The sequence below is a fragment of the Equus asinus genome, chromosome 1 (genome assembly GCF_041296235.1).
Source record: "Equus asinus isolate D_3611 breed Donkey chromosome 1, EquAss-T2T_v2, whole genome shotgun sequence".
NCBI lineage: Eukaryota > Metazoa > Chordata > Mammalia > Perissodactyla > Equidae > Equus > Equus asinus.
In genome coordinates, this window is record NC_091790.1 from 173,292,632 (window position 1) to 173,364,720 (window position 72,089).

The 72,089-nt window shown below is 40.6% G+C and overlaps 2 protein-coding genes across 2 annotated transcripts in view; both read left to right on the forward strand.

The window, feature by feature from the left end:
* The window catches only part of CAV2 (caveolin 2), a 7,994-nt gene extending 6,631 nt beyond the window's left edge, over window positions 1-1,363 (forward strand). The window contains exon 3 of the mRNA XM_014838303.3: window positions 1-1,363. This exon is cut by the window's left edge and continues 812 nt beyond it. The gene's annotated coding sequence lies outside the window, so the exon portion shown is untranslated.
* A 14,489-nt stretch (window positions 1,364-15,852) lies between these two features.
* CAV1 (caveolin 1) lies at window positions 15,853-49,695 on the forward strand. The gene is made up of 3 exons (XM_014838315.3): window positions 15,853-15,991; window positions 17,411-17,575; window positions 47,461-49,695. Exons 1-3 carry the CDS (start codon window positions 15,962-15,964, stop codon window positions 47,800-47,802), a joined length of 537 nt encoding a protein of 178 aa, XP_014693801.1. The 5' UTR covers window positions 15,853-15,961; the 3' UTR covers window positions 47,803-49,695.
* Window positions 49,696-72,089: the final 22,394 nt, after the last annotated feature.

The window sequence follows — 72,089 nt, forward strand, 5'->3', positions numbered from 1 at the left end:
ACTAATATATAGAATGAAAAAATGTATGTCCCATGAAGAATGTCATTGTTGAGATTACACTGTCTTGATTATGTAAGCATATATATCTTTTTGGGGAATAGAATGTAAAAGAATGATATGCAAGGCTTTTCTTTCTAACTTTTTCAATCAAAATCCTGAAGTGTTTTATGGCTGTTGTTTATCTGGCTGTGATCTTAAAATGATCTAGATTTATTTGGTATTTCATCTGGAAGATGCTTTCTCTCTTGTAGTTAGAAATTAACCTGTATTCTGCAGTCCTATTACTGTTTCACTTTACCTTCAAGTAATACTGGTGCTATTTAATAACATTTTATAATAAAAGCTATTTCTGACACTTAAGTATGATTTCAACTACAGTGCTTAATGGAGAGAAACTTACAGAAGAGTTGTCAACTTGTTGGATCCATGCTACTGAGTTGTCTAATACGGGTTTTGTTACAGAGTATAAAATTATTCTTATCATGTTTGAACTGTAGAGTCCTACGTCAATGTTATGAATCACTGTTTTTTAAAAAATCTCATTATTCCAAAATGATAGGCATGTGCAAGAGATGTCTGTGATGTCAGTGGTTGCTATTATTTACACATTTTAAAAAGTGTATAAATGCTCAAATTTCAGAATTACTATGAATTAAAATTCCTTTGAATATCTTCATAGGTGACAAATCTTATTTTTCCAAGTTGCCAGGACTGGTGATTATAAAGGATGATTAAACTGGAATACTGTTGGGGACTAAAACAAACGAATGATTAAATTATGAAACTCATAGCCTTTTGAAGGTACCTATAAAAGAGACTTTTCAAAACTGCCTTAGGCCGTTGTAGCATCCTTGGAAAAGACTCAGGATCACTTCCGGAAAGCACTGCCACTCATTTGACTGGACAGATTTTATTACATTAGTTAAAAAGGTCAATCGGTCTCATGACTTTATAGTTAGACCTTGTATTTAAAGTGTCTTAAAAAAATATCTGGATGAGTCGATCGGCCAAAAGTATTTGATTAATAAAATATCTATTTAAATAAATCATGAGCTTCCATCTTTTCAAATAGCTATTGGGAAGTTTTAAAGCCAAAATATATACACATAGTCATATAACAAAACCTATTAACTTTTAACAAGTGATACGTATGATCTGCTTATTTCTGAATAGCATTGATTACTTTCAAAATGAATTTTAATTAAGATTTGCCATTAACCCCTTTATTTAGAAGACTGAAATTTAGTACGAGGTGGATCTAGGTTGCATGTGCACATATGTTGGTTCTTTTGTTTGGGGCTGGGGGAGATGTAGATGATGAGACTTTCCCAGTATCCATAATAAACTTTCTGAAAACCCATAACATGTGTTTATTGCTTTTATTACATTAGATAGCAAACTTATCAATAAAGAACTTCTTTAAACTAGTTTTTGCTTTATTTAAAACTCATAATAAATGAAAATATATGAGTTATTGCTTATTCAGGAATGTATTTGTGAAAAATTATGAGATTGGTAATTTAATTCTTTGTTTTCCCAGCACTGAAAGAGGTTCCCTATAAATTTTTCTATCATTTGATGAATAGAACGGAATAGTTTGTTCACCAACCCACCATACTTCTAAAGTCCCTTGCTAATCCTAAGTAAACTGGTATTTCTGTTTTCAATTTTTTAAATAAGAAAGTAAAGCAATATAAATCACATGAACTTGGATACCGGTACCGTGAAACCAGACTAGAGTCCAAAATTATTTTTGGAAAGTGAGTATGTGAAGAGTAGCTGCTGATATTGGCATACATTTTCTTGTTGTCAGTTATCTGGAAAAATGACTAACCTCTAATAATAAGGCAGGTGTTTGGCTTTTTAAAATGTTCTTTAAGTTTCAAAGAACTTAAAAAGTTCCATTTTCAATAGTCATCCACATCTTGGTAATTTACTTAGATGCCTTTTTTGGGAAGCTGTTGCAGGGCAGTGAAAAGAGCCCTGCCCTCCAGGTCAGGCATCTGGATTCCAGTCTCAGCAATGCCATTACTGAGGTGCATCACCCCCTGCAAATGGTTTAACTCAGGGTCTCAGTTTTTCTTATCTTTAGTGAAAGGAGTGGACTAAAGAATCTCTCAGGAGCTTCCCATCGCAGGTCTCTCTTTGACTTCAGTAGGATGAAGACTTGCCTATGTGTATGCAAACCAAGCTAGCTGTTCAGGCCAGGAATTTTTAAAACTCTTGAATTTTCTATCAATTAGAGGGCTGATATGCTATAAATACAATAATTAATGCATTCACTTTTCACTGGTCAGTTGTTTGTGCAACTGTGTATGTGGCTTTGATCCTTCATGACAAAGATTCCTAGATTTCTAACAATTCTGAGTCTGTATTATGGTGACATTTTCTCCAAAAATAATATTACTCTATACTTTAAATTAATTAAAATGTATTTAGTTGAGGACTTTTCTAGCTGCTAGGATCGCTGCTAGACCCCCGTAATCATCGCCATCTTCATCTTTTGCCTGGCTAGTTGCCACGGCCTCACTCCCAGCCTTCACTACGATCTTCTCCAGTCCATCTTCCCTTTCTAAAAAAGTGATCCCATCAAGACTCCCATGTCTGTAGGCGATAGTAAAATGATCGCTTGTATGTGCTGCCCTTAAAATAAAAGTCCAAACTCTTGGGGGCCGGCCCCGTGGCTGAGTGGTTGAGTTCGCGCACTCTGCTGCAGGTGGCCCGGGGCTTTGTGGGTTCGAATCCTGGGCGTGGACATGGCCCTGCCCATCGAGCCACACTGAGGCAGCGTCCCACATACCACAACTAAGAATATACAACTATGTGCCTGGGTGCTTTGGGGAGAAAAAGGAAAAAAATAAAATCTTTAAAAAAAAATCCAAACTCTTGAGCAATGTACCCAGGGCCTTCACTATCTTCATATAAAATCTTGCTCAAACCCCTATTATCACTTACCACCTGGTCAAACCAACCCCATTAACTAACCCTCTGGACTGCCAGTTAGGTCTTTGAGAACCAAAAACATCACCCTCTCTGTTTCCTGGGATTCCGAAATGGTGCGCAGCACTTAGCGAGTTCAATCAGTATTTTCTGAGTGAATGAATGACTACAGGAATAAATAACTCGAGCAAACTTGGGATGATTGCAGAGCTGGGGTGGGAATCACATTTTGACTTCACAGTTTTCTTCATTTGCAATAAGAGTTTAAAATGTACTGATTCTAATAAGAATTTCCTTCTCACTATTTTCTCACTCATGAATCATTAAGTTGGGAAAACTAAACTAAACTAAACTAAAAGTAAAGCATATCAGGTGTATTTGATCCTTTGGGGTAATGCTGTCTTTACTCTCAATTCTCTTGTTAGAAACTTATTTTCACATCTTCAGGGATACAAAACACTAGCTCTTAGAAACTCACTAGGAAACATACTTTCTGGCATTTTAGAATGTTGCTATTTCTCTTCCTATCCTATTTCCCATTTTGAAGTTTATAATACTAAAAGATTGTTTTTATAGAATTTTACATTTTAGAAAACACAGTCCCATACGATGTCTCATTTGAATCCCGGGACAAATTAAATACCATAATGGAGAAATCATATAAGTAATGCCTCAGTTTATTTGGCTTGCAACTTTGTCATTTTAGAATGTTTATTTAAGATAACAAGAGCTTAAAGAATTTTTACAAGGTGATATATTACTTTAAGAAAGTAAAAAGAAAAAATAGGTAATGCTGCAATGAAAAAATACCACCACTAATGCAATTTATCAGGGTTTGGTCTATTTCCTTCCTTCTAGGTATATATGTGTGTAGGGAGACAGGGAAAGAATTGTAAGAGGATGAAGCAGAGGATAAGGATACACTACATATTCAGGTTATATTCTTTTGGAATAAAAATAATTTGGGCTTCCATAATTTAATCATCCCAATTTCTTCTCCCTGTTCACTCTCAAAAAGCAAAATGAAGGCACCCTTTGTTGTATTTTTAAGTCATTTTTGTATCCACTCCTCAGCTTCTTTCTTCAGAGTGTATCTGAACTGCCACCATTGGAACCTTACACCTTGATGTTTGTTTAAGTGAAAGATACCATGGATGCAGTAACATTTCAATCTATTAGCAATTATCCATTACTTCAGTATGAGTGGATGGACCTGAGAAGGGGACCCAAGCACGAGGGTCTTGAGCTGAGCACCATATGAAAGCACCAGACACTGATTAAAAGACATGCCACCAAAGAGAAAGTCAGGACAGAAAAGGGAAATAGGAGGCTCCAATGACACAATCGTCACCCCTCACACCCCTGCCCCAAACCCGAGTGAAGGAGACAGTGGAAGTTGAATAGGGGTGGAAGCAGTTGAAGTCAGTTAAAGACTTCTTTCTTCCATAAAGGAAAGTTGCTTATGTCTTACTGAATGAAAAGGGCCCTAGGAGGGGGCATGAGGGCTCTGCTAGAACCATGTGCCCTAAAGACAGTGCAGAAGAGCAAAAGTTAAAATGAAAACTAAACTACAACTTGTGACCATCTGTCTCTCTTCTGCCTCACCTCTCTGTGCTGTTGACTACTGCAGTGTATCTGTGGCAAAGAAAGAGCATGCAGCAGTAAAAGAAATCAGAGGACACCACTTCAACAATTATCCAAAAATAGGACAGAGACACCTATCTGCCTGCACTTAGACGTGTTAGGTCACTCAGCTTGGCTGCACGGCTGGAGAAGTCATTTTGCCATTATAGGAAAAGGTAGGGGTGGAGAATGATGAGAGAAAGGAAGAGAGATGACTCAGAGCGGGAAACGGCACATAACCAAGGGCAATTATTTCTCCCAGACGTGAATGGATCAGGAAGAGATGGGAGCAACAGGTCATCTTTGGAGCATTCTTTTCTTTCCCTGCCTCTGAGTAACTTGTCATCAAGCACCTGCCGGTAACAAAAGGGGAGAGAAGGGCAGTAAGCAGGACCTGCTTCTCTAGCTGAATGGCACACCAGTTCCAGCCAACTGCTGGCTCAGCTAACTGGGACAGTGAAACAAGGAGCCATTTGGAAAGTTGCAGGGATAAACACACCATTTCCCAGTGAGACAAGTAAGTGGCAAGGATTAACACACTTCTTTTACTTAGGAGGAAGCTGGTTGGAATCCTTCATGCTTCTATCATTGAGAGAATTCTAATGACCGGTACAAGCAATAGCATTCCCATTGTTGAGCATTGATTACCTGCTGAGAATTTATTTAATCTGCACAATAACCCTATGATATGAGTTCTATTATCATCCCTATTTTTCAGATGAGGAAACTGATGCCCTGCAGGGGAGGGATTTTCCCAAAATCATACTGGGAGTCAGGATTTCAGCCAAGAGAATCTGATACCAGAGTCCAGTCTTTTAATCACTACAGAGATGATTTGCTTTTTGTAGCATGTGTCGACAGCTGTTCTAATGACTTCTTCTCCTTTCCAGCCAAAATTTCCCTTTGCATTCATCATTCAGTCATGTCACCTTTCCTGCTCTGAAAAGTACTTCCTTTTCCTTTCTCCCATCTATGGAGTCAATTCCAAGTCCTCAGTGATGAGAGCTCCTGCCAAGCTGGTACCTGGGTTCTCTGTAGCTTCCTCCCTCTGCCCCCTTCTAATCCCTGAGCTCTCTCCCAGCCCTACACCCTGCTTTTCTGGGCACACTCTTTACTTCCCTTTATGACCTGTGCTCTAAGCCCTACACTCCAGCTTAGGTCAGAAAAACATTTTCAAATGCCATTATTCCTACATTTTGTAAATTTTGTAAAAATTCACTATCTTTAACAAAGATTTCCATAATAAGTATCAAAAGCACAATGAAGATAATTCTCCTAGAAACCTTAGCACATAAAATATTAATAATTACCGTAATAATGTCCATTTAAACTAAGCACATATTTTTTCTAGACAGAGGACATATTTTGTATCTTCGTTTGGTTGGAAATTCCTTGTCAATTGGTACATCTTTTAATATGTTATCCAATCTTAGCGGCAGTTATTTTATCTTGGAAATCCCAGGGAAAACCATATATAAATTTATTTTCCTCCTAGAGGATGATTTTCTCATGATAAATTTTCAGAAGCAGAAAAACTGAATTGCAGTAGACAAACATATTAATGACTGGTCGTATATTGTCATACTACTTTTCAATAGGTTTGTACAATTTATAATTGCACTAGCAGTGTATGTGTGATAGTGTATCTACTCATTATCAGCATTTGTATGTATTTATATCAGTAAAAAGTTATATATACATAATTTTTACAAAGGTATTATGTGGTTAATGGAGCAACATTATAGTATTCTATTTTGCACATATAAAATTTAATAAACATTTTTCTATAGTGATAATGAGTACTGTGACCCCATGCTCATTTTTTCCCCTAATTTTTCATTATATTCACATCTTATACAGTAATGCTGTCTGTGCTTTGCAATAATGGATACCCCGACCCCCTGTCATGGGGCACAGAATTTGTATTTCCCAGTATTGGCAATGGTTAGCATAGATCCATCCACTCTTCTCCTCTTCCTTTCCTCTTTCTCCTCCTCCCCACTGTCATGAAGTCCAGTGAACTGAATATTTTAGATGGCTTTGAAGGGTGAAGGTTTACAAGGTTTTGCTATGAGACAAAGAAAAACTTATTGAACCACACAATGTGCTCTTGTTATCTTTAGAACTTAGTCTTAAATGATCTAACAAAGTTTAATATTCTTTTGGATTGAAACTTTGTAAACTACAATGCACCAAAATAAATCACCAAGTGAACATGTCCGCAACGGCAAATATATATATATATGTTTTTGGTAAGGAAAATTGGCCCTGAGTTAACATCTGTTGCCAATCTTCCTCTCTTTGCTTGAGGAAGATTGTTGCTGAGCTAACATCTGTGGCAATCTTCCTCCATTTTGCATGTGTGATGCTGCCACAGCATGGCTTAATGAGCTGTGTATAGGTCCACGCCTGGGGATCAGGGGCCTCGAACCGTGGTCTGCCCAAGCGGAGCTCGTGAACTTAACCACTAAGCTACTGGCCAACCCCAACGGTATATATTTTTTACATCCATATTTGCTCATAAAATGACAGCAGTAAAGTAATCAATATCAAAATAGGGAGTAATATTGAAAATGCGAAGTCATGAGACTGGAATATATAAAAAGAAACATAAGATGCAACCAACCCTTCCTCTCCGGTCTAGATATGACCTTGCTGAGGCAATCACTGGAATAGCATGCATTATTTAAGGTTAGATAATATACACAAAATAAAAATCTCCGCAGAATAGCTAGCATATTCAATCAATTTCATGGGCTCTCTGTGCAGGTGCCATGCAGTGAGCGGAAGGGGTGTGGGAGGGACATGATCAAAGCACTGGGAATAAAACATTAAAAAATCATTTGTTACCATGTAGAAGAAACAAGTGAGCAATCAACTGAATTATTTATATATTTTTTATTTAGATGAGCAAAAGATCCTATGATGATTTTTTTTTTTTTTGAGGAAGATTAGCCCTGAGCTAACATCTGCTACCAATCCTCCTCTTTTTGCTAAGGAAGACTGGCCCTGAGCTTTATATTTCTTTAAACATTTCCATGATTTTATGATTCTTAGAGTTTAAGAAATATTCAGAATTGAAAACGAAAAGCCCCTTGGCCTTAAAATCTGCCATGAAGTCTGCCCAGCATGAAATGCTTCAAGGTGTAGGGTGGGTTTGGGCTACGTTAAAGCAGTCCCTAAGAAACTGCTCTGTCTTAAAAAGTTGACAGACCAGTGCAGCCTCAACCCTTGCCATGGACCAAGACCTTTTTCGTGTGGCTAATGGGAGAGTTTAATATAGCTCAAGCCTTTTCCTAGCAAATAAACACAAATATTATCTTGGCTGGTGCCTACTTTGTCATTTTTGATTTCACATTCCAAGAAGACTTCAGTTTATAGAAAAGGAAAGAACTGCCAGTTCTCTGCAAGCAAATTGGCCAACTTAGCTTGTGGGGTTCCCCCTTAAATGAGGCTTCCTTCAATTTGCTTACAAATATTTCTTTCATAGTATGTTACTTCCTCTTGCGGAGCTGGGATTCCCTGTAAGTCATCCAGGCTTCAGTTCCAGTGCTCTTCCCATGATGTAAAGTCTCTTTCATGCATGTATTTGTGGGAGATTTTCTTCATTCGTGGTCCTTATACAGGAGAGTGGTATTTGCTGACAAAACTTCTGCCTTTCAAAACGCCTTCAGAGAATGTGCATTTTCAAGTTTCCCCTAGATCGCTGCCTCTCAAAGTTTAATGTGCTTACAGGTAACCTGGGGATCTTGTGAAAATGCAGATTTGGATTCAGTCAATCTGGAATTGGGCCTGAGATTCTGATTTCTAACAAGCTCCCAGGCAATACTGATGCTGATGCCGCAGGTCCCTGGACCACACTTCCAGTAGCAAAGCCCTAGTAATTAGTTGGAGTAAGACACACAGAGAGATGAAGTAGCTGCAGATAGAGAACAGAAGAAACTGACAGATCATTTGTTTGGTCCTGTGAAAAGATTCTATGCTCCGGCCTATAATTGTAATCCCCCACATCTGTGTTAAAACATTCACATTCCCTTTAAAGTAAGCTGAATTGATTGAAAGCAAAGCCAGCAGAGCAGAATTAAGCCCATCGTCCAGTATGTACAAAAGCTGATGTTGCAGACACAAATTTTCTCTGGAATTAGTAAAAAAAAAAAACAAAAAACAAAAAAACCTCACCATATGATTATAAGAAAGTAAAGTTCTCTGTGAAGACAAAACCACTTAATGAATGGTCTGGTCAATATGAACTTAGACTTTTTAAAGCATGAAATACTTTATGATTAAACATCATTGCCTTGAAGGGAGGAGTGGCTGTAGAAATAAATTTCCCCCAGGTAAAAGCAACTCCTGGTAAATAGTTTATTTACTAGGGAAAGAGCCAAAAGGAAAGAGAGTTTCCTTTGTTAAATAATGGAGCTCTGACTTAAAGCCAGATGGGTTGGTTACAAAACAAAAGGCTTTTGTAGAAGACTGCTCCCAAATATTTACATTAACTTAAAAAAATATATGGAAGTTTATATCTCCCTTTAATTTTTGGTAGCATTCAGGGGCTATTGTTATTTTCATTTTTTATCATTTCATTATAGTTAAAATGGAATTTTAAAATCGTTTGTTGAGATAAAATGTAATGTTCTAATATGCTGTTTAACACTCTGCTGGTATACTATAAAATGCTAAATATCTCATATATATTATATTACATTATATCTTATCATATTATATTATATTTTGTTGTCCTACTAGGTTTTCTGAGAGTTAGTCATACTTTGGATAAGATTTGTGGAGTTTCCATATTTCTGAAGGGTGGTAGTAATTTTGTTTCACTTGAATAGGAGAAAATGTAGTCATTGTCCTCATATCTGAATATTTGACTTCTTTCAACTAGATATAATGTAGTAATCTGGTTCACCACCTGACCCCAGTTTTTCTGAAAAGTGCTATGCCCAAGCCTTATGTTAAATATTTTCAGTCTTGGATTAGATAAGAGTGTAATTATTACTTTCATTATTGATATAAATCTACCTAGATGAAAGAGTGAGCCAAATATTTATTTACCTCTGATTTCATGCTTTCTGAATGCATTATCCCTTGATTACATTAGTATTGGCTCTAAGTTTGGACTAAGACTTTCTCTATTCAAAGAATGCTAGAACAATTATTTGGGTAGGGCTATTATAATTCAGTTATTAAAATAGTCGAGGTTGGTAGATCACCCAATTTCATAGCAGTTACTTTGATTTCTTACATGTCACCATGATGAGATGATGTACTGAACCTGGAATTTTGCATGGACTCTAAGCACAAATAAAAAAGAACTCAGTGTGATTTGCGTTTGTTTATCACATAGCATTTTCTCAATATTTAGGTTTACTTTTAAGCTGACAAATCAGGTTGTTTCTATGATTTTGTTTTTAATGTAACTTGTGAAAGAAAATAACTCAAAATAATTTTGCATATAAAAATAGTAAGGCTGTAAGTTTTTACCTACTTTTAGAAACAAATTTTGCTACGTTTTCATAGAAAATCACAAGTTTCATCAGATTTAGTTCTAACCAGAATAATAATAATAATAACAATAATAATAATAGGGATGACAATGATAACAAGATGATGGCCTAGTTTTTTGAAAGTGAGGTAAATTGTTAACTGCCTTGAAAATTACATTCTAATTTAAGGGAAGAGAATTTATCTTGTGATCTGTCTAGGTCCCTCTCTTCAAGGCCCTCTGTCAAGCATCATATTTCAAAATCTTCAAATATAGAAGTTTGCACTTAATTTAAGATTAAGAGATTTTTTTTGTTACCAACTGTTTAATGGAAAGATTTTTAATACAGTATATAAAACTTTCTGAGAATGAAATAAAAAATGGCAAAAGGGTATATATCTCTCAATAATTAGATTAAAACATAGAAAATTGAAATCCAAAACTAGTCCCTAATGACCAACACATTTGACGTAGATTTGGGTTCTTCACACTTTCCTACATTCTCATCCTTGCCATGGCCTCATCATTAATGGAATTTACTTTCCCAACCCTTGACTTTGGGCTGGGTCACGTGACTTGCCTTAGCCAACAGAACAGGGCAGAAGTGACAGCGTGCCATTTCCAAGCTAGGCTTCTAGGAACCTTGCACATTTTTCCTTCTCCTCTTATGCAGCTGCTACTTCTTGGCTCATGAGAAAAACCTGCCCCAACTAGCTTGCTGGTCTAAGGAGGATGAGAGACCCATGGAACAGAGCCAGATTTGCAGTGAGAAGCAGAGCTGCCCCAGCCACCCCAGCCCAGATCAGCTGAGCCCTCGCCACTCACCTCCTAGATCAGTAAGAATAAATGGTTGTTCTTTAGAGCCACTGAGTTACGTAGTACTTTATTTATGCCAAACTATTGTAGCAATAAGTGGTTGATACACCCTAAAATTCAGTTTTAAAATATGTGTTGGATATATAACAAAAAAGTGTCGGTTCACATCATCTTTCACTTTTAATTAGCTATTGTGATATCACTCAGACATAGCCATAAAGCCTTACCTGCACTGATTTTATTCAATACAACTATACCTTTACAAATTTCAGTTAGGACACTGAAAATAATTGTACTTTTCGAAACAAGGCTTGCTACTCAAAAGTTTTCCCAAGAATTAACCTTCTTTCAGTCATATTAAGTTACCAGTCAGAATGATTTGGTCTTGAATAACAAAAGATTTGATAAGAAAATTATAAAGTAAACTGACATAGTGAGAGCGAAAGGCCAAACATATTGTTCCACTGTTAATATTTTGAGTTAATTAGAAGGATAAAAGCCTTAATGCAAGGCTATCATGAAACATAAATATTGGCAGAAGTTCTAAAATTATATCTTTGGAAGTGGAATTAGAGGGTTTGTTCTAATTCAGAAATACCAGATAGATCCTAAGAGATGTTACTGGCAAAATCTTGACAGAATTTGGTTGAAGGGAAAAAGGAGAACTGGTGAATGGTGACACTTTTGCAATGTTCGCTGATGTTCTTTTCTAGATGCCCATGTAGACTTCCCCTACCCAACCCTCCAACCCCTCACCGCATGCCTAGGGAAGGATTATTGCAGCAGAAAAGCAGAGATAAGAAGAGACAAGGTTTTCTTGATTCCAAAAGCCTTGGTCCTGGGGGAATTCAGGGCAAAAAAAAATTGTTGGGTGCTATAAGGGCAGAGCTTCCTGCTCAAGGAAGAGGAAATTGGGAAAAGGAGCAAAGTAATTTTTGATACATGTGTGTCACTCTCACAGGCCCAGATCAATTAGGAGGATCTAAGAGTAAAGATACTTGTGCCTCCTGTTTCTGGGTAGTGCCCGTGGAGGTGGCAACTCCCTGGAGTTTCTCTGCATTGTGGCAGGGCATTATTCTGCGCTCTACACCACACTCACCATGACAGGATCCATGACCCTGCATCCCGCCTGCCCACTCAGATTCATTAGACTTGCACAGAGCCCCAAGAAAGGACAGAAGTGGTAAAAAGTATCTCTAGCCCCAAGGGTCATACTGAATGAGCTTGAAGGACAGTGTAACAGTTTCCTGAATGGATCAACGACCAGGGACAGACAGGGTGATGTCCTTACCAGCAGATCCAAGACATACAGCTAAGGAAGAGACTTTTCTCTACAGACCCACCCACCCAAGGAATTGCCATTCCTTGGCAATTCATAAGCCCCTGGAAGTTAGATGCAAGCCAAAGAAAATGGAAGAAACTAGGAATTGACTGACATAAAGGTTCTGCCACCTGAAGGAATGGGGATTGGTAAAAGAAATTAAGTTCAGTTAGAAAAAAAGAAAAAGTTACTTCTCACAAGAGACTTCAATAGTACTTATGATGTTTTCCGCTTTAATAAATCTGAAGCAAATAAGGCAAAATTATATTATTTAATCAAGCTTGATGGTGGGTGTTCATCATTAGGTAAATGCCAATTACATTTTTCATTTTACAAATTAGGAAAATGGAGCCAACAAAGAAACAGTATAAAAAGAGTACTTTCTCAGCCATCTTGGACAGAAAGATTCTTCAAATGTAGAAATAGATGTTAATTTTTTTAAGAAAATAATTAGAAAAAAATCATTTAAAATACTCAAAATAGAAAGACCCAAACCGAGGAAGATTCCACTGGGGCCTTCAAGCAAGAACAGGGATAAGAAGAAATCAGCTGATGAGATGTCTTCCCCTAGAAAGCCATTTCTGTGTATAAAATAAAAGCTATGGAGGGAGAAATGGTAGGAATGGGAAGAAGGCCCAAGGGAATTTGGCAGATGGGGATGAACAGCGGAAGGCGTGTGAGGCCACGAGGGTGAAAAACAGGATAAACATTCAGCTGAACACAAAGACTGTGAAAATATTGACATTTGTATACTTGCATGTAAACAGCTACACTCTGAAATGCACCCCCTCCCTTCTCACCCTTCTCCTAAGGGCCCCCAACCTCCCAATGAGCCAGCAACTAGCCAGCAGGACTCTAAGGCACAGCTCCAGAGCTGTGACCCAAGTCTGGAATGACAGCTGGGTGATTCTGCCATACTGGTTATTACATTTTTTGTTTTTATATATATCACACCAAGTGATAATCCCTATTATGAACCAAGCTATACACCCTTTTCTGAACTCCTCGACAAAGTCACGTTTGGGCAGTCTCAGGCTTCCTAGTGCTGCGAAATGCTGGAAAGATGTCTGCTTCTTAAAACCTTGATATCATTATAAGTGGTCAAACCTTAGGCTCCTAATCCTAGAGTGGGAATTAGACAGAGCCAGATGAGAATGTGAAGAGGACCTAGGGTGTTGGGGACAGGAAGCAGAGGCTGTGCCAGGGGTAAGGGGACTAAAGAAGAAGAAGAAGAGAGAAAACACAAGGCAACCAGCTTCACAATCTCACCATGAACAGGCCCTCACTAGACTACTTAAGAAGGTCATGTCCCATGAGTTGTTAACAGGTGATTTGGTTATTTATTAACTTTAAAATGTTTCAATATCCCACAAAACTCCTTAAGAATGAATTATTTTCATGTATTTAGATTTCAGTTTCCTCATCTCTAAAACGGCTGGTTGGATGATGTGTGTCCCTTTTAGCTCCATAATTTTTGTTATATACAATGCACGAGCTGACCTTTAAGGCTGCCACTTAAAAAAAAAATAGAGGGAAAATGAGTCGCCATTTACTCATTTTTTAGAAAACGATGCGGAGAAAGTAATTAACTTGCCTCCAAGCCTAAACTTATCTGTGTGGATATCAAAGTTATCTGTGTTTTTTTTACATCATCTGTTCAATTCAAATCTAGTACCTATGCTAAGAACGTTCTTCTTCACCTTTTCTTTATTTCTGGTAAAATCAGAACCAATTCTCCAATTCAGCTATTACAACCAGAATAAGATCTGTGTCTCTTTGGTGCCAGTTTCTTGTTGAGGTAGGCTAATGAAGAGCTGTGGCTTTCCCTTTCATTACGAATTCATTTCGGCATTGACAACGCTTCAGTGATCACTATGATTCTGTGTGCTGCTGTTGATTTGGCTTCACGGACTTCCCCAGTGAGGCGGCCTTCCCTCTTTTGAGTGCTAGTTAAGCATTCACTCACAGGAGCCCCCCCAGAAAATCCATTCCTTGCTGGAATGCAGGACATGCTCGCTCCCTGTTCCTGTTGACTTTTTTTCACAGTCAAGATTACTCATCGGCAGCTGAAGACTGAATAACAATAGATGGGAAACGGTTTCCACATTTTTCCATACAACAGAACCCCAAGTGCTTTGCAGCCAACATTTATGAAGGAAGAGTTAGATGAACAGCGACGTTTCAGCAATCTGTAGGGGCAGACTGGGCACTTCACAACACATTGAACCTGACACCACCTTTTAATAGCATATCATGTTTGCTAACACAATTTGTTCAAAGAATTTAGAAATGAAATTTGGCAGGAATAAAATTAAGAAAATCCAACTTTTGGAAGCTCTTTAGTATTCTAATGACGACTAGCCAGCATAATTAAAGTCATGCCAGCAACACTTGTGACATTTTCTTTGCCATATAGTGAAACTGATCTTTTTTTCAAAAATTGCATTTCATTTTTGCTATCAACAGCCTAATAGTTCTTTTATATTGTCATGTTTTCTCTCCAACTAGATAATCCACTCCAAAGGTTTCATCCTCTATTTCACTTCCTCCTCCTTTTGTGTCCCAATAAACAGACTGCCAGTATATTTAATGTAAATTGTGCCCCTTCAGGTATATTCTCAGCTTTTTTATTTCAAGTCACAGTTTGACTTTTGATTGCATATGGATCGTTAGGTAAAATGCCCTTTCCATCTTTGTATAGTGAATTTCTTGACTGATTATAACTCAAATGTCAAATGACAGCTTACTATTTTATTAATCTTCTGCTGCTTTATGATAAAGAAAGAAACCCCAAATTCAGGAACAGATAAAATATTTTAATTAACAATTTTTTTTTCAATTCTAATCATTAGTAGAAAAGTCAAGCCTCCTCTAATTCACAGCCAAGCAAATTTTTTAAAAAATAAATCCTCTCTGCTAAACTTGAAGCTCCAATTAAATATTTCTACAGTTGTAAATATCTTATGTATTTTGTAAATATGGCATAACCTGTTGGCGTGAATTTCCTTTGTTCCAGAAAAAATCAGTAAAGTTTAACATTTTCATTTCTTATTTCAAAGCATTTGGGAGACATTTCAGAAGCGGCTGCGAAACGTTAAATTCTGTATGCTTGCTTCTCCAAGTTTCCATCCGCACAGACTGTCACCAAAAAGCACACAACCCAGAGCACCCACACAAATTCCTTCTTTGTGTTTAGATGTGAAATACACCTAAAGGTTCCGGGCCATTTTTCATCCCTTTCTCTGTGAAACAGGGAGATAGTTGTGTCTTAGGCAGCAATGGAACGTGGGCGATGAGAAGAAACGGCTTAGAACAGGGCAGAATTCTTTCTGAAGCTCCGGTGCCCATACTGGGCATCCCTGCAGGCGCGTCGGCTCTCTCCACTCCCCACCCCTGCTAGGATGATGCACTGCGAAAACATTCTCTCTCCCCAGGACTCCTTTCGGTGGTTCATAGCTGGGAAAATGTTGCCCCAGGTTTAAAACATCCGCCTAAGCAGCCCAGCGCGAGCGAAACGCTTTCTCACTGCTCTTTGCTCCCCGCCCTCTGCTGCCAGAACCTTGGGGATGTGCCTAGACTCGGCGCAGCGCACGTCCTGGCCAACCGCGAGCAGAACAAACCCCTGGCCTTCGGCCAGGAGGCTCCCTCCCAGCCACCGCCCCCCGCCAGCGCCTTTTTTTTCCCCCATACAATACAAGATCTTCCTTCCTCAGTTCCCTTAAATCACGGCCCAGGGAAATCTCCTCAAAGCCTTCATCCAGCCACGGGCCAGCATGTCTGGGGGCAAATACGTGGACTCCGAGGTAGGCGTGGGTGGGTGCGCGCCGGGCCCCGGGGTGCGCACGGAGTGCCTCCTTCTGCTATCTCCCACTCCAAATATTCCGACTGCTTTCCTTGCCCCAGCCCTCTCTCGACCCCGGAGCACTCCTCTCGCGCTGGCACTGCTGAGGAATGGGCCTGGGCGGGGAGGTGAAGAGGAGGCAGGAATGTTTTATGTTTTCCTATTGGGACGGAGGCCAAGGGAGCCCCTAAGCTAGAGGAACACGGAAAAGGGGGTCGTCGGGGTCCTCAAGTTGGGTCTGCCGGACCCAGGACGCGTTTCTGGATAGGTCCGGTGTCCTGGCTTATTGCGGGACCCCCACGGTCCGGCTCCTGCCAGCTAGGAGGCGAGGAGCTGGAGCGCGGGGTGGGAGATCATTCACCCGCAGTCTTAGGGACAGTCCCCGCGACTCCCCGCCAGGCGCCTGGACTCCCGGGGGCGGCGGCGCGCATTGTATTTGGACTTTCCAAAGCTCTTGGGCCACCTCAAAAACTCTTCCTGCATCTCGGCGCCTAGCAAGGGTGTTTGGAGAGGGGTGGACCTCTCCTTCCCCCAACTACCACCATACCTTCCAACCACTCTCGCACGCTCGGGCTCCGCCTGGGTGTGGAGACTTCATTTTCCCAAACGCAGCCGCGGTTCAGCCGCCCGCTGACAGCCTGGGAGTGACCTGAGGGTGGGTCGGGGGAGTTATACAGGTGAGATATCGTTCTAAGGAGTTTAGGGGGCCTGACACATGGCTCTGCCCAGAGATGGGGGCATTCGGGACTGTGACCACCACAGGGCTGGGGGAAGCAGTGGAGGGACAAACAGGGCAGAGGGACTGTGCGGGACGCGAGCAGGTGCGAGAGAGACGAGGCCAAGAAGCAACGAAAATGAAGGCACTCCATGAGTCGGGGAGTTCAGGCTGAATCTTAAGGATGAACCTGGAAGGGATTATGGAGAGAGGGAGAGTAGAGGCTGGGACGAGAAAATGAAGCAGGTGAAGCACTCGGGGCGAGGGCTGCGTGGAGGAGAGAGCGGCTGGAGAGAAGTCAGAGATCGGGTCCCCTCCCCTGCCGAGGTCTCCGCGGGGTACCGCGCGCAGGGCGAGCGCAGGGCGGGGGCCCGGGCGGACCGCGCCGCGGGGTTTGCCCTGACCCCTGGCGGCGGGCGGGGGAGGCAGGAGCTCCCTGCCTGGTACCGAGGGGTGTGGTGTCCTCTCCTCGATCCTCTTAAAAAGCTTGCTGCGCCAAGGAGTTTACTGCGCGCGGAGCCTCCGCTGCCGAAGCGGTTAGTTCGATTTTGAGCCTCGAGGTTTGCTCCGCCGCCTGGCTGACTTCTGATCGCTTGTTTTTCTTTTTGAAATTTTCTTCCCACCACCCGTGCTACCCTCCCCCTTCTGGTCGTCCGCTCTCGGCAGGGACATCTCTATACGGTTCCCATCCGGGAACAGGGCAACATCTACAAGCCCAACAACAAGGCCATGGCAGACGAGATGAACGAGAAGCAAGTGTACGACGCGCACACCAAGGAGATCGACCTGGTCAACCGCGACCCCAAGCATCTCAACGACGATGTGGTCAAGGTAAGGTGAGGCGGCCAGCGAGGAAAGGATGCCCCTTGAGGGGCCGCTGTCAGGGCCGGTACAGTTCTCCTCTGGCAAGCAGCCTGTGCAGGCTTCTCTACCTTTGCCACACGCACACTGTTTTCTGGCCTTGACGTGTGGGAGCTCCCGCGGTCGTCTGAAATGTCACATCTCCCCTCCTCCCTCCTGCTGGTTAGTTCAGCTGGAATTTAGCAAAGGAGTTTTGTAGGCGTTTCTATAACTGCACTTTTCTCCTAGCAAGTGAACCCCCTGATCTCAGCAACAGACAGACCCGCACGCCTTGGCAGAGTAAGACGGTTGCGCTGCAGGTCACCCTCTCTCCATCCCCAGGTTGAAAGTCTAGCGAAGGGTGGTGCCCCATTGCACATAGAATTAAAGCAGCAAGACCATTTTGTAAGGTCTTGTGCTAAGGGTGAGAGCCGGTATACAGAGTGGGCAGGTTCCTCCAGCTAAAATTAAGATAACCTGACGGGATTTTTTTTTTAATGATAAAGTGAGTGGAAACCCTTCCAAGTAAAGACAAAGAATATAATATATTATATATAATATGCATATGAAGGATATTTTAACTGGAAAAACACGGCACTTGTGCACAGCTAAGCAAATTTACACAACCAAAACTAATGTGCGCCTCACTTTCTCCCACAGACATCTCTAGTTAGGCGTGCAACGCTGCTTCTTTAGTAACTACCTGGGTCAGCCTTCCCTGAGCTAACGGGACGTTTGGGTTGGAGTTCCTTTTTATACTTTCAAGATGCATTGGGTGAGATTAAAAATAGCTTAATTGAACGGGTTGTTGGCCAAATTTAGATGTGTCTCCATGGTCGGGTTTTGATTATCATTATGTTATTCAACTTTGACCCTTTTAGCAAATCTTGTCACAAGAATTTATTGTCTGAATCCATCTTGATTGGGAAATCATGGGCCTAAGCCATCCTTGGCAAAAGGTCTTGTTTGAGGGGCTAGGAGGGCCAAGAAAAGTCCTGGCCTCAAAGATGAGAGAATGAAGACCCAGTTCTATACAACCCTGCAGCAGCCAATGGGGTGGATGAGCGATTTCCACCCACCCAGCCTCTTATCCATGGATGGGAGGAGCTATAGTTCAGAGACTGTTCACATTTATGAATAATATATTTCAAAAAGGGGAACAATTTAATCTGTAATTGGAAGGAAAACATAACTGTCAGAATTGACTCTCTTGGCTTGCTGGTGGAGGAAAAAGGAAAATTGGAGCATTAGCAGGTTTTTCTCCTAGCCAGATTATGGAATATTTCAAAGCAGCAGCAATAACAAAATAGTTTACAAACTTGAAATTAGAATTGCTAAAAACTATTTACTAAAAACATTACCTTAAAGGGGGAAAGGCCATTTTTGCTTTTTTCCCTTCTCATGTAGCTTTGGACAAGAAGGAGAGGTGCCAGGAAAAGAGGCAGATTTCAGAAAGAGCTGGCTCCATTGGAGCCTCCCTCTTGTTCCACTGCAGTGAGAGGGGGACTCCTGGAGCAAGTGAACCTCCCGGGATGAGTCAGAGGAGCCAGTAGTGTGGATGTGGGTCTCCACACATAGCATGACTAAGTTGAGAAAGAAAGGCCCCACTGGGAAAACCGACTTCAACACAGATGGAAAAAAGGCATAACAGGCTTAGAGGAAATAGTAGTTTACAGACTAGCATTTCAAAGAGCAAGTGTGGCGATCTTCATATTAAAGAAATTAAAAGGAAGAGTTGGAGCAAGCTCCTGCTGGCCTAGAGAAAGTAAACCCCGCCCTCTTGCTCATAGAACTGGGAGCAAACAAGACAGTCAGACCGAAAAATCCACTTGGAGAAGAATTTGGTAGGCCCACTTACTCAGACGCCCTGCTTAGAGATGACTTCAGAGAATGTCCTGCAGAGAGAGCTCTAAAGATTGTCATCTGCCATTATGGCCGGGAATAGGGGCCTACACGCCATGGAGATTCCTATTTTATAATATTTTCTCTTTGAGTCCAAGCGCGAAGGTAATGATAGAAACAGGGAGGATCCTCTGAATGTTACCATGATAGTAAGTAAGAAATTTCCCTAAATTTTACTTTTGACAACATAGACTTTTTAAAATAATAAAGACACCCAAAGTTTCACGGTCATGCATGGTAGCTTAAAACGTCCCGTGATAATAAAGAAACGGTGGTCCACTGAATTACTATTAAAAGTACCAAATCAAGTCAAGAAAGCTCTCCTAATATTAGGAGAGATTTAAGATTTAAGATTTAAAAGATGCCAATTCTGTCCAATTCTCTAGTCACCAGCCACTGGTGGCTATTTCAGTTTAAATTTCAATTAATTTACATTAAATACAATTTGAAATTGAGTTCCTCAGTCACACTAGCCACATTTCGAGTTCTCAACACGTGAAGCTGGTGGCTACCATACTGGACAGCACAGATCTAGAACATTTCCATCACCACAGAAATTGCTATTGGGCAGTGTCAGACTAGAGTGTTCCCTGCATGGTAAAAAGGTCTCCATGCCAAGTTTAGAAAAATAACTGGATGGAGAAGAAATGAGACTCTGATGTACAGTGTGAGGAGCAGCATGGTCTATCCACACAGTATCCTTTTAGTCCAGCAAAACAGCTATTAGGGAAAGAAAGAAAACTCAGACGCTGAGTGTGCCATGAATTTCTGTTTCAAGAAGGTGGAGTATTATCACCTATTCCACTGGTGATAATGGCGTAAATTAGACTCTGCAATTTAGTTCTGATAAAATTGGTTTCTTATCTTACTGAAGGTTTAGTGCACCATATTATGAGATATATGCAAAGACATTTATCTAAAAAAAAGAGTAGGTTAAGAATGCTTTTTCAAATTTCCTCTGATTAAAATAGTCACAATGTGAGACCTTCTGTTCTCCCTCTGAGATTTCTATGTCTTCTTCTTTTGTTCACATTTCATTCATAAGTTTATTACGTACTTATCTGGATTTTCTAGATAAAGAAAATGGCTTCAAATCTATGATTCTGATGTCATATTAGCCATCAATCAATTCATTTATTAAACTCTTATCATATGCCAGACTAGACACTATGCTGCGTGTTACAAAGGGTGATTCCCAAAATAAGTCCAGTGATCACAAAGATTAGAGTTAGTGAGACAAGATGCACACAGAAAGTTTAAAAAAATACACACACACACACCCAATATCACAACAGTAAGTCACTGCCAAATGGTAACTAAGGGGTCCTTTTTTGCCTTGACTGCCAGGGAACATGTAACTAGATTTTGTTTCATTGACGCATGTTACTTATTCTCACGCACATATGGTTTTGAATTTTCACTTTCTTTTTCAACTGGGATGCTATTTATGAGGTTTCTATTGTAAGCCTTCTCGTCATTATTTTGGAAATAGACAAAATACATGCTATAATAAATCAAAAGTAAGTAGTATTGAATATTGTGTTCTAAAAAGGTTTTTAAAAAGTGAGTCGTATTAATTATCTGGATCTTGGTAATCATTCTGCAACGTAGATAAATATCAAATCATCATGATGTACACTTTAAATATTTACAGTTATGTTTGTCAATTATTCATAAATAAAGTTTTTAAAAAAGTGAATGGTATTGATATTAAGTGTTAGGGAGCCCCTACTATGCATGGGGCAATAGAGTGAGAGAAGGAGGATGCATTATAGATAGTTCAATGGAGAAGGGCATGAAGGAGGTGCAAGCTAAGTTGGATCATAAAGAACAGATGCGATGCAAATAGCTGAGAAAAGCACGGGAAGGCATTCTAAATGAGCAAGGCATGGAGATGGGGATGTCTCACACAGGGCCTGAGCCTGGAAGTTTCGGTAGCCCATTTTGCTTGGAATTAGAGTTCATGTGGCAGAGTTGGTAGGTCGTAAGGATGAAAAGACTGATCATGGCCAGACGGCAGAGTCCTGAAGCCAGTACTCATGATAAGTTGGGACTTTATCATCAGCAGTGAGAAGTCAGGAAGACTTCAAGCATGAGGATGACATGATGAAGGCGGACTTTTCAGAAGATGACTGGTTAAGGTACAGGATGTAACAAAAGGTATCCAGTCTGGATGAGCAGAGAATAGTTATGATGTAATTGCATGGTGGTCCAGACATGAAATAAGAAGGACAGAATGTAGTGGCAGTGGGGATAAACCATATAAACACAAAATGACAGAATTTTAGAATTGGAAGGGAACATGTGGTTTCAAGGCTAACCTCCATTTCCTCTTTTTTAATATTAGGAGAGATTTAAGGGCTAAAGAAGTTTAAAATTTATCCATGTTTTCACATGGTTACTCCCCAAAACATATATTTTGAAATGTATCCTCAGGGACGAATAGACAAGATTATGTGATTTCATGGAGTATTTTCACCAGGGGACGAATGAGTTGAGATGATTCTGAAGTTAGCTCTGAGACAAATCAGGACATTTGAGAGGAGATCTTTGTTGGAAAATAAAATATGATTTGCAACTTTCTTTTCTAAAACTTGACTGTAATGATCCTTAAATATACACAGACAGAAAATTTTCTTTAGTAGTCAAGAAAAGGTATACGTGTGGTAATGAGATCAGTTTTGGTTTCAAAATAACAGCCTAACGCCTCTGTGATCCCTTTCAACTAGAAAGCATTCTAGAGCGATTGGTGATTAATATCAATACAATGGTAATTTTCAATTTGAAGTTTATCTGATATAATCAAAACAAGATTTAAAAGATCAGATTTCTCAGAGCACTCAGCACCATGTTAATATTGTCTTCTGTTGGAATTGGTATCAGTTTTGCTTGTTTGTTTAGGAGATAGCTTCACAAGATGGTGATTAATATTCTGCCACACATGAGATCATGCATGGAACCCAGAACCCCCAGCTTGCAAAAGAGCATTAGGGTCATCTTTGGTGCGAAATTATTCTCACATCAATGAGCAAAGAACAATACTTTAATGGGGGATATTATTCATTCTTAAGCATCTAAAACACTTTCAAGTTCAGCCAACAATGATGTACATTTTAAAGGCTTATTAAAAGAAAGTCTTTTTTTCTCCTCCATCTCCTAATTGTGGTCAAAAAACATTGAAGAATTAGTTTAACTTTGGTTCTAACTAAGTAAAATCTGATATTATGTATTCAAATTTAAGACAAGATACCCAAATATCCTCAAATTATGCAAAAGTTCGTGATGTGGGTTATTCTTCCAATTAACAGCGGTGTTGGTTATATTTTAAAGGCTCTTAAAGTAAGAACAGCTGCAATAGTAAGCAGCATCTGGAAAGTCCAGCAATTTCAAAAACCACCCGCTTATGCATCCTGCCCACTTAAGTCCATAAAATAACAGACACTTTCATATTCCAAATGAAACTGGTTTTTAGTTTGCCCTACTTTTCAACATAGGTTCCCTATGATGAAATGCCCAGAGAGTGCTGGTCCCTAGGAGAATGGGACTGTGTGCACTGACCTGTGGAGTTCTGGACACTTTCATGATCCTCCTGGCTGAGTTTGCAGTGGGGAAAGGGCAAGGCTGCTGTTTTCATGCAAAGATGGTTTATGCCAAGAAACACAAACTCTTTCTTCTTCCACGCTCTGAGCCTTGTACATATATTATCTTCATTACTATATACTAGGTCCTGGAGGAAAAGATTTGCATACTATATTTCTTTTAAAAGAAGTTCCTAAAAAAGAAGCCCTCAGCCCCTAGAAATATGCCTAACACATAGGTGCTCAGAGGCACCCCGATGGAGTGGAAAGAGTATTGTGCCAAGATAAGAAAAGATATTTTTGCAACTTTTGTAACTTTCTTCTCTAAGACTTGAATGTAATGATTCGTAAATATGCAGACACAAAATTCTTTTTTTTTTTTTGAGGAAGATTAGCCCTGAGCTAACATCTGCCGCCGATCCTCCTCTTTTTTGCTGAGGAAGACTGGCCCTGAGCTAACATCTGTGCCCATCTTCCTCTACTTTATATGTGGGACACCTGCCATAGCATGGCTTGACAAGCAGTGCATAGGTCCGCATCCAGGATCCAGACTGGCGAACAGGCCACCGAAGCAGAACGTGTGAACTTACCCACTGCGCCACTGGGCCAACCCCACAAAATTCTTTAACAGTCAAGAAAAGGCATACACATAGTAAGCATATCAGTTTAGGTTTCAACATAAGGGCCTAATGCTTTTGTGATCTCCTTCAACTAGAAAGTGTCTAGACTCAGTAGTGTGGGACAGGACACCAAGGAATGAGAAGTAAAGGATGTCAGGGCAACAGATTTCTCTTCCTCGGTAGGTCCCTGAGTGTTGGGCTTACAAAGAGAGAGAAAACTTGTTTGGCTAATAAAAGCTAAAAACACCAGCCCTAGAAATATTTTTGGCAAGCTATTTTATGTTTCTATGCTTCAACTTCTCTAATTATAAAGAAAAGAATGAGCTTCTTTCTCATATAATAGCATCCCCCCCAAAGCCCTTCATCTTTCAATAAATGATTATTATACATCTAATATCATGTGCTGGGGGCTACAATATGGAACAAGATAGATATGACGCTGCCCGTCCAGGGTTTATGGCTATCTCCTTGCCTCTCTTCATATAGTTTCCTTTGAAAATTGTTGCTGAAATTCCTTTACCAAATTCTACTGTCTGTTAAAACCTTATAACCTTTAGGCCGTAGTTCAAAAAATGCCACATCTCTAATGCCTTGAATTGTTCTTGAGCCAGTAAACAAGGCTTGGGCAAAATAAGGAACACATATTTTTTAAATAATTTGCCCCTGTTTTGGTCCTATAAAAACTTGCAATGAAATTATGGAAAATACTTCAGTTCTTCTCTAATATTCTCTCTTGCCATATTGGTGCTCAATTTCTAATCTTCCTATTGAATATGTGAAATTTTCACCCTTTTTTTAAATTTCATAGCCCTTTACAAACCCAAGAGGTCTCTCAAATTCAGCTAGGCATCATAATCACCAGAAGAATTTTTTAAAATACAAATGCCTGGGCCCACTACAGATCTATTAAATTAGAATATTTGGGATGGGGCCTAAGGATCTGTATTTTTCAAAACTCCCTAGATGACTATTGTGAAGTCAGGTGTCAAAGTGATTGTACCCAAGGGTGACTTTAGATATACACTCTGGACGGTTCCACCCTAAGAGAAGAGTGGTGTCACCCTGTAGTTGTAAATATTCTTCCTGCCAGAAGACAACTTGAGGGTTGGGCCAGTTTAAAACCTGCCAGGGAGTTTTGAAACACCACAGAGGGTTCCCAAATCAACGTTGCTCAATGGTCCTCCATCCCTTGAGGCTACTCGGGCTTACAGCCAACTATAAGCTTAGAGCCTCAGGGTGACCTAGGAATGGGGTGACCATATGTTCCAGGGTGTCCCATACAGACCAGTTAATACTGGTTAGCCCTGAGTCACTACTAATAGTGCCCCTTTCATGTTCAGAAGTGATGCAGTTTGGAAGAAAAATTATAGGTCACAAATGGATTGGCAAGGACCTGTCACTGATTCTTGTACTGGGAATACACTGGAAGTCCCTATGCAAACTGTTCTTTAGCAGATTGGGCAAAATTTCCACATACCAAGCATGCTTTTCTTTCCTTTCTGCTCTCCGGTATCATCTCTCTCCTACCTTCATCGCAGCCATCAAGCTGCACTATAATTTGGAAGAGGAGCTTTTACATGCCAATCTACTCTACCCTCGGACCTTAGTTTCTTTGCCTGCAACAGAGGGTTAATGAAACTGACATCCTTCCATCACATATTCTGTCAACTACTCAATCAAAGATTAAAATGTTTAAAATAGTTTTAACTATTTTTCAGTTAGTCCGGGAAACATAAAATGGCATACCTTCATATGAACCATTGTTTCAGGTAGAGGAAGTGTTTTTAATTTTGTCTTAAAGGAAATCTGCATGATCCATGTACTGTGCAACTACCGAGGGAATTAATTGGCAGAACAGACTTACACAGAATACATATTTCCTGCCTCTCAGGGGAGCTATGCTGATGTTTCAGATACAAAGTACATCTTGTTTTCTTTATTGAACTTGAGAAGATATCTCTTGTTGGTCATTATTTCATCACAGGGGAAATAAGTATTCCTAAAGACACAACTGAGTTCCCGTTAGCCATTGTTGACCGTTTAGGTAATTAAGAGCCAGGCATTTTTAATTTTGAGGAGGCTTAAATAAGTTTGGATGGTGTATGTATGTGCTTAGTATGCTATCACACAGCAATTTAAAAGTGAAATTTTAAAAAGGTGCATTCAATCTATAAACCTTTCCTGAGCCCAGCAAACATTATAATACAAATGGACATTGATAGATTCTATGTAAAAAGGTAAATTGGGTCTACAGATTGCATTGGGTCATCTCAAATAATGTTGCACGTATCAAACACAATTACTTTTTCTTATCTACAATGCATAACTGGAAAAGATGCTGGTTTCTGGACCCAAATAGTGAGGAAGTAGGAGACTGGGAGGAAAAGCAGCAAAGATAAAGAAATAACCATAAAGTCACTTCTCCCTGTCCTGCCAGTCACTCTGTGCTCAATAGGCTTTACTCGTGCCAATTCTCGGACCCCCACATCTGTTGCTTTGCACAATGCTGCATTGTCTGAGGACATGATCAGGCTCAGGCACTGACTAAGTATTATCCCACTGCTCCTGCCCCAGGAGCTTTAGAGTTTAGCAGGGAAGCACACATGTAAACAAATCTGAGTGAGGTCTTGTAACTAAGGGACAGGCCAGTTGGGCACAAAGCAGAAAGTTCTCAGCAGTCTCCAAAGCCAAGCGTGTGTTTACCAGGCACTCGAGGCAGGGAAGGGTTCCCAGCAGAGGGAGCAGCAGGAGCAAAGGCCCAGAGACCTGAGGGCACTTGGCACTTTCTGAGCACCAGCGGCAGGTCACTGTGGCCAAAGCAAGGGACACAGGAGCCAGATCAGCAGGGCCTTCTGTGCCCAGCCAAGGCGCTTTGTTGACCACAGTGACCTGCAGAAGCATTTTTAGGCAAGGAAGTGACCTGATGAGATGTGGCCTTTACTAATAGGAAGGGCTAACTTTGGTGCAATGGGGCAAACCAGGGGCTACCAGATGTGTAGGTGGGAGTGAAACAGGAGGTGGGATGCTTCTTCCAGCGCTGGGTACAGGCTAGCTTCGTGGTAAAGATTACCTTACTTCTCCAATGACCCTTCGAGGTAGGTGCTATTGTCATTATCACAGTCATATTCATTTTACAGATAAGGAAACGCAGGCTTAGCCATTTACTCAGGATTACATAGTTAGAAAGTATAGAGTCAGAGCCTGAACCCAGACAGGTGAGACCCCAGGGCCCAGCTTCATAACCACTGCACTCCAGTGCCTCTCCGTAATAGGTGGTGATCCAAGCAGACCGTGGTGTCACCTTAGTGCAGAAAGAGATGACTGTGTTCTCACAGGAGGTGGGCAGCGTTTGCCAGGGGATTCCAGATGTGGTCTGTGTTGGAAGTGACAGGCCTGCAGTTCTAAGGTCAGACTCTAGATCCTGGCAGGTGGACTGGGGAAAGGGAGGGGAGGACCGATGTAAAGTCTAAGGTAAAACCCCAGATCTCAAGAAATGTGTGTGCTGGGTGAGTTTCCAACCAGGGGCGGAGGGTCAAGTCCCAGAGACCAGAGTGGGGTACAAAGTAGGGGTGTGGTCTCGGGGATTAGGAGTGGAACACGCACTCCGAGCCGGACAAGCTGCAATGCTGGCTTGTGTTGAATGCCCTGAGTCTGTGAAGCACCCAGATTGCCCAGGCCGGCCACCGCACCTGGGGTGCTGCCGATCCTGCCGGGTGTGTGGGGAGAGGTGGACGTGAGAGAAGGAAGCAGGTGCTGACAGGCACTTTGCATTTAACAGGTTCATTTAAGGTTCTCAATTTGCCTGTTCAACTCCTTCAGATATTCATGCCATTGCAGCAATATGTTGTAAAAACAGGAAACAACCGAGAAAAACCTTAGTTTTATGATAGTGAGAGAAATGCCCATTTAATCCTGAAAGTAGTTTCTCTGAGACTTCCTCCCTACAAATTACGTATTTGTTCTCAAAAACAAATGCCAGAAGTAGGGGACAGACTTAATCGTGCATTTTACAAGGCACCGTTAACCTCTCAGAACAATTAAAATGTTCCGTCAATCATGGCTCACTGTTTGCCTTTTCTATATTATTAACAGTAATAATATATAGCAGGAAATGGACGTACCAAAATATGGCAAGGGAATGGAATTGCAATCATTGGATTTCATCATCAATTATTTTGGTTAGGTTGATAGAGCTTTCCTCCTTGCTTGATCCTGAGCGTCAGGCTTTTTAGTAGGGAGAGAAATTGTTTTTCTAAAAGTTAATACCCACCAGTTCCCCAAACTATTTTGGGTAAGCCCCTCTATTACGCTAGTTATAAAGGTAGGAAAGAGAGTCATTTTCAGATAAGGTGCTCCCCAGAAAGGCCACTCAACAAACACCTACCCTGCACCAGGCACGGAGCACAGCATGAGCCCTGCCTACCTGACAGAACTGCGGCCATCGCCCAGGCTCACCCAGACACCCGAGCCTCTGCCAGCCTTCCCTGACCGCCCTTGTCAGAACTGGTCCTCTCTTCTCTTGGCTCCCACCACATTTGGTTTCATTTCTATTTAACACATATTGAAGCCCTCTAAGGATTCTGCTTCTCTATCCCCATGCCTCTCTCTCTCCTTCTCCTCCCACTTCGTGCATGAGTCCTTCAGGGAAGAACAGTGGCCCCAGGACTGTGGCTGCCCAGTGCCCATCTCAAGGCCCCACCCTGAATCTGCCATCAGAAAATGGATGCCAATTTAAATCCGCCAAAAAGAATCTGAAATCTATTTTTTAAGTGTATAATGTCTTCTGTGCATGAAAAACAGGAGAATTATATTATTGTCTTCCTTTGCCCCTTTTCTCTATAACAGCCACATTTAAAACCTCGTAAGGAAAACATATCCAAATAAGTAATAAAGAAATCCAAAAACATCCACTCTATTTACTAAGGTAAGGAGAAATATGTTCTAATATGTGTATATATTTATTATTATGAATGCTTTTTTAGTCTCCAGTTTGAGGAGGACGCAAATACGTCTCTGCTGAGCCTTCCAGTAAAGAGGCTGTGGCACCTGGATGATCTCCGGGGGCCTGGAGGATAAAGCTAATCTCCTAAGTGCCTGGCAGACAGGGCAGGCAAATTCCCAGAATGCCGAGCTGCCATCGCTGCTGCTTGGCATTGCCCCCTAGGGCCAGAAGCATGAAGGCTGAGAGTGGATCTCATGCCACATGAGAACTCGCCTGCCAAGAAAGGGGTAGAGGGACTCCCTGTGGAACCCCCTATATACCCCTGGACAACTGCAAACATCAGAGGAATGACTAGGTCAGGCAGCAGCCCTGAAGGAAAATCCAAAACCTTCCACACCTGAAGGAGACAGCCGGTTTGAGAAACTCAAGCCTCTTCCTTCTCTGTGGCTTTACTACGTCTAGATGTTAAGTACACAGGGCTCTGAAATGTTACTAGCTGGGAGGTGACCATTAATCCACTATTCCAGCAGCATAGAAGTTTCTTTGTACCTCAGAGGTGATCTCTCATAGATCTCAGATCTCTTGTCAGGAAAAAAAAAAGGCAAAATGCTTAAGAGTCTCTGGAAGGGATCAGACATCATTCATTTCATTCTTGATGTCTGTGCCAAGTAAAACGAACGTTAGCTTCTTCCCCAGATATGCTTCTTTCTCTGGTCTCCTGTGATAGGAGGTGGATTTACTGTAATATTATATAAAACTTGCCAATTTGGGGCAGGCCTGGGGGCGTAGCGGTTAAGTTCGCACGTTCCACTCCCTGGGCCTGGGGTTCACCAGTTAGGATCCGGGGTACAGACGAGGCACGGCTTGGCAAGCCATGCTGTGGCAGGTGTCCCACATATAAACTGGAGGAAGATGGGCACGGGTGTTAGCTCAGGACCAGTCTTCCTCAGCAAAAAGAGGAGGATTGGTGGCAGATGTTAGCTGAGGGCTAATCTTCCTCAAAAAAAAAAAAAAAAAGACTTGCCAACTTGACCCTAAATAGTCAACAAGCTAAGTAGAGGAAATCAGGATCATTATTCAATTAAAAATAGGTAGGACTAGAAGGTAGTCATCAAAAAGAGATGATGATGTGTAAATGAATTTTAGATGTGACTCATATCTAATGTACAACAAAGGCCACAGTCCTAGCACATGTAATATTTTGTCAATAACTAGAACAAACAAGTTAAGAGGACTGTCATTATGACACCATTATGACGCTCATTATGACACCAGTTGTGATGCCCTTGTTAACATCTATGATAAAAATAATATCAAGGTGATTTTGACAAATTACAAGTAGCCCATAAAAATAAGATAAAAACCAATACAAAGTGAGATAATGTTAAACAACTAGAAATAAAACATATAGATATTAAGTGGGAAACAAATACATAAACATACGAAAAATAAGAAAATACCAGAAAAGGATTGTCATTTCTGTGGAAAACCCCTTGTAATAATTCCACAACCCCCAGGGGACCAAGATCTCCAAGGTAAGAATTGCTATTGTAAACACACCCTTAAATGAGTCCACCACACTCCACGTCCCTTGGGCAATAGGGGACCCAAACTAAGTCTATCAATTATTCCTGAACATTAAGCATGTCAATAATTTAATGATATTTTAAAGGAAGCACAATGAGTAGAATCAAAAGGACAATGCAATGCAAAGAAATGTCATAATAAAGATTCGCTACTTTACTTTCTTTTGGTCAGACTTCTTAATAATGGGTTCCTGTTTGATCTTATAAAGGAGGTAGAGATGCTGGAGAGATCCTGGGGAAGAGCGAAAGGAAGGAGATGAGCAGCGAAGAGAAACCCCCAGGTATAGCTGGGGAGGGACTGTTTCGTCTGGACGATTTTTTAGAAGAGTTAGAGGGGAACATGGAATGACGACTGCCTTTGGTTATCGCCAGGTCATTGGGAGACTAAGGAGAAAAACACTGCTCAGACACAATCACCATTCAGGACAAGGAGAAAGGAGGAAGGGGTATACACCTAGTTTAAAAAAAACAAACAAACAAGTTTTAGGTTGCATGGGAGAAGAACTCCCAAGTAATAAGAGTGGTTAATCCCAGGAATGTGTCACAAGAGGTGGTTTTGTAATAGTTGTGTTAAATTCCTTACTTGTCTATGTAACTCCTCCAATCCTTCCATCTCCACAATTACAATTTGGTGTGTAACAACCTTGACACCCAGCCTCATAATTAAGTACAGGCATGTGTATGAATGCTTCCCTCTATTCTAGCAGGATACCTGGTTTGGAGGCAAAGAGGAGTTGATGTGGCATTATTTTAAACAGTGGTTGAGAATGCAAGTGGTAAACATCAGAAAGTAGAACACTGAAAAATGCATGCATTGTATGTACCAAAAGGTCAGTATGAAACATTATCTTTATGGCAAGCCTGCCTATCCACTCCCTCCTACACATTGCATATTCACACAATTTTGAAGCTTGTATAAACCCCTATTGTGTATGTGATTTAAACTCATGAGAGAGCGTGACTTCTGCAAAGGATAGCTGTTTCGTGACTTTAGACCAGTGATTCTTTACCCCGGCTACAAATCCTCTGGGGAGTGTTTAAAAATACTGTTGTGTACACCCCATCCATAGAAATTCTGATTGAACTGGTCTATGATAGGGCCCAGGCCTATGAATTTTTTTTCAAAGCTCCCCAGGTGATGCTAATGTACAGCCAGAATTGAGTCTGGTTTAGACTTTCAGAATTTCTTAATAATAAAACTATGTACCCTGATAAAACTTTCAGGACCATAAGGGCCACAGCAGGGGAAATGATTACTTCTGTAGGTCCTCATTTTGGGGATTCCTTAGCATTTTTATTGGAATATTACATTTGTCACTTAAATTCCTATTACAAAAATACTTTCTGGAGCTCTGCATAGGAACTGCATAAGACAGACTTTATATGTGAAATAAATCTCATGTCACTTATGTGATCCAGTCCTGTTGTGTTTCCCTTTCTTTTGCTCATTCTTTTATTCTCCCCAAGAGGAAGATCAGCTTGTTAGAGTGTCAGAATGTCACCCCCAGCTCTCTTTTCCTGCCTGAGTTTGTGGCTCAGGCATATCAGGAATGGGGCTGACAACATGCACAGGTTTTTCTCCTAATGATGCGGTGGCCACAGGAAGCTTCACTGGACCTAGGGCCAGGCAGGTGTCATTCATTTCTCCAGTGTCTGGCACAGAGAAAAGACCCCAAGTCACCAAGAAGTGCTTTACTGATGCCACTTACTCCTCACAGCAGATGGGGAAACTGAGCCTTAAAGGAAACCTGAATTCCAGCTCTCTCTTGGACATTGACCCTGAGCACTACCTTGGGCCTTGGAAAAGTCACTTGGACTGTCTGGATAGCAGTCTCTTCATCTATAGCAATCAAGAAGTTGAACTAGACAATCTCTAAGTCATTTTCATTTCTAAATTCTGTGATCCTAGTTGACCACTATTCATAAAAGAGTGGAAGCCTATAAAAGTACCTAAAAGTCCATATAGAGAGAATGGTGGAAGATCCCTCATCAATATTATTTTTTATTCCCTTCTTCCTAGATTTTACCAATTGTCATTCTCACTCTTAACATTCAGGCTGTGGGGTTGAATTAAATCATCTTTGAAATACTGAGCTATCAACAGATGGCATGCTGAACACAGATATACCACAAATAAACATTTGGGACTGAAGAAAACCAAGAGCTGGACTTCATTTCCCCTTCTTATCTGGGCTCAGAACTCTGCAGTCTTCCCTTTTATTGCCCTTGCCTCCAAACGGGCTATTTGTGTTCTGAGATGGATCAGAAAATCACTTCCAAAGTTGGCTACAAACTCTCAGTAATTTTTTTTTTTTTTGTAACCGGCCAATTCCTCTTAGTTCACGTAACAGAGAAGTGCATAATTACTTGTGACTTTAGTTAGAGCAATGGTCTTAAAAAGGTCTAGCTCAATAGAAAACGTTCAGACTTTCTGAGTGCTGACAGTTGTCAAATTCACCTAGTTCATGTGGCCACATTTCTGAAGTTCTTTTCCCAGCCCATCTGTGAGCAATAGGGTCAGATGACTAAGAGCAACGGGGCAGAAGCAGCGTTACTGTGAGTCAGGTTTTCCCATTGCCCAGCCATAAAGAGTTTGTCTCTCTCTGACCCATATAAACTTCAGCATTTAGGGCCCTGTGTAAATTTAATCCCATCACTTAGCACCCCAGCTGTATGATTCTGAAGATAAACATGAAGTTTTTTGAATTCCAGGCCACCTGAACCCTCTTAGGAAACTCATTAGCTCCCCAAACAAAGCTATGTCTAAATCTGTAGGTTGGAGCCCAAATTTCGTGATAAACAAAAACTGAATTGATCTGTCTTCCCTGTCATTAGTCACCATTTGCTCACTCTTTTACCAAAATTACTGTGACTGGGTTAGAATAAATAAATGCAATTAATGAATACGATTTACTAATCCTTTGGCCACATAATAACACATTCGGAATTTTCTTTCCTAAAGGAGATTTTATCAGGTTGGTGCTCTTGGAAATAGGAGAAAGAGAGGAAAATAACTTAGCAAATGGCAGCATCACAGATTCATTCATTTATTCAACAAATATTAATTTAGTACCTACTATGTTCCAGGGATCTTACAGTCTCGTAGCAGAAATAATCACACACACACACACAATTATACCATTAAATAAGTGTGAGATAGGCTGGATGAAAAAAGTCCAACTGAGAAAAAGGGTGGGGACCAGAAAGAAGTCTTTGAAGAAAGAACATTCAAGTTAAGACATTACCAGTAACTCAGAGTCAGCCAGGTCAAGACTGGTGGAAGGAGTGTTAAAACCAGGAGCAGGTAGGAAGGCCGCAAAGCAGGAAAGCGTTTGGGCCATTGTCCTGGGAGAAATTTTTCAAGATTCCAGTCTAAATTTAAGAGTTTACTGATTTGGGTAAGGGTAAGAAAGTGTCTTCCTCTGTGACTTTAAAAGCAAGGGAGCAAACCACCGAAGGACATCACCCCTCTTTGGTAAGGATTCCTGAGCAGCCAGAGGCCGTTTCTATTTTCTTTGCACTGTCCCCTTTTCAATGACCTGTAGCCAGCTCATCGACCCTGTCCTGGCTCTGTTTCCTCGCTTCACTTATTCCATTCTCAAAAAGTAGGTGCCTCATAAATATTGAATGAATGAATGAATGAATGAACTCACAAGGCCACAGGGATGCAAGCCAAAAGTGTCTGCAAAAAGTAAGCAAGCATTCTAGGCTACAAATATTTCTAAAGTTCAGGTCCTGTCTTACCACATTCTGATTTTCTAGAGCAGCAGTTTTCTACCAAGGATAATTTTGCTCCCTCTCCCAGGGACATTTGGCAAAGTCTGGAGACATTTTTCAATTGTCACAATTTAGGAAGTGCCACTGGCCTCTAGAGGGTAGAAGACAGGGATGCTAATAATCATCCCACGTCATCCTACAGTGCTCAGAACAGCACCCCTACCCTCACCCCATCAACAAAGAATTATCCAGCCCAAAATGCCAATAGTGCCCAGATGGAGAAACCCCATGGTAGAGGTTGGGGCAGCGTCTTGGCAGCCACATAATGGGCTGTGATTAACCTTACAAGAACCCGAGTGTATATCCTTTTCCTCACTCACCAAGCAATGTTAAAACCTGCAGAGATTTATTTCATTCATTTTCTATTTGTTTAATAAACGGACTCGAAGCACTGGAGGGAAAAATATTCCAGAAATGAGCTAAGACGAAAGCTATTAGTAACCCTAGTTTGACTTAACTGAATGGTAGGAAACAACCTCTGCCATCAGGAAGTGAACTGTAGAAACAGACAAGAAGTTAATAATGTTTAAAAAGCTCTGGTTCAAACAAATGTCTACAGGGACCAATGGGTAGCCTGAAAATGGTGAAGACATTTCCCTTTCTTGTGTCTTTGATAGAATGCAAAGAGCTTTTCTTTTCTTTGGTGCGGTAATCATTCATATTTGTCCCATGACACACCCAGAAGTTTAAAGAATAACAAACTCCCAAGTGTAAACACAGAATTTCATGAGCGAGTGAGGCCTCTGGATGAATCCTTATAATTGCGTATTTGGATAAAATAAGATTTCCGTCCATTAAACAATGCAGGGCTTTTCTATTTGAGAAGAGAACACTTTGAAGGGCTGTAGTTATTACCCGTCAAAGATGGCAAACATAAGTGCCCCCAAGGTATCTCTACTCCTTGTTCAAGTTCAATGCTCCATTTTCAATGCTCCCATCACTGACCCTTGTGTGGCCTATTTTTACACTGTTCACTGTTCCGCGTCACTAGTTTGGTGATATTCAACATCAGCAAGTGCCACCAAATCAATAACAGAAGCTTGAAGATTGAAAAAAAAGCAATCAAAAGATATGCAGCCTGTTCTGTCCCGAGCCATCCACAACTAGATACTTTTCATGATAATGAAAACGTGAGGCCATGTGGACAGGAGAGATGGTTCCAGGTTCCTGAAGAATGCTCATGGCCAGTTGGTTTCAGGTGCATCAAATGTGGCTTTAGTTCCCACCTGGGATCTCCATAGGAAAGGGTGGGCAGCCTACACGAGAAGGTATGAAAATGCTCTGGAACCCCAATATCATCTCATCGTTGAGGACAGTTTTTAGCCATTTCAAAGAGCATGTGTATTCATTTCCTAGGGCTGCCTTAAAAGTATCACAAACTGGGTGGCTTAAAGCAACAGAAATTTGTAGTCTTACGGTTCTGGAGGCCAGAAGTCTGAAATCAAGATGTTAGCAGGGCCGTGCTCCCTCTGAAAACTGTAGGGGCATCTTTCCTCATCTCTTCCCTGTTTCTGGTGGTTTGCCAGCAATCTTTGAATTCCTTGGCTTGCAGCTGCATAACTCCAATCACGTGGCCTTCTCCCTGTGTGTCTTCACACTGCCATCTTCTTATAAGGACGCCAGCCATATGGATGAGGGCGCTCAAGCTACTCCAATATGACCTCATCATAATTACATCTGCAAGACTTTGTCTCCAAATGAGGTCACATTTTGAGCTACTGGAGATTAGGCCCTCAATGTATCTTTTTAAAGGGGACACAATCAATGCATAGCAGGATGTAAACTAGAAATGTATATCTTTGTTATCAAAACAGGGAAATTTAGCTTAAGTTTTCAGAGTGTATACAAACCATATAGTAATCCATACTGCCTCCTAAGAAGAACAAAAGATGGAGAAACCTGCTATTGCCTTCAAACTAAAGGAAAGGAAGAATTAGGCAAAAAAGAATTAATCCGAAGCAAAGATGGTCCCATCTAGTCAGTCTTGGTGCCATATTCTGACACATCCAGGCACTCAGTCAGGTGGGGCACCTTCTCCCGCAGGGCATATTTGGTCGCTATATGCCTCGTGTTTATAATTAACTCCAGAAGGCTGATGCACTTGCTAGAGACGAGCTAATTCTTCTTGCTGGCTTAATGACAGAATGCAAATAAGTACTCACCTGAATGAAATGATTTCAGGAATGCCAAGAAGTTCTCCTTTTCCAAAATATCACCTCCATCCTCCTGGCACTGTTACTAAAATCTCTCATATTTCCCCACTTCTGCTCTGGGCACCTGGGCCAGAAGCTCCGGATGTAGCGCTGACCATTGCCCCAGGCACCATCCCAAACATTTTGCATAAGTTGTCATTTAATACACAGAACAATCCTATGAAGTAGGTACTATCATAACCACATTTTATAAATGAGAAACTAAGGCACAGAGAGGGTTATTAGCTTATGTGACATAACACAGCAGAACTGGGGTTCAAAACTAGCCCCATGGTATCAACCAGGGTACCATATTGCCTTTCAAAAGTATGGTACAGTAACTAACCTACTAATATACCGACTCAGATCTGAGTGTCAGGTTTTCCAGATCCTCTCACCTAGCTGAGAACGAAGCCTAAAGCAGCTTTTGTTTTCAATTTTCCTCCTCGGACCACCTGCATCAAGACAGAAGGAGGAGATACAGATATCTGGAGCCTACCCTCAGACCACCAATTCAGAATCCCAGGGCCCAGGAATCTGCATTTTAACAAACATCCCCAGAAAATTCTTGTGTGTACTAATTTTTAAGAACCACTGGCCCTAAAGGAATGGAATAGGGGAAAGGTACAGTGTTATGGTAAACCAGGAAAAGCCAGAGAGAGATGACAAGGCAGTGGGAACCCTGGTAACCAATGGTCAGTCAAATGACCCAGGGGTCCTGACCAGAGGAGCTTGGCTGCTGGGGAATGAGAATAATGCTGAGCGAGAAGGTTTGACAGTAGGAGGAAGCCAACCGCCTCCTCTTGCTTGGATCACACGCCTTGTGCTGGTGGAAATGGCTATTTGCTGAGTCAGGGGAGGCATTTTCTATTAGTTTGGATGGGAAGCATGGGTGCAGGCAAAGGAGTGCAACTAGAGCGCGTGAACTCAGAAACCCCTCCGTGACTCCACGTGAGCGAGCAGGGTTACGTAAGCCGGACAAGGACTTTGGTGCACAGTTAAAGACAGTGGTGTGATGGAGGGAGAACTGAAGGATGAACTGAGGGACCTAAGTCCTGGGTTTGGTCCAGTCACTGATTCCAACCTCCCTGAGGCTCAGTCTCCTAGTCTGTAAAATGGGAGAAATAATACCTGCCTCGCGGGTCCTCACACACAGGATCTGACGTCGACCCACTGAGGCATATAGTGCTCCATAGCATAAGTTACTGCTATTCCAAGGCCTCTGTAAAAGTTTCCTGCCTCAATATATCTGCCACACGGATGCCTGAAGTCTATTAAGGACACATGAGGGACAACTGGTGATGATTCTCTGCCTTACTCTGTGCACCCCACTGCACCCTGGCCAAAAAAGAAAACACAGTCACCTGAATTCATTCTAACGTACAAATTGCTTGTTGGCGACCTTTTCTGCACTGGACACATACACAATACGTGCGTGTGCACACACGCGAGAAAGCATGAGGACAAGTGAAGGCTCGAGGCACCAAAGAACAAAGTCACTCTCCTCACCCTATCCCTCCCCCAGCGGGTGCTCTGCTGATCCCCTGCAGGGCTGGGCTGGCTGCTGCTCCTGCTTCCACTCCTGCTTCCTCCCCGAGGCCCCTCATCACCATCCTGTGCGTGCCCCCTGCTTTGGGGCCAGGTCTGCACAATTGCAGTTATTCAGCTCATTGGCACAAAACCATGCCTTCATCAATATTTTCTAAATCAGTTTTCCCTAAAAGTGAAGACTTCTGAGTTTTCATTGCCCCCTCCTTGGTAGGTTTTCCATACTGCCCAAGGAACCTAAATGATGACTAACCCTCCACTTCATTTTAATCAGAATGGTCATGATATTATAAAGCTATGGTGAATAAGAACATCATTTTGGGGGCCGGCCTGGTGGCACAGCAGTTAAGTTCACACGTTCCGCTTCTCGGAGGCCTGGGGTTCACCAGTTCAAATCCCAGGTGCGGACATAGCACCACTTGGCACACCATGCTGTTCTAGGCATCCCATGTATAAAGTAGAGAAAGATGGGCACGGTGTTAGCTCAGGGCCAGGCGTCTCTCAGCAAAAAGAGGAGGACTGGCAGTAGTTAGCTCAGGCCTAGTCTTCCTCAAAAAAAAAAAGAACATCATTTTGAATAAACTGGAATACCAAAAAAGTTAATTAAATAGATAGATAAAAGTGCACTTGAGATACCAAGTAAAGAATTCGTAAGAGATAAAATGACGGTTAGTGAAATGTTATGTATGCAGACATCCCTTCAATGGACATTTTACCTCCTTTAAAATATTATACTTATTGAAGAAATATTTATTTGCTAATTAATGTGTGCGTAGTACTACTAGGTATTGTGGAGGATATTTGTGCAACAGACACAGACCTGCCCTAAATCCTGGTTCAGTCCAGTCTTTTATTAAAGTGACCTTTCTTTAGTGGGGAAATAAAAGACTATTTTCCATTCTTATTATGAAGATAACCTAGAATTTCAGAAGTTTGTGAAGAGAAGCACATGAGTAAAATGGGTCACTAAAAACATAAAATATTGTTATTCTGAGGCTTCTGTGATGTCTGGGAAGCAATAAGTCCAAAGGGAGAGACTTGAAGGTCCCAGCTGGAGGCCCAGGCCAGGGACTACAGGTCCCCTTCGCACTCCTCTCCCTGCACACAACCTTTCTCTTGCTAACAGAGGTAGGTAAATACCCGCCTTTCTATCCTCTTCCAGCTTGATGCCCCGATTAGTCATGCAGCTCTCTCCTTTCCTCCCCAAGAAGCAACGCTGTGCTCTTCTGCAAGAGGAAGTTGCCTAGTACCTGCCACCCCAGAGCATGCCAGCGTTCCCAACCCAGGTTTACATTTTTCCTAGGACTGTCTGTGGATCCTCTAGGAATCCAAGCAATCGCAGGCATGAACAACACAATCCAGGCCTCCTGTTTTCAGTCAGGGCTGCAAGAACGCTGCAGCCTTTTCCCCTAACAGTGCCAGTTTGTCCCAGTAAACACATGGGTATTTGCCCTTGTCCCTGAGAAAACACATGGGCATCAGAGCAAAGTTCCTGTGTTCTGGTAACACTTAATTGTGCTGGTTCTCAACCCTCTCTACACCCACACACTCACACACCACATTTATTCCATTGACTTCAAAGGCTGCTCAACAGTTGGAAATATGCATGAGAACAGTGAAAGGAGTTGACCGTATGACTGAGTTTGGTACATATGTTAGGATTTCAGAAGTGCATATTTGACTCTTTAAAACATACATTTGTTTATACTGGGTTTAGAATCATGAAAATACATCAAGATTTCTATTGCCAGTCCGTGTGTTTTTCATAATAAATAATAGTCATTCATCCTTGTTCAATAATACATATTTATAGGTTTAAATTAGGAAAAGATTTTCAAAGAGAATTTCCATTCATTACCCACCTACTTCCAGATGCCATCCAGCACTTGAGGAGCTCCCAGAAAGAACAGGAGGCAAACGAGGGCTCTGAGGCATGGAGGAGAAAGAGTGGCATGGACAAAAAAGAGCTGTTGCTAAATCCAAATGGGCACAGCATATGCTAGTTCAGTCTTTTGCATGAGAAAAGGAGAGAAATCTTGTTAAAAATACAGATTCCCTAGGCCCCACCCCAGAGAGTCTGGTCTGAGTCTGAAATGGGACCTGAGCATCTACATTTTGACAAGCCCCTCCCCCTCACTGATTCTTTTGCCACTTCCCTGCTGAGAACCCTGGGAGTTGAGGACCCCTGTGCTAGTGCATTCAGGAGCACTATATTCAACAGTCCGGATTCGGTAATCGGTCTTCTAGATGGAGCTGGCTTTTGTTCTTTGGTGCATATCCGGGTATAAAGCCAAGCCACCTGAGGTATGTGAGCTGATAGCACTATCAACAGCCTAAAACTTTTCTAACATTCTGTTTGACGTGACTTGTAGAAAGTTGAAATGCTATTTTTTTTCTCATATGTTTCTGGACTTTGCCTCAGGACCAAATTCCAGGATATTTACATACATTCATTGTATAGATTTCTATAAGCATGAAAATTTAATCTTCTAATAGAAAAGGGCAAAAAAAATAGAAAATAAGAAATGATAATCAAAATAAAGGTGATTTTTCTGGAATTGTATTAGTGACCTATGGCTGCAATAACAAATTACCCCAAAATTTAGTCCCTTAAAACAACAAACGCTTATCATCTTACAGTGTGTCAGGAATCCAAGTGTGACTTAGCTTAGTGGTTCTGGCTCAGGGCCTCTCACAGGCTGCAATCCAGTTGTCAGGGCTAGAGTAATCTCAAGGCCCAAATGAGAGGACCATTTCTAAACTCACTCACATAGCCAATAGCAGGATTCAGTTCCTCCCAAGCCGTTGAACTGAGACCTCAGTTTCTCAATAGCTGTTGGCCAGAGTCCTCCCTCAGTTCCTTCCACATAGACCTCTCCATAAGGCAACTCACAATATGGCAGCTGGCTCCCTACAGAGCAAGCAAGCAAGAGAGCAAGAAAAGAAGGGAGATGATGCCATAGTCTTTTGTAATCTAATCTTGGAAATGATACCCCCTCCCCCATCACTTTTGCCATGTTTTATTATTTAGAAGCAAATCACTAAGTCCAGCCCACACCCAAGGGGAGGGCATTACACAAGGACACGAATACCAAGAAGTGGGGGAAGGGGAATCATTGGGAGTCATCTTGAATGCTATCACAAAATACACTAATTTGTTTCTTTCATAGTTAATTTATCATCCTATTTATGTTTTGCTGAAATTAAATGTTAATGTAAAGCAAACATTTTCTGTACGTGTTAGGCAGCATATTCTGGGAATAGAGTCTAGTAGTGTTGGAAAGATACATTGAGGTCATAAATTGAATGAAGGTTTCTAAATGAGGAGCTGTACACCTACTATGCCAACCAAGAAGAAAGAGTATTAGTTACTGTACCACTTAGGAATGTTTTCTGCTACAGGTAACTGAAAATATGAATAGCTGTGGCTTAAAAATAAGGGTATGTATGTGTCACATAAAGAGATGTCTAGAGGTGGACCGCTGTTGGCATTGTTTCAGAAGTTTGGTAATGGCAAAAGCAGCATCTTCTATTATCTTGGCTTGTTAATCATGCATGTGACCTCGTGGTCACAAGGTGACTTCCCTACGGTAAAGCGATACATCATATTCTAAGTAGGATGAAAGGGCAAAGGGCCACACTGTATGCCTCTGTCTCTTTTCATAGGGAAGATAAAGCTTTCCTGGAAGTCCTGCCCAGCAGACTTCCACTTAGACCTCATTGGCCAGAATGTCTACCCTAAACTAATCACTCACCAAAGAGACTAACATAACCATGGCAAGTCTAAACCAGCCATGACTTATCTCTGAAATCAAAGGGTTATTGCTATTACCCAAAGAAATATTCTGTCGGCAGAGAAGTGGGACTGTGGATGTTGGGCAGACCACACATGTCTTCTGTAAACATCTTGTGTGTTGTTATTTATGTGTTCTATATATCCAATACAATCACAATTTTCACTGACCATCTAAAAAGATATTTTCCCATAAAAACAGAATATGCAAGCATCATTGCTTATGAAATCCCAAACGTACTTAAAGTTTCCATCTTGAAAATTCCTTATTCAGAAATAAAATGTCCAGATTTTAAGACAAAAAGTGACCCCATGTTTTTTAATCCTGTGTACATATAAAATGTTTTTTTAAATATTGCTATCAGATAAATTAACAAGATGAAACCTCCTAAAATTTACTGCATTAGCCAAGTATTATCAAAACACAAGACAGATTGCTTTTCCTGACGTCTGCTGCTAGATTTTTGTTAATTTATGTTTCCAAAATTGTAGCATCATAAGTCAATGTTGCACAAAGGTATTTCATGTCATTTATAAAAATCCAGTAATATAAACTGTTGACTCCTTATAAAGCATCTATTAAGACACAGAAATATCACTGAAGCATATTTATGCCTTTGATCTTGAGGTCTGCATAATGATTCTTGCCAGAAGGGCAACTTGTTCCCTGGATTACAGAACAGAAAATCTGTTCTTGGAGGAGCAGCTCAACGTCCTCTGAGGTATTCCATTCTAAGAAACTAAATGGCACCTGCACGTCTTGGCTTTTGTTTTTGTTTTTTAAAAGCAAATCTCTAGTTCCTGTTCTGCTCCAAATCTAAGTGAGTAGATAAAGTTCTGCTCTGGACAAGACCTGCCCTCCCGCAGAGGGATAAGAGGAGTGCACCCCTGAGGAAATAGGACTCCAGAGTGGCAGTTTTGGTGAGGGATAAATCAAATCGATGATGCATGTGATCGATGAGCACAGTGGGATTGTCAGAACTGGGATTGTCAGAAACAGGTACCATCGTTCATTCAACAATGTTCAAGTTCAGATGCAAGCCCACCTCTCTTTGCTTTGGCTGTGGCATGTAGCAGCCAGACTAACTGAGGATATGTGGTGACAGCAGACAGTAATGGAAGAGCCCAGGAGAATTCCTAAGCCTGAATTCCAACCCTGTGTCTGCCATTAAGTGGGAAGGTATCCTTGATCCAGTCACCTAGCCTCCTGACAGCTTTGGCCATCAATTTCTCCATCTCAAATGGGACTCCATTTCTTTAAGGATCTTCTGCTTTAATTAAGATCTATTAATTTGCCGAAGCAACTGTGCTTTGATTGATGTGGAATTTTGAACTGCCTTTAAATGGAGTGACTGATTACTAGCAGAACTTTGTTGGGTTCAGTGTATTATGAATGCATGTCAAAATGTACAGTGAGGATATTTTTAAAAATATTCCCTCCAGTTTCCTTCACCCTAGATAGATGTACAGGAATGTCCATGTTCATGTTGTGAAAAGGACATTTCTCCTAACCTCACACAGAGATACAAGTTAAGTCAATGTCTTACCAAGAAGGCAATAAGAGAATTACAGGAGACCCAGAGATCTGAATAGGGTAGGCAGAGAAGGGACGTGGGGAGAGAGATGTAAGTTCCTAGGGAAATAGTGTGGAGCGCAGGGCTGGACCTAGGCCTGGGAATCAGGAGTCAGAGTTCTAATTTCAGCTTTTCCACTGATTCACTTGGGACCTTGAGAATGTCTGGCGCATTTTAATCATTCTGTGCCTCAGTTTCCTAATCTGTCAATTAGAGTGAGAGTCCTTGGCTGAGTGCCCAGGATTGTGAGAACATACTGTGCAGGACCATGAAAACACAATCAGTACCAAAAATGCAAAACATCCTAGTTACTAGATGTCCTAGCTTAAAGTGGAAACGTTAACAAGAGTAATTCCTTTAATAATCAAAATGTGAATGTTTTAGGAAGCATATCTTTCTGGGTGAAGATTAAGTGGGAAAACTATTATAAGGGCTTGTAGTCCTGGGGATACATAAGCAAAAAGAGGTCAGACTTGAAGTCGGACAAATTCCACCTTTGCCACCTAGCATTTGTGTGACCTTGAGTAATTTCTTAACCTCCCACGGTACCCTTATCTGTGAAATGGGAATAATGGCATGCATCGCAGAGGGTGGGGGTAAAGATGATTACAGATGGGAGTTCTTTTGAGCCACTGGTGGGGTTTGAATTTACAGCCACTACGTACTTTGCAGTGATAGTTTCTCTTATTACAATTATATATTAAAAAGCTTAGTTCCCCAGAGCAAGGAACTTTTTAATGCTATTATTTACTGAGCATTTACTATATTGCAATGCTCTATCTTCATGCTAAGCAGTTTACATGAATTATCTCATGTATTCCTCACAAAAACCTATTACTGTTACTGTTGTGGAAATGGAGGTAGAGAGAGACTAAGCTTTATTTCTGGCTCCATTGTCTTTCCTTAGCTTGCCTTGCTTTCTTTTTCTCAGCTACATCTAACAGGCTGTAATTTTAGTATTCTTTGAAGCCACCTTAAATTTTCAAGACTAAAGCAGCAACTAACAAACTGACTATATTTATATAACATGTTATTTTTGTCATGTTGCTGTTCACCCCTTGAGACCTGCTCTAAATTCACTTGGATATTTGAGGATAAATCATGCTCACTGGCAGATTCTGGAAAACATTGAAAAAGCAGCTACCCTGAAATTTTCTAAGCAACTTAAAAGAAAGCTTAAGAATTTCCAATACGTTTCTTGAAAAAAGCATTTATCTTTCTGCTTAGAAAAATAAAGTTATTATCAAGAAATCTTACACACATTCATATGTTCACGATCTTCACTAAGAACCGATTGGGTATACGACGTGTATGACTTCATTATAACACTGTCCTCAGAGACCATGCTGTGGGAGTTCTTACAATCACTCAAAAGGTTAAAGTCAGCAAACTCTTTTCTGTTAATGTGCCTTTTAATCAGGAAATACTATAATTGCCTTGGAGAAATTTGAAGAATTGTTTTTAAAGCAATGTGGTATTAAAGAAAGAGTCAATATCTTTTAGACCAGATTTGAAATGAAAATCCATCTCTTATTTATCTGGACAATTTATTAGCATGTCTGAACATGCATCCTTTTTCCATAAGATGGAAATAATACCTTAAGAGTTGCTGTGAGTTAAATGAGAACAGTGTCCAATCATAATAGCCAGTCAACAAATGTTAGTTACTATCCCTTCCCTTGGAAAAGAATGTCAAGGCAGACATGCTTAAAGTCTGCTCTGTAAAGAGGTGGAAACCTGCCCAGTAAAATGCTTCTGGCCCTTGTTAGGTAATAGACTTGCTTTATTTTCTAATAAAAGTGATGGGCCTTCTCCCACTGTACACTCAAAACGTATGTATCCATTTCAGGGCATTCATGGCGCCCATTGCCCATCCTTTGACCCCATATTAAGAACATCTGCTTTAGTGTATTAATTTTGACTTCATCATGGGGCTGGCCCCGTGGCCGAGTGGTTAAATTCGCGCGCTCCGCTGCAGGCGGCCCAGTGTTTCGTTAGTTCGAATCCTGGGCGCGGACATGGCACTGCTCATCAGACCACGCTGAGGCAGCATCCCACATGCCACAACTAGAAGAACCCACAACGAAGAATACACAACTATGTACTGGGGGGCTTTGGGGAGGAAAAGGAAAAAATAAAATCTTTAAAAAAAAAAAAAAAAATTTTGACTTCATCAAATCCTCTTACAAAACAAGGTCATCTTTAGAAAATAAAGTTCTTTGGATATCTTGCAGTTAAATAAAGGAAAACTGCAGGCCTTTATTTTCAGTAGCTTTCGAAAAATGCAGTGTCAGAACAAAGCCGTGTAGTAGACAATTAAGTAAACTGCACAGAAGCTTCATTAAAGGATTGATCTAACTTGCCACATATTTTGTGCAACCTTTTAAAACACACAAGTAAATGTTTTCTCTGAGTCTAGATCTACATGGACAAAGAAAAAATTAGAACCACAATAAATCTATTTAACTTCATTTACATAATTGTGGACATACCGTTTTACATATTACATTATTAGGACATTAGACAATAGATCAAGAAACAGAATGTTCTAGAAAATAATTTAACTATTGGTAAGCATCATGTACTTTTTCCAAAAGAAGTTTTATTGTATTGAATCAAAGGTGGCTCCTTGGCACTGAGAGCCTTCAAGGAGTCAGCCACCAAAGTCCTCATTCCTTAATCCTGAGCTTGGCTGGATGGCTGCTGACAGTTGTCAACTTGTTTGGATTTCAAACTATATTAGATCTCTTCAGATAGCTGCCACTACCAAGCAGTTGAGTTGGCTTTGTCCTACTCTTCTGTTGGTAATTTTTATTAATCGTATGCTTCAAAGTAGTCTATAAAAATCCTTCCAGAGGGATAAAACCTACTGAGAATTCATTGTTTAGGTGAACATGTATCATGGGAAAGAATGCTATTGGGAAAGGGGCCGAGTTTGCATTCTGATCCCATCATTGCTGTGTGCTTGATGCTAGCAAGTCACTTTCGCCTCTCTGAATCTCTGTATCTTCTTTTGTAAAATAACAACTTACCTTCCTAGACTGGTCTGAAAGCCCAGATCACATGGAGATGATACACGTAGAAGCACTTGATGACTCTTAAGTGCTACCTGACTGCAGATCATGTGATTACTTCCTAGCGGCCACCACAAAGGGACTGCCACAGGATTCATTAGGTCTGCACCACTGCTATCTGCACCTGTCCTTAGTCAAAAGTTTACTCTGTTTGTTTAATTCAAAAGTGAAACTCTCCATTAACATTTTTTAACTGCCTTCCTTTATAATTTTCTTCTTGCTATTAATGTCATCTCTGTTCTCCCAAGCAATTAAATCAGAATCTCAAAGCTCAAAGCTCATCTTAGGTTTTTCTCTCTCCCTATCTTTGAACTAATCAAGTCCTGTAGATTCTTCCTTTAATGTCTCTGGAATTCATTCTTTTCTTTTTTTTCATGGACTCTATTCCAGGTTTGGCCCTACCGTCTCAAACTTGGGATTCAGTCTTTCTGCCTTGAGTCTCTTTTCCCTTTTCCCCAGCCTGCACACTGCTGTCAAATTCATCTTGCTAAGTGACCGCATTGATAGTGGCTGCGTGCCCTGACTCTGACATCTTCAATAGACCCCCACTGTTTGTAAAATGAAATCGAGTCTGGCCTCAACCTGTCTTTCCAGCTGTGGCCATACAGGTCTATCTGCCTGTGACGCTCACCATATCGTCCTTCCTTCTTCCTGGGGCCTTGCACACACCATTCCCAAGGTCCCTTCTTCTTTCCTCTCCAAATTGTACCTCATTTTCCAAGCCCTGCTAAATCCCACAACCCTCATGAAGGCTTTTTGAGTCCTCACAGCTCACAGTGATCTAATTTCCTGAAGAAATTCTACCAACTGAGTGTTTGAAGAGTCAATAATCAATTATGAACTAACTACTCTTTAACATCGTGTGTGTAGTTGTCTTGAAATGCAATTAACTTAGGTTGTGTCATTTACATTTTACTGAGTGTCTTTAATTAATAAATACTTGATAAGTATTTATCCGTGTTGCTGGGTTTTACTTGAAGGCAGGAATTTTATCATGTCCTTTCGGTTTCCCGTAAAGCGGTGGTTCTCAACCTTTCACATGGTAAAGAAACGCATGGAGAACATATTAAAAGCTCTCCAGGATTCCACCCCCAGAGATGCAGTAAGGTCCGGGTGGGGCCCAAACATCTGCATTTCCAACAAGTTCCAAGCGATGCTGATTCTGCCTTCCAGCATCACACACAGAACCTGTACGTAAAAGCTAATATATATGTATAGGTACTCTGTAATGAGATTTTTTTTCTCTTTTTTTCTATTTTAAGCTCATGTTCTGTCACTTCCTCCCTTTAGATTGATTTTGAAGATGTGATTGCAGAACCAGAAGGAACACACAGTTTCGACGGCATCTGGAAGGCCAGCTTCACCACCTTCACTGTGACAAAGTACTGGTTTTACCGCTTGCTGTCAGCCCTCTTTGGCATCCCAATGGCGCTCATCTGGGGCATTTACTTTGCCATTCTCTCTTTCCTGCACATCTGGGCAGTTGTACCGTGCATTAAGAGTTTCCTGATTGAGATTCAGTGCATCAGCCGTGTCTATTCCATCTACGTCCACACCTTCTGTGACCCACTCTTTGAGGCTATTGGCAAAATATTCAGCAATGTCCGCATCAACCTGCAGAAAGAAATATAAATGACATTTCGAGGATAGAAGTATACCTGATTCTATTTTTTTCCTTTTAATTTTCTTGGTGCCAATTTCAAGTTTCAAGTTGCTAGTACAGCAACAATATATGAATGAATTTTCTTGGTTCAGAACAAAGAAATCACTCTCTCAGTCTTCAAACTGTTTGTCTCTTCTGAGTTATTTCATCTATTTTTTTTTGATGGTCTGAATTTTTTAAACCCATTCAAAATTTTTTCCGCACATTTTTATTTGCATGTGGATCCTTGTGTTATTGGCAGAGATGTGAACCTATTGTTGAAAGATAATTTGAGAGAAATATGGAGAACTGAGGAGGAAAGAAAAGAACCAACAAACTCAACTGCCTATTCTAAAACGTTGATCATTTTATGGTAAGGGAAGAATTCCAGGCCATGGCCATTAAGTGTACAGGTATGTGGGCAGGTTTTAAGCAAACTCTTTCCCCACCATCTGAAGCGTTAGTGGACTGCTGCTATTCACTTTAATAATTCAATGGGCTCCAATGGTCTTTCTCATGTTAGAAAACATAACCTGCATTCACATGGTCCGACTAATGCCTTACCCTTCTTGAAATTTTAACCTGTGATACTTTCTGTGCCTACATATTTGTTATATAGATAATGAGACCCAAGTGCCTTCCTGTTCTTCACATTTTCCTTTTCAAATAGGGTCCAACTTAACTGTCAACTTTCATTAGGTCAACAGCCTCCCTGAAGACCAAAATTAGAAAATTCATTAACTACTTCTCTATGCTGGTTTCTGACTCTGCGATCCAGAGTCAGATGAAGTCCACGTCTGCACTCGATCACACAGCATCTTTGTCCATGTTGAGTATGGTTCACATCAGCCCCATGAAACAAATTAAGGTGGACGAACGGGGTTGAGCCCTCTCTGAGCTGGCAGGAGTGGAAGCCAACTTTCCCTGCCACTCACGAGCTGCACGAGGTCAGCATGTCTATTCAGCTTCGTTGATTTTCAAGAATAATCACGCTTTCCTGACTCCAAACTAATCCATCACCCGGGTGGTTTAGTGGCTGAACATTGTGTTCCCCTTTCAGCAGATCAGTGGGCCTCTGGGGAAGGGCTCATAAAATGGAGGCCATTGTATGAGTCTATCAGAGTTGTTGCAAATGTGACCCCTTCAAAGTGAAGCACTTGCAACCGTCTGTTATGCTGTGACACACAGCCCCTCCCCCTGCCAGGAGCTTGGGTCTAATACAAGCATCACTTTGCTCACAGAGAAGATGGGGAGGAGGCAGTCATAAAAGATTGAGGTAATTTTGCTGGAATAAGTTCAAATTCTTTTGAACTCAAACTGAGGAATTTTTACCTGTAAACCTGAGTCATACAGAAAGCTGCCTGGTACATCCAAAAGCTTTTTATTCTTGTTCAAATTAAGATTCTGCCCTTGGGGATTTTATTTTTAACCTTCAGTTATGCTTTTATTTTTATTTTCATACACCTATTGGAACTCTGCTTGATTTTTTTTTCCTGCCTCTTCCAGTTTTCCTGACACTTCAGTTATCAACCTGTTCCCTACTTTGATTTTTTGCATTTAAAACAGACACTGGCATGGACATAGTTTTACTTTTAAACTGTGTACATAACTGAAAATGTACTATACTGCGTACTTTTTAAGTGTAAAGATATTTTTATCTTTATATGAGGAAAATCACTTAGGGAAATGCTTTGTGATTCAATCTGTAAACTGTGTATCCCAAGACATGTCTGTTCTGCATAGATGCTTAGTCCCTCGCGCAAATGAAGCGCTGGTCCAGGAGACTGCTAAAATTTTATATGCTTACTGATATATTTTACACTTTTTTATCCTGCATGTCCTGTAAAGGTGACAAGTCTGCACAATAAAAATGTTTAACAGTTCGACAGTCGGCTTTAATATTTTTCCCCAAAATAGATGCGTATGTGTCAGTGTGTGTGTGTGTGTGTAGTGAGCATGTACGCCGTGTGTGTACATTTTTGTAGTGTGTTTGTGGGGTGGGGGTGGTCTTCCACTTGTCAACCACTACAGATTCCTTTAGGTGGGATCTTTTTTCTAAGGCATTTGCCATTCATGAATTACTTCAGACAAAAGTTACGATCGATAGGAAAGATTTTTTTTAGCAGTTTACCCAATGCTTTATTATATGTCATCTAATTTGAGCCCCCAATAACTTGGTATGATGGATATAAGTATTTTCCTTGGATACATGACACATTCAGGGGGTGATGCCTTGAATTTTGCCATGTCTTAACTTGGATTTTTTTAAAAAGCATATTTCAGAAACAATTTACTTTTGGCCTTGGCTAAGTTGACAATCAGGGCTTCTATATTCATCAGGATTCTCCAGAGAAACAGAACCAATAGGAAATATATATATATATATGAAATATATATGAATACATAAAGAGTAATATATATATATATATGTATGTGAAGAGACTTATTATAAGGAATTGGTTTGTACAGTTTATGAAGGCTAACATGTCTCAAGATCTGCAGGCTGAGTCAACAAGCTGGAAACTCAGGAGAGCCAATGGGGCAGTTCCAGTCCAAAAGCTGGCAGGCTCGAGACCCAGGAAAATCTGATGTTTTAGTTTGAGTTCAAAGATAGGAAAAAAAGCAATGTTCCAGTTCAAAGACAGTCAAGCAGGAGAAATTCTCCCTTACGCAGGAAAGGATCAGCCTTTTTGTTCTATTCAGTCCTTCAACTGATTGGATGAGGCCCACCCACAAGAGAGATGGCAATCTGCTTTATTCAGTCTACCAACTTACATGTTAATCTCACCCAAAAACACCCTCACAGAAACACCTAGAATAAAGTTTGACCAAATATCTGGCCACCTCAGTCAAGTTGACATATAAAATTAACTGTCACAGCTTCCAAACAAAATTTTGCAAAGGGGATCTTCTTCTAATCTCTCTCACCCTGAAACTCCTTTTATGCAGTTTACAGAGGCCCTCTCTTTGCTGAACTCTCAAACAAGCACTGAGGCTGCTTATTTAGTAACCAAGTCTGGTATTTGTGTTTACCAAACAAATCCATTTCTAGTGTGCTGTCTGGAAACATGCAGTATGTGAGATTCTGGCCCCAATTCAAGCAGAATCAGTGAAGTGACTTTAAAGAAGGATTATCGTCCCGCTGGATTTATGATTTGTGTCTAAATGAGTGCATATTAACAAAATCAAGATTTTACTTATTTATATTTTGGCTCAACCACACACATGAAACAGTTCCATTTCTGGTTGCACAAATAACTACATGGCTTCAGACAATTTTGACTCTTTAGAATGGCCTTAGGAGAAAATAAAATTGGGAATAAATAGCTTCATACTTCACACATTTTGTAAACGTTACTTACTTAATAATACACATCAACCTGGTTGGTTCTGGTTTTTAAATTATAATCCATATTTATAAAATTGGGAGAGGAGGAGAGAAGTAGAGAAAGATACTCTTAGCAAAATGCAAAAGGGTAAAATCATAAAAGAAAAGATCATGGCTATGAATACCTAAAAACATTAAACTGTATATCAAAAACAGTAGAAACAAATAGAAAACAGTGATAAAGAGCACTAAAAGAAAGCACTTCATGTATATGTACAACATATATATAATGCAAAGCATTATAGTATACTTAAAATATAAAGAGCTTTCACAAATCAAGAAAAAGATGAACATACCAATAGAAAAATGGGCAAGATATGAAAAGATAACTCACAAAAAGAAGTGCACGCAATCATATGAGAGAAGTTATTAGTAATGAGGTCATAAAAATCAAAGCAATGAGATACCATTTTTGCCTAAGTGTGCAGTGATCAAAAATAAAAATAACATCCGAGTTGGTGAGGGTGCAGGGAAACGAGCACATTCATCCATTGCTTCTCTGAGTATAATTGGTATGAGCTTTCTGGAGGACAACTAAACGTACAAATGGTTGAGCCAACGATTTCACTTTCTAAAGAGAAATAACAGCGACATACCAAGGTTTCTCATCATAGATGTTCATTATTTTATTGTCAACAGTAGAAAATATGGGAAACAACATAAATATTCAGAAGTAGGGAATCAGTTAAATAAATTATGGTATATACCTTTCATAGGCTACTATCGGAACTGGCTTTTAAATAATTTTATGTAACAGAATATTTAATAACAGAAATATGTTCATGATATAATGTTAACTTAAAAAGTAAAGTTACAAGTTGTATGTAAGATATGCTGCTACTTGTTTTATTTTTAAAGAATGAAGAGGGGGATTCAAAGAATTGCATCATTTCCGAGTAGCCATCAGACAGTTTACAGGCGTTATGTCATTTATACAAAATCTCAAAATGATATTGATGTCCTCATTTTACAAATAAGACAATTTTAGTGAGTCACCGATTCACACCACTAGTAAGCACCGGAGCTGTCGTTTATTCCAGGTGTGTCTGACATCTAAGCCTTGCTCCTCCCACTCCTCTATCCTCCTGCTCTGCGTGATGTCTGAGCCCCAAGCCTCTCTCCTCTTCATGAAGCTTCCTGTTCCTAGTGGCTTGCAGCATCACTTCACACACTTTTATATACATAATGAGCAAGTAATGTGAGCAGAGTTGGAGTAAACTTCAGCAATAGTTAAGTAACAGGAGTTAAAATTTACAGTAATCTCTGCACGTGCAAGCATCGTTCTACACACTTCAAACCTATTAGTTCACTTAATCCTCCCAATAACCCCACGTGGTATGGATTATCATTATCATCTCAACTTTACAAGGTAGGAAATTTTGACACAGAGGAGTTATGTAACTTCCCCAAGGTCACACAGCCCATAACTGACATGGAGTCTGGCTCCAGAGTCTGGAACCTGAACCATGGCTCCAAACCACAGAGTTAGTGATAATGCCAAACACCGTTGTTGTGCCTCTACTGAGAACATGTAACGCTTAACAATATGAGTCGCAATTAAAATACAAATTAAAACATTTTGCATCAAAAATATAAAATTAAAATTACTCAAAGATTTACCAAAATCTTTAATTTAAAGTTTAAATATAAGTTTTTATAACATAAAAAGTGTTTTGTAATAGTGTATATTTGATCACATTATAGCTTAGTGACCATAAAATGACGAAATGGCAAATTGATGTCCAGACTCCAGGACAGAGATTTCAATGATGCAAAGAAACACAAACTTTCTGAAATGAACCATGATATTTATATTTATTAAGACAAAAATTTAATAATGTAATGGAATCAGATTGGATATAGACAACTGACAGAACAATTTTACTGTTAAGATTTAAAACGCTTTTATTTTTTTTTCCTCTAGGAATCCATTCATTTACTTGACTTTCATATGCATTCTCAAGTCTGCCAGTTGCTGGAGCAATGATGAGTTTCTCTAAGCTTTATTCATCACCCAACTCACTGGAGCCATCAATGCAGACTCTCTGTTCTTCCCACAACACACAACAAATCTACCTATATTTTCTCCCATTCTTCTCTTTTCCTTCTGCTAAAATGGAGGAAGATTCCCCACTCCTACAAAAAGACATTCCCTCCATATGTGTTCTGAACTTTATTCCTTCTTATTTTCCCAAGATTTTTGCTCCTTGGTTATCTCCTCTGATTCCTTTACCATCAATCTCTCCCTGTATTCTGGATTGTTTCCATCAGCCTACAAATATCATATATATCTTTCTCAAAAAAAAAAAAAACTTGGGCCACCCCCGGTGGCCTAGTGGTTAAGATCAGCATGCTCCTCATCGGTGGCACAGGCCCAGTTCCCAGGCACGCACCTACACCACTCATCAGTGACCATGATGTGGCAGTGGCTCACATGCAAAAAGAGGAAGACTGGCAAGAGATGTTAGCACAGGGTGAATCTTCTTCAGCGAAAAAAAACACAACTCCCTCCCTTGACATCGTATCCTCCTCCAACCATCAACAATTTTCTCTTCTTTCTTTTATAGTCAAATTTCTCAAAAAAAATTATCGATAGATATTAAACACTATCAAATTACCCTAGTTATAATTGTACTTTTAAACCAAATTGGTTTTTAAGGTAATTTTTACTTCAAGTGCCCAGATGTAGGCATCAGCATAGTCATAGGTCCCCGTCATCGTTAGTCTTGTGTGGCTCTCTTGTATTTGATTTTCTTTTGTTTTTCAGTTATCATTAATTAGCACCTGTGAATTCATCACCTAATCAAAGAACTAGAACAGTCATAAGAACTCACTACTGCAATTTGTTCCTTCTCTTTCCCTTCACCTGTCCCCCTCCCTCCGTATGAGGTAATCATTCCCCTGAATTTTGTATTTATCATTTCCTTGCCTTAAAAAAAAAAGCTGTAGATATAAACAATCTCCTAAGCAGAAAATTACTTAGTTTTAGCTATTTTTATGTTTTTCTTTTTAAAAAAGGGTATCATGAGGAATGGGACATTCTGACACGATTTTTTTCACTTAACATTATTTTAATTGTTTCATCCACATAATTGAATACAGCTCTAGTTCATTCATTTTCACTGCTATATATTAGTTCATTGTGTGAACATACCACTGTTTAGCCAGTCGCCTCTTGATGGGTCCTGGCAATCCAACGGTGCTGCTATAATCATACTTGTACGTTTCTCCTCAGGGGGCTATGGGCCTAAGCTCCTCTAGGAATCATCATTAGGACAGAATTGTTCGGTCCTGACACATGACAGCCCCTCAACTTTTCTGGATAAGGATGAATGGCTTTTCAAAGTAATGATAGCAATTTACACTCCCACCAGCATTTGGAACTGGCACACTTTTTAAATTTCGCTAATCAAATGGGTATAAAAGAGTATCTTATTTTAGTCTTGATTTGTAACTTTCTGATTACTGATGAGGTTGAGCATCTCTTCATATGTTTATTGGTCATATGGATTTCCTCTTCTGTGAAATTACTTCCCTTGTCAGTTAGCAATTTTTTCTTAGGATGGTTTATCTTTTTTCATTGATTCATAGGATTCTGTCAGTTCCATGTCCACTACGTATCTTGCTTTTGAACTTGTGCCTCATCTCCCCTGTCACTACCTCAGTGTGAGCAAACATCATTTAAATCCTGTTCTATTCTAGCTGGTCTTTCTGTTTCCACTCTTGCCCCCCACCATCTAACTCATTTGGCCATTTTTCTGTAGAGCAACACAAACTGTCACATACATATGTGCACATATACATATACACAAACAGCTTTAAACCCTCCAATGACTTCTCATTGCATTCGGTATAAAATCTAATCCCTTTACCAAAGCCTAGAAAGTCTTACATGACCCAGCCCCTACGTATCTCTCCCGTCTTATCTCATACCACCACCACCTCGGCAACTGTGCTCCAGACACGCTGATCTTTCAGTCCCGAGAACATGTTAAGCCCCATCTGGTCACAGGACTTTGCACAGCTGTTCCCTCTGACTGGAACGTTCTTATATCTTCCTCTCTACTTTGCTACCTCCTTCTCATCCCTTAGGTCTCAGCCGCAGTGTCACTAAAGTCTTCCATGTCTTCCCTATCTGAAGCAAGTCCACTCTTCTTAATCTCTATCTTAGCCTCTTGCCTATTTCCTTCACAGCACATATCACATTGAGTGATTATTTTATTTGTCTGTTTACAATTTTTTAGTCCCTATCCCCCTTAGGATGTAAACTCCATAAAGCAGAGATTTTGCCATAACAGACACTCAATTAATATTTGTTGGATAGATAGACGAATGGATGGATGGATGGATGATGGTCAGACCATCCTGGAGACTATGAATGCATGAGGTAATAAATTCCTGCTTTACCACTAATCGTGTCAGGAAGAAAATCACCCAACCCATTTTGAAGTAAATTACAGCATTATCAACAACATACTTGTCATCTGTTTTTCTTCTTCCATTTCACTATATTTCTCCATGATTTTGTTCCCCCATCAAAATTTTCTCTGTTATACCCATTTGAACATTTTGATATGTCAAAACGTGAGTTTTGCCAATGAAAATTTAGCAATGACTATCATGGATATTTGATATACATATTTTTCCTACTTGAATAATAGCAAACAGATGTTGATACAGTTATTAAGGAAAAAGATGATTTTCCAGCAGCTGTTGACTTCATCAATTGCGCTACGTGATGAGTCACTCAAATTTCCACAGAGCTAGAAGGTTACAAGTAAGGAAGAAGGATTTTTTCTTGTGAAGAAGAGTGGGAAGAGTTAGACATGGGGAAAATAAATAAAATCAACTGGAATGAGGGATTTGATGCTGTAGAAAGTTGAGCAATTTACTATACACCTACCCAGTACTTTAACAAAACAACTGAAAAACATGTGAAAACTGGTATAAAGGGTGTGGTATTTGCAACAGAAAGAAGGCAGTCATTTAAGAAAAAAAAAGGCAACAGCTGCCAATCTGAGCCACTCTACGAATGGGCAACAAAGAAACCTACTCTTCTCCTTCTTTTTATTAATATAATGCCAACTATTAATGAGATAATAACTATCCCAGGGATTAGTTAAAGTCCTTTCTGAGAGTCTCTTGCTTAAATCCTTCATCACGTTGCACAACCTCTTGGAAAAGGTGAGATTTACTTACCTGCCAACTCTAAAACAGAAAGTTCTGTCAGCTGTATAACACAAGTAAGCGCTCTGTGAAATGTGCAGCACAATATTCACACTGATGGACAGAATTTGGCTTGACACTGACTTTGCATTTTCACTGTGATTTTGTTCTTTGCTTCATTGCCTTTCATATTGCCCTCAAAATAAAAATAGCTTCCATTTGTTGGGCACATACCATATGCCAAACAATGTGCTAAGCATTTACAAATATTACTCCTACAACAGCCATATGGCTTACGTGTTATCATCCAGGTCAAGTAGATACTATTGCTCTCTTTTTGAGATCAGAAAAGAAAAGCTCAGAGGGATTAAATGACTTACTTAAGGTTACCCAGTGAGTTTAACACCCATGATGACTAGCTCCAAAGCTCTTCTTTATGGAGAAACTCACTATGTTCTTGGGAGAAATTGCAAAAGTGGAGCAGCATTTGGCAGTATTACGACATCATTGTGTGCCATCAAAGTGAAAAACAAAGAACAGTCAATGGTTAATGTATTCCCAAGTCCAAGATTCGCATCACATAATTGTTCAGTTTATTCCTTCAACATGCATTTATGGAGCACCAATTTGGTGTAATAAGGAAAAGAAAGGCAAGGAAAACAAAGACGGACAAGCCAAAGGCCTTTGTCTTCAAGAAGCTCAGCAAAGCATCAATGAAGGCAACTGCAAGATGAGATTAATATCTTGCTATTTTTCTGCTGAGAAAATAACTTAATAAAATAAAAATTGACAATACCCTCCATGGTTTAATACAACAGCTTTGAAACTGTGTTCTATAGAATCCAGAAGTATTGACTTGATCCCCTAAGATGACAGAGGTGGGCAGGGGTAGAGATGAGAGGAATAACATCTACCACTTTCCCTCAGACAAGTTCCATTTTAATTTCTTCTCTTATGGATTTTCAGTATAATATTTTGTTTGACTAAGTAGTTCCATAACCAAGAAAATTGAAAACTATTGACTGACTTGGTGAAATAAATATATATTTTATACCAACACAGATTGTAAATGAAATGTTGGTGCTTGCTTTTGTGATTATCACTCAAATATGTTCTAATAATATTTTTTGAAGATGCAGGCTCAACTGAGGAGACGACCAAACTCAGGAAATATCTATCAAAACCATGAATAAATACCAATTAAAATATATGATAGCTATGAAAATTTTAACACTCTGGTTCTAACAAACATGAGTAAAGATTCGAGTGGGATGAGTAGGAGAAAAGTAGTAGCGTCATTTATATCCCCAAGGATGAAATAAATTTAACAATGTGGTTTTTGGCATTAGGACAAATATCCAGGATGATATTAAATATTGCTGAGGCAATTTACAAATAAAATATCGGCCCTCAGTAGCCACATTGGACTAGAACAATTGCTTTAGATCTTCTTATTTCACCTTCAGCCTTATATAATAATAAACGCAAATAATAAGCAATCGTGTAGCGGAAAAAAACCTTGAACTTAGAAGCAGACACCTGTAATCAAATCCCCAACCAACCTCAGAACCAACTGTGTGACCTTGAATAAGTCACATAACTGACTACATTCTCTTAAACCTGCAGCCATAATGCCTCCTACCTCGTTAGATTGTGGTTTGAATGAAAATGTGAAAATGTCAAAAACAGAGCTAGACCTCAAGGGAATTAGAAAGTCTCAGACAGCCCCTCTCTCTATCACCCTATTTCATTCTTTCTAGTGTCTCAAGGTTACTTACTCACTTTTCTTAACACAACCAAGCCATTCTCTTGACTCTTCACAAACCAAATTTCTTCTTGTGCTCCTCAATTTGTGCTGAGTCAAAACACCCAAAATCTACCTAAGCTCTGATTTCAAGAACCTATCATTGACTTCCATTTCTGTGTCTCTAAATTCAGGGAGCCAAGGTGAACATCTGTATGGTTCAGACTAAAGATTGGCTCCTCCTAGATTTGTTGTCCTGGTCCAATCAGTGGCAGCTATTGTAGCCAAGTCACCTGATTTGAAAGGTTGCCCATTCAAGGCGTTATGGAAGGAAGGTGAAGATAATTAGAAAAACGGATGTAACGGGCAAGCTGGCAAACACGTCTATTATAATCTAAATATCCATACAAGTCTAACCTTCCTAACTCTTCCACATCTGTGTCCTCCTATATTCCCATGAGACAGGAAGGGAGGTGTCCTCATAATCCCATTTTACAGATGGGAATAAGAAAGCACCAAGACAAATGACTTTCATAGGGTCACTTAATGAGTGACTGGTGGAGCAAGAAATAAAGCCGGATTCTCTGACAGCTTAGGCTGCTTGGTCTCTCTTTAACAATTAAGATTGTGAAGATTCCAAAATACACATCAAGTGCAACAAATGCTGTATCAGTATCAATTGTAGAGGCAGAAATGCAGACACAGATAGAAGAAAGAACTACCCCAGGTTACTAAAGTAAGAGAATAAACCTGCTTGAAATAGACTTCTGTCTCCACCGCAAGATGCTTTCACTCCTGGGCAACTTCCTCTCTGTAAAGTAACATCAGTGCCAGTCAGGAAACAACCTGAAGGTTGAATCTTTGGCACCAGCCCTAGATGGCAGTGGAGAACTCCCTGCCCCTCACAATTCGGCCACTGAACAGATGTCTGTTTCATACGAGTCTCAGAAAACACAGTTAATATTCAGCCACTACCTGCAAATTAAATGAGGAGTTATCTTACTGTAAAGGACATAACTATTTCACTGTTTGTGCAATTTAAACGAGACGTGATAAAGAGAGAAGGGACACAAAACAGCCGCTGTCAGAAGTTTCAATAAAAGATCACCACTGGCCACTCTTAGAATTGTGGGACCATTATTAAACATAAATGTCTCCTACACCTGACCCTTGGAGATGGGGAGGGGACAGAAGGGAGAGTCTCTCAGCTTTAAGCAGCAGAGTGCAAAGAGAAGCATCATTGGCATGAGGTCTAACTGCCTCCCTTATGAATAATGTTGCCAAGCAAATTTGGGATTTGTCACGATTCCCACCTCGTGGTCCAGGATTATTTGTAAAATAGAGCAAAGGGAGCCCAGTACTTTGAGAATGTCAATGCAAAATTATAATAATTGCTTATTATACAATACAGTTATTAAATTAATTTTCTGTGTTGTTCAAGAAACAGGAATGTGCATGGACAGAGAAGACGGGAGAAATGGGCATAATTGTGTTTTCCTCTTGTAACTTTCCCAGGCAGAGAAAGTTGCTCTGGTCCTCAAGGACTTGAAGCATTTTATTCATATCTCCACTGAGCTGTAAGCTCTCGGCGGGCAGAGACCAATTTTTAGCCACATTGTGTCCACAGAGTTTAGCATGGTGACTGGCACAATAAAGATCTGCTAAACTGAACTAATAACTCTATTACAGAATTTACCATGATGTATTCTAAGTTCCGCTATAGGCATTCAATAATTATAAATTCTTAAAATGGTCAGACCACGTCTGATCCCTTTACATCTTTATATCTATGGAGCAGTGCTGTCCAATAGAACTTTCTTTCATAGAAAAGCTCTATTTCCATTGTAATAAATGGAAAGCTTTTAAAGGAACTTTCTTCCTTTAAGAATCCATATCTGCACTGTCCAATAGTAGCCACTAGCCACATGTGACTATTGAGGATTTGAAATGTGGCTAGTGTGATTCAGAACCCAATTCTTAAATTATATTTCATTTCATTTCATTTAAACTTAAATCACCACTTGTGGTTCATGGCTACCATGTTGGATGGAGCAGCACTGGAGTCTAGGATGATTGGCACATAGTAGTTGCTGTTGAATGCTTCTGAATGAATGAATGACTGCTCATACCTCATCCTTTCATAAACCTACATACCTCCAAACAGCTCTCAGCTTCAGAATGCTGGGAACATTCAATATCTATGCATTTATTTGGCTCAGTTAGGGTTAAATATGTGGTCTAAAGGAAGAGAGAATTTGGTCACTTGCTAGATATGGTGGGGAAAGCTTTTTGTGCCTAATTTGAAAGATGTACTTCAAAGTCACTGACTCACTTAAGAATAAGTCATCTATAAACCATATTTTCACTCCCAGTCCTACAGCTTAGTGCAGAGTGGTCAAATGGAAAAACAATCTACTTGGGTTCTAGTCCCACTCAACTATCAACTGGCTGATTGACTTTGGAGCTCAATTACCATGAAAAGCAGTTGACTTTTCTTAACTGTGTAATGGGGAAATCCTATCTTCCATGCCTCCTTGCCAGGATGTGGTCAATAGCAAATTAGATCACATTGTGAATATATACACAATACTAAGCAAATATAGATTATTATTAAAAATGCTACTCACTTTAAATTAAATATTTTTAGATAATGATTACCATAGTTATTATCAAATAATTGAATATATATTTCCTTGCACAGTAAAAACATACATGTAGCCCCCCCCCCCCCAAAAAAGGTCTAATTACTTTCTTCCACTTTAAGTTGATGTCTACTTTTTTCTCTACCACTTCATACCTAAGGTCACATCCTGGTTGCTGGATAGCTTCAAGTGACAATTCTGCAGCTACTCCTCCAACACATCTCTTGACATTGCTGGATGTGGCTGTTGGCACAACAGGGTCACAGTGTAGGATCTGCATTTGTAGGAAAAAGCTAGTATTGGCATGTTATTTTCCCAGCCACTTCTCCAAGGAGATTTTACATTGTGTTTCTAAAGGTCCCTTGAAGAATGATTATATGAGATCCTCTCAGAAATGAAAGAAGGAAGACCAAAAGCCAATTTGGGGAGTATCCTCCAAGACTGGGGAGACAGCAGAGGTCCCATGGCAATGACCCCAGTGCCCTAGAATGACAGTGCCCCAGGAAAGCCTTCACCCCTGAGCAACAGTGCAGCTCTGAACACTGACTAAATCTGCTGATCTTTGGGGATCAGATACAAGGACCCTCAGGTCATTCAGATGGCACCAAGAAGGACCCCATCATGACAGAGCTTGACCTTTCCACCAGTTAGGCTGAATGGGGGGTTGGAGCACGTTAAATGTATTTAGAGAAAGGAAAGAAATATAGTATTACTCACATCCTGTGTTTTGAAGAAAAATCATACTGCTACCCATTTTATGACTGTGCGTCAAAGCAGGGCTGCCTTCCACTCCACATTTTTTATAGAGGCCACAGTGAGGTGGCTTTTTGACTCACCCTCTGTCACAGGCCCCATCTCCATAGAACTGTGAGAGCTGAGTTGGAAACAAGTCCAGTAACACTCACTAAGCCGTGTTCAAAAACCAGAGTTTCTCTCCAACCCTCAAACAATTTTCTAAGTTCCTAAGGAACTGACTTTAGCAAACTTGGTTGCTCATGAGTTTTAGGTTATTCTGGCAGATATCAGTCACCTCCAATAACTATGAACAGATGAGAATTATAGTCCTCTTCCCCCACAATCTCATTACTGACTGACGTATTATATTGAAAGCACACTTTGGACCAAAGAAGCCATGTGTTCAAATATTCATCACAAGCAGGCCTGGAAACAACTAGATAACCTGAGATCATAAGTGCAATGACATCCCAAGCAACATCATGTCTAAAAGGGTCACTCAAGGCAAATGCATCAGTGTTCTAGTCAAGAACTCAGCTAAACTTCAGGTCAGAAGGCAGGCCACAGAATCTTTTTTTTCTTTTTTTTTAAATGAAACCAGTGTCTTTTTTTTTTTTTTTAACTTTTGTTTCTTTTTTTTTTCTTTTAAAGATTTTATTTTTTTCCTTTTTCTCCCCAAAGCCCCCCGGTACACAGTTGTATATTCTTTGTTGTGGGTCCTTCTAGTTGTGGCATGTGGGACACTGCCTCAGCGTGGTTTGATGAGCAGTGCCATGTCCACACCAAGGATTCGAACCAATGAAACACTGGGCCACCTACAACGGAGCGCGCGAACTTAACTACTCAGCCACGGGGCCAGCCCCAGGCCACAGAATCTTTTGTTGAATGAAGCCTGCATGGAGCCCTGGTCCAAGAAGGTCCCTGTGAAGCAGGTAGGTGGCAGGGCTGTCTCCTGATTCTTACTCCCTGTAGTTCATACAAGGGCAGAGGTGCCTGTATAATATTTCCGGCTAATGTGGAAATTTAAATATATTTAAATAAATTTAAATTTAAATCCCCTTGATCACCACTCATTTCACTAATGAAAAATTACTCTAGCATCCCTTATGCTAAGTAGTAAACCTTCTTATGCTCGTGGGAGACAAAGTTATAACAGGATGGCAGATAATGTCTTTTCAAATACTAGCTGAGTATCCTTGGCATGTGAATTCCTTAGCCCAGTATTTCAAAAGTTAACTATCCACTGCCAAGGTGTTCTCTAAAAGTACACACACACACCATGTATCCCTCTGTTAGTACTAAAGAATTATAAGGTCATTTACAGAGAATATAACAGTACTTCTCTCCTTTCAAAAGAGTTCTCCCCTTGAATGGCTGAGAAATTTGAACTCTTCCTTCTTCCCAGTCATCGGGCTTAACCTTAGAGCGCAGTGTTTCCCTTCATTGTCTTTCTTCTAAGTCTCCCATACAAATAAGCCTCTGGTGAACCCACAGAGCTGGCTATAGATAACCACACATGTGTGAGATCATAGTGAGCACACAGCTTGTGCACACCCTGCTCCTGGTTTTTCTAGCCAGCCAAAACGCTGGAACCATTCTTAAAAGCAAGTGCAACCCCAGTAGTGCTGTTCCAACCCCTTTAGGAGCCTCCCAATTTCCAGTTATCTACTTACTCCATTTGACCCCACAGTGTTTCTTCTCACTGGAATGGGGATACTTGGAAAAATTCCCACATGAAGAATCCTGGCACCTGCAATGTATTTATTTTTTTCTTTCTTCTAGGAACAGAGAATGTTAATAGATTGTGGATTCTAACAACAAAGGTTGCTGCATAGCTATCCTGAGGGCCAATAAATAATAGTTTTGCAAATCCCCGTCTTGAATTTTCTTCCTTTAAGAACGCTGTTTTGCTGGTCCCTGCTTTGAAAGGTGTCACGTTCAGCTAGTGTTTCTCAAACAGTGAGTGCTGACCTATTATAGAATTGTAAAATTGATTTAATGGGCAATGGCTTTCATTTTCTAAGGAAAATATACCATAATAGAATAGAATGGAATGGATAGGAGGGGATGGCATGGGATAGGATGAATAGAAATATCAGACTAGATCATAGATAGCAAAGGTAATAGGATGAGTTTAGTAAGACATGTTTCTCTTTGATGAGCATGTGTGTAGTGAGTTGTAATAATAGTATATTTTTTGCTGAGGATAATACCAAAAAAATCTTTTAAGCCATTATCATAATTTATGTGGCGATAAATTTTCTTTGGGTCCCAAATAAAATAAAAGAAAGTTCTAACGGGAAGTTGCCCTGTATCTATCAAGATTAGCTAGAAAGAAAGGTTGGAAGTGAATTCCATCACAATCCCAAAATATTTGCCTAGGGAAACACTATTTTTAAAGTGTCAGAATAACCCCCTAACACAGCCCAGGCTATTTTCTGGAAAAGTAGAGTCTTACTTTGCATTGTCCCAGAAGCAGACCCTGAGACAAGGATTCACATGCAAATCATTTATTTGAGAAGAGCAGGGAACATCAGTTGGGAACAAGAAAAGTGATACAGGGAAGGGAAAGTAGCCATAAGAGTCAGCTACCATGGTCAGCTTATGTCACGGAAAAACTCAGGGAAATGGCGCAACACCCAAGGGGCAAGAGAGCAGGCATTTATGTCCAATTCCCAAGTTGGCTGAAGCCTGATGCTGGGCCTCCAGGTGGAGGTGGCAGGTGTTAATTGCCTGGGACTTCCAGCCTGCCTGGCTCCTGGGCAGAGTGAGGCAGAGAAGTTTCCACTCCCCTCTGCAAAAAAAAAAAAAAAAAAAGCCCTTGGACCCCAAGATGCAGCTACTGAAAGGCTGATATTTGTTCAGGTGACCTGATCCTACAGGGACTCATCTGAAAGGCCATAGCATCCTCTCCATTCTTGTCCACTTACGCTCACCTTGAGGATAATGCTAGTCCTGAGCTGAGCACACTGGTGTAACTGAGGGTGGAAAGCAGTATGAATAACATCACGCATTGTTTTGGCTCTAATGCTTCGTAGCAAATGAAGAGCGGGTAAACCCTTTTCAGTTGTCCTAAAATTTCAAGAACTTTGTGATGAGAAGAACAAAGTCTGCACAGACCTAAGAGGAAAGCCCTAATTTGGGCAGATTTTAAGCCATTATGCTTGTTTCCCTGGCTCTGAACCATTAGCCACATATTCCAACTTTGCAGCAAATCTATCCCTCCAAGATTTAGTTCTCAGGCTGAAATCCTGGGTCATGAGATCCTCCACGGTTTCTCATAGCCTACTCTTCTGGCCTCAGTGTCCCCAGCCAGCTGGAGGGAGGGTAGTGGCCAACTGCAATCCTCAGCCTCTTAGGCCCTCCCTCCCACTTCTGCCCCCTGGACTGATGCCCAAGTTGTATCAGTCCTGTTTCCTGGAACCTTGCCACCCTGAGGGGGAAGATTTGCTGAAGTTCCATGGTCGCTTGGATTCACTGAGCTGAGATGGACAGATCCGCAGTATCTCCATATCCTGTGCTAGGAAATGCTCCACCTGAGGGAGGTGTTACTCATAGGTGTGGGGCAATTCCACAAGGCTATCAAGGGGACTGGTAATTCCACACTGTCTCATCAATCATGCAACTTCAGATTCACACAGGAGTTCCTGGCTCTGCCAAGTTGCCTGGCCAGGTAAATGAATGGAATTACCAAGATGGGTTTAGATCTGCAGTGAAACAGACTTTGGAGACTCAACCATAATGTCAACTAGATTCAAGGAAAGAGCAAAAGAGTATATGTAACTCTGCATTCCTCAACCCCAACTAAACAAAGAAACTCAAAACATTTGCCCTACTCAGCTCCAGAGTTAATTCCACCAAATCTGGTAGAGCACTAGAGACCCGTCTCTGACATATGGAACGATTTAGAATTTGACTTTCCTCATCATGTCCAAAACATTTGTCTCAGACCCTCAGAGCCCAGGCTACAACTTCTCCTAATTTGTTGTATTGGCCACGGAACCATGACTGAGTTTCCACCTTGGATTTCCGAGATCACTTTGGCTTCTCCTGGATTGAAATCTGCTTGGGCCCAGATCATTTGGCCATGATCTTCCACCCTGCAACCCTGCCTAGTTCCTCCAAGCCTTCTCTTCTCATCCCTGGGGGACTGAACCCTATTCTCCACGTCTCTGCCACTGGCCTCTTCAAACTGCACAGACTCTCTGGGAAGCAGGTACAACTCATCTTCTGACTTCAAGACTCCTCATTGCTTGAAGACCAGCAAGGTCCAGCACAGGGTCCCTAGCCTCAATATCAGCCATGCTGGGAAATGGACTTTGGCCACTGTGGCAGGGACTGGCTACTTTGTGCATGACACGCTTTTACTTTTCCTCCTGGGCACGTAGCTAGACTACATTTCCAAGCCTTTCTTGCAGTGACCATGTGACTCAGATCTGGCGTTGGAATTTGGGCAGAAATTACATGCTCTGTTTCCAGGGTTAAGCCATAAAAACCTCCCACATGTTCCTCAATCTGTTGGCTAGATGTCTAGACCAAGGGCATCTATGAAAACCATGTGTTGAAATGGCAGAGCATTTCTCAGCTCGGGTCCTCCAAAGACTGTGTAGGGAAAAACGCCATCTGCCACCCCACCCCATTCTCCAGCACTAATGGGCTTTTACATGAGTCGAAGCTGAGCTACTAAGATTTCAGGGTTTATCTGTTACAGCAGCTGCGCTTACATTAACCAACACAGCCACCCATGACAAAGGCTAGGCTTGCAGCCAAATTGGTTACCCCAGCTGTCTTTACCCTGCTCCCCTCTTCCTCTCAGTTGTGGAGGTCCAAACTTTCTTTACTGCCCAAGGAGGCAGTTTTAGACATATAGGGTGAGTAAATGGGTGGGAGACACTGTCAAGATGTTTCTCAAGGGAAAAACTTTGACTTTTCCATGTTTTATAATCAGAATTTTCCATGGTCACGCAGTGAGTCAGAGGTAAAGCAAGGATTCATGTTCTCCCTCTGCTGGGGCATCTCTCCTTCTGTAGGATGGAGTCTGGGTTCTGTGCTTAGAGATGTAGGGGATTAATCACAAGAAGGGTCATGAAATCAGGATCCTACCTTCTGACCTAGACCACTGAGAAGACTTTAAGCCCACCAGCCTCAGACAAGTGAGGAAGTTTCAAACCAGCTAGACAATCCCTTTTCAGTTTAAATATACTACTGCTCACTCTCTCTCCCAAGTGACATTATCCCATTAGTATTTTCATGTCCTTAGTAATGCATATTCCCACTGTTTAATCTATAAACTGCATTGTCCAACTCATTTGTACAGAGAAGAAAACCAAAAAGTTCCACTCTCTGGTGTCACCACACTTAGAAGCTAGTTAGTTAAAGAACTGGGAAAAAATGCTCTGACAGGGTGTCTGGAGGCTCCTAACTGACTCTGTGCCTGGTCACCACAACCAGCCTGTTTCCTCCAGAAAAGAGTTCAGCAGCTCCCGCAATGTCAATGTCGTGTGTCCTCAGGGAATTTAGGAACGCTTCCTCGGCCCTGCCCTGAGGAGAATGATTCCTCAGAGCAGTGCAAAAGGCTCAGGGCACAGAAAGGGGGAGGAGGCTCTTGACACGTAGCAGGCCTCCATCAACAGAAACGGCTGGGCCTCGGAGTGCCTTGCCGGGCCTATATTTAGTTCACCCAGTGACATCTTTGCACCTCAGCGCCATCTCTCATGCTAGCAAAGGCCTGTGAGACTGAAAGTTTTTCTCATTGTAGCAAAGCTCTGACTCACTAGCTTAAAAAAAAGTATGAGAACAATAAGACCCAAGGGGACAAGAGAGTTCTCAAAAATAAAAATAAAAAAAATAAAAGAAACAGTTGAACATTCCTGTAGGCTGAATAAAAAATGACAGTCCTGGAAAACTTTCCAGGAGGTGTCCAATAAGCTCTTTTTTTTTTGCGAGAACACAAATCTAAATTGCACCAAAAACTAGTTTATAATTTCCAATGAGTTCTGAAAAACATAAGCCTATTTTTATAAGGAGTGTTTGCAAAATGAAAAACTGTTAGCGCAGACTACAGACCACTATTGTGTCTCACTGCCAATAGGCTTTAAGGGGCTGACTCCTCATTACAGAGGCACCACATTTAAGCAAGTGGTGGTCTGTTTTAGTTTGGTCTTGACCCCCAAAAGAGATTAGAGACTCACTGAATATTTTTCAACCAATTCTCTTCCAAATCTGTGAATAACTTACTGCAGGGATTGGCAAACTTTTTCTGAGCCAGATAATAAATATTTTTAGGCTTTACAGGACATATGGTCTTTATCACAACTAGTCAACTCTGCCATTCCACACTTTGGCTGCGTTCCAATCAAACTCTATTTTATTGGGGAAAAATAGGTGGCAGGCTGAATTTGGCCCGTGGTCCTTGTTTGCTGATCCCGACTTAGCGGTCAGAGCCAATGTTGATGAGGCCAGGCTCACAAATAGTACCAAGGGCTTCACCTTGTCCTATAGCCAGAGATATCAGCCTATCCTCACCCCAGCAGGCTGTTTCAAAAACCCTCTTCTGGCCAAGGAAGACCAAGCAGAAGAGAATCTATCCCTGTGTTTCTATCAGCACCACAGAGTTATGAACTCAAACTCTAACTTTGTAGGAAACTGAAAGTTACTGGAAATCTGAAAAGGATTGCTTATTCTTTTAAGTTTGAACCTGAAGGGAGAATGAAGTTTCTGGAAACTCCTGCATACATCAACAGGAATTGGACTCTTTCTTAGCAATTTCTCTGAGGTTGGGCCTTTGTAAGACCTGGCTTTTGTGATTATAGATGGACCACATTCTGGGGTCCGTTATACAAGATTTGGTTTCCAGGAAGTACTCACACCCAGAGCTGTGTGAGCAGTGTTTGCGGAGCTGGGAGCCTGAAGGACTCAACTGGTTCTTGCATAAGCACCAATATTAATGGATGGTTGAGTGGTCCACCCAAAGTGTGGATATTTCTGCTTTCACAGTACCTGGTTGAGGTTCTTTAGGAAAATGACAAAAGGAATTACCTATCACCTGATAATGGTATGCAGGCTTATAAATAACTCATTTAGGCATGTATAACTAATACATTTTTCCTAAGGAAATGATAAATTATTACCATCCCAAGTAAAATCTTGAAACCTGGGTCCTGGTTCTGTCATTTTGCATAGGGCAAAAAGCATGAAGTTGAATGAGAAAGGAAGAGGGTCTTTTTTTTTTTAAGTCAGGATAACTTTTATAAGACAGGAGTTCTGGAAGAGACCAGGGCCTGATTTGGATCCAGCCCAGTTGTGAAGGGCAGGCACAGAGTTGGGCACACTTAGCCTCATGTGCAAGTAGGACATGACATCAGGGGAAGATGTCAAGAGGGAGTAACCGGCCAGTGGCATTTGTCCTGACACCCATGTCTAAACCTGTCTGAGTCGCCTACTGTCAGTAGACAATAGAAGGAAGCAACAGCATGGGGCTGTGTTCACAGTGATTACCTGAGGACCTTTTCTCATTGCTCCATCCTTGCTCTCAGTTCAGCTTCCCCAGCTCTGCCTATCTTCTGAAACTTCACCTTCATGGAAGGTAGGATTGCGTAGCTATTAGAAAACCAGGCTTTAGTGCAGTGGTTCTAAACCCTGAGTGCACATGAAAACCACCTGGGGAGTCTGTGAAAATCTCAATACTGAGGCCACATCCCTGACCAATTAAATGAGGATTTCTGGGTGTGAAATCAGGTATCAATCTGTTTTAAAGCTCCCTGGACTACTGGTTTAAAATCAGATGGCCTGAGTTCAAAGTTCAGCAAAACCAATTACCTATTCTCCCTATGTCTCAGTTTTCCTATCTGTAAAATGGTGATAGTTGTAGTGTCTAATTTACAAGGTTGTAAGGGTTAAATGAGTTGATTCATGTCAAAACCTCAGCACAATTCTTAAATATTAGCTCTTAGCACAAAGTCTCCTCTCCTTGGCTTCCTAGTTCTGAACAAATAGCTCTTCGAAACCCTGCTGTCAATTCTTTTGGATAAATATCCAGAAGCGGAATTGCCTTGATCTCTTCTTAAGCTCTCATCCTGACCTCCACGCCTCCTTACTGTGGGCCACAGAGACTCTGTGGCTTTTCTCAGGGTCACAAGAGTCTGCTACCCTTCCCACAGAAGAGCTCTCCCCTGCTACCACTACCGTGGCTGTACTTGCTGCCCCTTTTGTACCTTTGAACTCTTGGGCTTGGAATATTAGTTTTCTCTGCATGATTATCCATTCATTCATTTATTGAGGAAATGTTTCTGTGAGGCTGAGACGTGAAGACTGAGAAGATGATGGACCCGTGAAAGCAGAAGGGAGAAGAGTATTGGGAGTCGAGTGGATGGCCAGTGTGAAGACTTCTACTTGGTTCATCTCCCCTCACCGTCCCTGACTTTTTACTACATCAGGACACCCATCTCTTGGCTTCCAACAGAGTCAACAACCTCACTTGGCACCTTCCTTGTCCTTTGACCAAGAAAGGCATCTCCTTGACCTTCCTCTGACCTGGGCAGCCTCACCTCCAGCATCAGCAGCCTCGTCACCTCCAGCAGTCCTAAAACTTGCTTATTTCTAGCCTGACAAACCCCCAGTGGACGCTCTGAATGCACTGACTCCTGGAAACAATGATTTTTCCTCTCTGCTCTCTAGTGGACCAGGATAGGTTCTTTATCTTGCCCAGTCTTGAGGTAGACAAGAACCACCACCAAGACAAAAGTCCCCTTGGAAACTCCTGTCCCTAAGGGAAAACATTCCATTATCATTTTCTCTCTTTCTTTTTTTTTTCCCCAAAACTTCTCTTTTGACAAATCAGATTGGAAGCCTGTATAACAGCAACTTTGCCATATTTAACATTAATAACAATCCCTACAATTACCCATAGGTTGTTTGTTCAACAAATAGAGGAACGTTTCTAGAAGAGCAAAGCATCATCTGGAATGTTGCTGGTCCAGCTGAAGGGCAGCATCTCGACCACATGCTCCGATCTGCTCCTCTAACAAATCAAGAAAACTTACATAAAATTGGTTAATCTCTTTTATCATTCCAGTGCTTGTGGATATTCTCAGTTAATAATTGCTTTTGTTTTACTGTGCCAGAATCTTTTTCAAAGAAAATGAAACAAAAAAGTAGACATATGTTCCATTGATAGTGAAGAAGGAAGTAGCTCAAAGCTGACACACAATCTCATTGTGTGAAACTTCATCAAAGTTTCCAAAATGCAAATAAAAAGTAGGTGCAGTTAGAGTTTGACGATGGTATGTGAATTCTAGTGCATAGACTGACATCTACTGGACATTTATGATATAAACTAGTTCACCTGCTCCGGCACCACGTGCATTTCAGAACTGAAGCAGCATCTGGAGAAGAAAAGCATGTTACAAATCTTATTAATTTTTATAATAAAGATAAGTATGTGGATGGTTGCATGGAATAACGAATGGAAGACTCAGTCGTAGCAACATTCTGTCTGGAAATACCCGTCAGTAAGGAGTTTTCATTTCTATCTGCAGAGTAATGTTTGTTCGCCACTCTGGTGAATACAGAATGGCTGCATTCATGCTAATAAAATGATTTTCAAATTGTGGTTCTTCGATATGGCCAGAGAGCAGAGATAACTCATATCATGCTTTATATGTTTGAGGAAAAGTGGAATTCCTTTTTTACAAAATGATTGCAGAATAGGACATTCTGTCTAATCGCATATTTTGAAATTATACATTACAGGTATGTGTGAAATTATATACATTTACAGAAGCTTATCAGTTCTTAAGAAATTGAACTCAATCACAGCCACAATGCTGAACTTTTCATTAATAAAGTTCAATCTTCAATTCAGAAGGCAGTTCAGGGTTTTGTAGTGCCTTGTGGTCATTATTGAAAAAATTAATTATTTTTGTATAATATTATTAAAAATATACTTAGTCGAGCTTTGACCTCGTTACTCTGCATAGATAACTGCTATCCTTTGATTGGATGGGAGAAAAATACATTGTTTTTGCATTTTAAAATATAAAAAAGTAACTAGTTCTGAGTATTTGACATACATATGAGAGTGATGAGTGTTTTTTTTTTAAATAGCAATTTTACAATAAGGCAGAAATTTGGGGTGGGCAGGCTTAGGGATAGAGAAGATAAAGTTTATTATAGATATTACAACCAACCTTTATAAGTCACATGTCATTTTTCTACTTATTTTAGACCAAATCCTCCCATGCATCTGCACCTCATTAGAGAGGCCCTTTCAACAATATAATAAATTGCTCCCAGTCACTTTGGATCTTAGAAAGGTGTGTGTGTGTGTTTGTGTGTGCAAATGTATATGTGTGTGTGTTTGTGAATATGTGTAATGCAGATGTCTATGCATATGCGTATGTGTGTGTGTGTGTGTTGTTGGAGGAGTTGTTTATCTGGCAATAGGGGTTAAATTAAAGTGTCTTCTATGATGCCAATAAAAGAAATCAAGACAGATTACGTGCTAATGAAAGAGTTAGATGAGTGGGTTTAATATTAACTGCAAGAGCACAAAAGAAAGTATACCTAATGACAAATAGTTTGGAATGAGTAAAGTGGGATGAG

Coding starts and splice junctions, on each gene's coding strand:
- CAV1 (XM_014838315.3), top strand. CDS start 15,962: ATGTCTGGGGGCAAATACGTGGACTCCGAG. Junction 15,992..17,410: donor GCAAATACGTGGACTCCGAG/GTAGGCGTGGGT, acceptor CGCTCTCGGCAG/GGACATCTCTATACGGTTCC. Junction 17,576..47,460: donor TCAACGACGATGTGGTCAAG/GTAAGGTGAGGC, acceptor TCCTCCCTTTAG/ATTGATTTTGAAGATGTGAT.